Source organism: Crassostrea angulata, chromosome 9 (genome assembly GCF_025612915.1).
Source record: "Crassostrea angulata isolate pt1a10 chromosome 9, ASM2561291v2, whole genome shotgun sequence".
NCBI lineage: Eukaryota > Metazoa > Mollusca > Bivalvia > Ostreida > Ostreidae > Magallana > Magallana angulata.
Genome location: NC_069119.1, coordinates 11,183,027 through 11,255,115, shown reverse-complemented (window position 1 = coordinate 11,255,115; position 72,089 = coordinate 11,183,027). Strand labels below are relative to the sequence as shown.

The following is a 72,089-nucleotide window of genomic DNA, read 5'->3' as shown; positions in this document are numbered from 1 at the left end:
AAAAAAGAAGAAAAAAAACGGAAAGGTAAAACAAATTGCTATCTTTTAATCAGGGTACTGAAAGTACTGATAGGCGGAGACATAATTTCAGAGGAAATTAAACGAATCTTACTATCTGCAACCTTAGGACTAGGCCTGCCGCGCATGCGCGAAATTTTGTAAACATCCTGTAGTTCGAGTTTGTTCAGATAAAATCGAGAATATGTCGGTATGTTATGCTGCATCCATTTTAATGATATATTACGCATAAACCTTATCTTAATTCATCATATTTCTCTAAATAAACATTGTTGGTAACACCGGGATCAATATAGTGTACCCTTTTCGATCCCGAATGACCTGAACTTATAATATTTATAACGTAAGCATAAACCAGGGACGTATACATGGTTCATTCTGATTCATCCTTGCATAAACGTAAGCATCGCAAGAAATATTATTATGTTTAGAAGGCTTAATGATAAGGGACTCATGTATACACATACAATCCTTATAAATTAACAAGTAGAATAAAGAATAAGATATTTATTTCAAATAATAAACCAACAGGGTGTATAACAAACATAAAATATATTTGGAATTTGATGACATGACAAATATATCATTGACTTATTAAAAAGAAACATTGCACTCGGTTTGTTTACATGTACGATCTAGTAAAATAAATGTTATGGGTATACATGTAGCATATCGCACCCTTTTATCAAGGGGGCAGGGCATTGTAATTTAAAATAAAAGTACTACAAGAATAAAAATATTTTTTCTGGCAAAGAAATTAAAGTAATATAAAACATGTATAACAATGTTTGACGGTATGTATAAAGTATAGCAGTTACCTAAGTCTACCTATAAATAAACATGTTTTTCTTTGATGATTCATGCGGGCTATAAAGGTAGCAACCATTGCAGAAAAAAATAATGTGGGCTATGTATTTTTTTTGCAATATATTGTCACCTTCATTCTCTTTAATATTTTTATTTTCTATATCTGCAGAAGAATTTGAAATAACAATTTGATGATGTATCAGAATATCTGACACATGGGATCATAAAACATTAAAATTTTTAGATATTACATCATCAGCCTCCAAAGAGCACTCATTAGACTTTTTCAACACTTTGTCATTCTGATCAAATATATTATCTCTTATTATTTTAATCTTGCCGGGATAATCCAGATCCTCTCAAAGTTTGATGTGGTCATGATGTATCACAGCTTGTGATTGGTTTATTTCTCTTGTCTCTGAACTTACAATTCTGAGGACATTACCAATATGATATGTATAATGATATAAATATCATAACAAGAAATTTATTCATAAATAGGACAAAGTATGGCAAACTCTTCACAATTAATGCAATATTTTTTATTCAGATGATTGAGATGATCCATATTTTTATCTGAGTCTGATGGTAACCTGTGGAAGGAAATTATTTAAACATAAATGAATGCATGTAGAACAGTTTGACTTTCCTATATTTTCCCAAAGTAAAATTAATCTTTTATGCCTGTTAAGACATATTCATGGTAAATAATATTTTTTAAAGGCCATTACCTATGGCCACTATAACTTTAATTATGAATACTTGCATATAGCCTAATAGATGTATATACAAACACGAACATGCATTTGTATTTACGGTAATTAATTTATGTATACATATAATAGGAAATACAGCTTTGATAACCCTAATATGCATTATCAATGAATGATTTTTCTGCAAATATTTTCATACCTATTTTTTTTAACATGCGCCATCACATCAATATCGACTTTTTGTAGTGTTAAATGTGTATTGTACATTATACAATTATAGCTTATAGGTTTAAATAACATAAACAAAAGTTGTTTTTTATTTTCAAAAATTATATTTAAAAAAATTAAACGTTTTATTGACATTGCTGGACCTTATTTATTACATAGTATCATGTATTTATTGACACCAAAATATAAACTCTACATTGGTTTACTTGCAACTAATACATATTTTCCACTCTCTCATAAAAAGTACAAAATGATTCATATAAAATTATTAAAAGCTTATATCCTTCTTTGAACAATGAAATTATGATTTTGAAATGAACGTCCATAAATTAAAAACAATTTTTTTTTTGTAAAATTTCACTTAAGATGTCTATTCTTCTTGTTTTTATCAACTCTGCCAATCATCTTTTAATCTTTAATATAAAAAGTAAAAAGAGATTATAATATTAAAGCTGTTAATATACATGTGTTACAATTTGTCTCTCTGGGCCTCATCAGTCAGGTAAGAGATCAAACTGTTACACTAAAAATTATCAAAAATTCCCTGATACCTTCCTGGTTCCGTTTAATAATATTAAAAAAACAACCCTCCCCCCTAATTCCAAATGCATATCAAATTATCATAATAAAACATATTGGTAGATTTTAATAAATTCATTACTCTTTAAAATGATTTTTATGCAACCAGGAAAGTTTCGGCCCATACTCTTATTTATCAGACAGAAAACATACACAAAAAGTGCACTCCAATAACTGTATTTATCTCCATTTGGCTATAGACATCTTAAACTTATACGTGTATCAATCTGCATGTGTTATAGAGTCAAAGCATTTATCAACTTCTGGAAAAAAAGCAACAATAGTGAATCTTTACATGTAGTCTTGAACTGTGTAAGGGGCCTGGTTAGTAGGGAATTAACATAAATAAAACTTTGGAAAAACAAGATGCAACTCAGCACTGGTCTGTTCAGTCTTTTAGATAAAGCCAATATTAACTCTTGTCCAGCAAATGTACCTAGTTGTCTAAGATTATTTAATTCCTGCTGAATTTCTGATTCAACATTGAATTACCATTATCATGAAAAAAGAAATTTCTAAACAAGCCTAAATTTTGCTCTATCTCATTTATTGCATTATTTCTAAGCTCTTGGTGGTGATCTTGATTTCCAAAGAGTGCAAGACTAACAGACCGAAAAAGACAATTTCCGTCACGTATGATAGGTTGTCTATATAGTCCATAGGAAGCTAGATATTAGTCCTGTCGGGTTCTCTCTCGCTCAGAATTATCTACCACTTGCAAAATAACCTCATTATTATTAATTCTAACAATCAGAGAGTCAGGATCCTTGAGAATGGAGAGCAGGCTCTGCATCTGAAGCTGCCTTTGTGATTCATTTATATTCTAACTAAATCACTTTTGCAAGGTATTATCTAAAAAACATGTGACCTGTTCCAAAAAACTAAACCTCATCCAGCATCTGAAACCTATGGCTTATATTCTGCATCCAAACCTGTCAGGTGCAACATCAGACACACCATCCATGCAAGTTTGGTGAAGTTAGGACGAGTAATAAGTCAGATACAATCATCAGAGGGCACCTGCCTCAAAAAGATTAACCAGCTCTAAATACCTTAACCTCCTCCATCATATGAAACCTATGGCTCAGATTCAGCATTCAAGCCTGTCGGGCGCATCAGTATCATAAGATGCACCATCCATGCAAGCTTGGTGAGGTTACAACCAGTATTAACAAAGATATAATCATCAGAGGGCACCCGATCCAAAAGCTTTAACCTGCTTCAAAAACATTAACCTCCTCCAGCATCTGAAATTCATGGCCCAGATTTAGCATCCAAGTCTTTAAAGTCCACAAGTAGGTCCAGATGCATCATCCATGCAAGCTTGGTCGATATATGATAAGTAATAACTTAGATACAAGACCTACAACAACAAGTTTAATCAGGTCCGGACACCGACACCAGGGGCATAGCATAAGTTCCTCCCAACTTCATCTAAGTGAGCTAAAGATAGGAAAATACCTTAATGAAATAGTCAAAATTTATGGATTTTTTCTTTAAATAATATTTAACAATTTTCAATCCTCAGCAATGTTCGATAACTCTAAATTAATTTGTACCATAAATCTGACTTTTATACAGACAATTTTAATTAGTATTCTACTGCTAATATAACCATCAGTCACACAACTACATGCATGGCGAAGTAGATCCACAGAGCACTCCCACTTATAAACCTGTTGGATAAAGTTCTAGCCATTATTACTATTTTTTAAAACTCAACTTGTTTCTTTAATCCATTATATCCATATCATAAATAGGCAAATTTGCAATAACTTTGTAAAATGCATGGATACCATCTAAAAATTTCATTTTATATCATTTCAATATAAAGGTTGAAAGAAAAATATAATTTTTATGATGAAAAAATACTTTGTGGCAGAGGATGGGAGAACCTTAACACCATAGGTAAAGAAATCATGTCTTAAAATTTCAGGAAGATCTTATTGTTACTTTGTTTTTGTTTTTTTTTTATTTGTTTTTGGGTTTTTTTAGAACTAAACTTTATTTACTTTACAATGATTGATAAGCAAGTTCTGCAACTTATATTAATATTAATTTGTTGACAATGAGCTTCCTTAAAACAGCAGAAAATCACTATATCATGATGTATAAGAAGTATTATAAGTCAAATTAACAAAAATTGTAATTTGGGATAAAACAATAGGCCAATGTGTTTTAAGTTAACAAAGTCAGGAGTTAGGACAGACAGATGGCCATATACTAGAAATAAAGTGATCAGAATAGCTCAGTTGAGCTTACAGCTCAGGTGAGATTAAAGTCTATGATTCTATGGAGAAGTATTATATGACAAAAAAATTGACTACAGACAGACAGACAGACAGACAGACAGGTTGATTCCAATATATTCCACTAAAACTTGTTTGTAGGAGCATTAAAACATTGGTAACAATACATAACCTGAGGGACTCAGGTAATTTTTTAATTTAAAAGAGCAACAAACGCTGAACAAAAAGTGATCAGAAAGCCCACAGAACCTTGTCACATGTACAATATACATATATATATATCAATGTACGATTTATTTGGACTATGGTTTTTGAAATATATCAGGATGATATCACAATTGTTTAATGAAATAAGTTATTTTTGCATTAATGTCTACGCCATTTTTGCAAAATAGCAAATCATTCCATCAAGTTTCATTGTTTCAATAATCCTGATAAAAAATCATGAACACGCAAAACTGTAATACTCACCTGTGTTGATCTAGGGAAATCTTCATCAGGCCTATCTGTCTATTAAGTAAATATGGCACAATAATAAGAATACTGGATACATGTAGTTTATGCTACACAATGACTCATTTGTATTTTTTTAACTACTTATCTGTTTGTAAACTAGTGTTTTGAAAGTACTAGTAAAGGAGAGAAAATCTAAATAAAAATGTATCAATACAATATTAACATGCAGCATAGAAATCAAGACAATACACAGTTAAAACTCAGGAGAAAGATTTACACAGATTATGGTTTATCTGACTTTAAATTTTAGCTGATGGGATAGGGGTGCATGTAACAAACCTCTGGTAGAATTTCCTGCTATGACCCCATTTCAGTATTCTGTAATTAAAGTAGTCCAAGTAGTAGAGTTATAGATACAAAATAAGAGAGACCCACATACTTTAAGCTTTAGGAAATAAAACCAATGTAAATAATTTCTCTAGGATAAAAACTTGATAAGATACAAGTCAAGTTAATATTATCCATGTAAACTTTTAAAATTATTATTTCTAACTTATAATTACTGGCATGTTTGACAATAAACTGTCATCCTATCAGGTTAATTAATTATGTTAATGATAATATTATTTTAAGCAGACAGTTTATTGTCAGAAAACGAAGCTTTTAATTTTGTATTAGAACACTACTGACTAGATTTAAGTATAAAACTGGCAGATATGAGGCGACTTGAACACTTTATACTTGTTATGACAAGGAATAAGAATATACAGATTTAGTATTGAATAATTCTAAGACATACAGGCAAAAAGAAGCCTCCACTGCCTTCCATCATTCCGTCCACTGTGACTACCTGGAATACTACCTATTAAACAGTATTTTTAAAATATTTAAAGACAACAATAAGTGATGAGGCACAAACACACTCTGGTCCCATTTTATTTGGCAGGTTACAAGACCGTACAACTGTGAACTTGTGACAGCAACCCTTCAGAGATACATTAATTGTTTGATGTATACCATGTTATACAATGACATATTGATAGGAGATTCCCAGTAATGTAAAAATGACTATGATTGCGATAAATGAAAAATAAAACTATGAAGTGAAAGCCACTTTTGATTGTAATTAATTTCCTAGAGACAATTCTCTGTACAATCACAGGCCTCTAAATTTCTATCAATAAGCCGATAAATGTAGAAGAGAAAGATAATCATATATACCCTATCTATATATAAATACAAATACACTACACAAATACAAATATACTCTTCCCCTACATTAAGCGGCTTATTGATAGAAATTTAGAGGCCTGTAGTACAATTAAACTATATGTACATGAACTGTATATTATATTATACTTATAGTGTTTAATTACCTTAATTGATTTCTTGGATGCATATACTCTCTGCATTTAAATACGTATATATGACGTAATACATAAGTAATTGTATATGTTTGCATACATATATCTACGTTATAAATATTATAAGTTCAGGTCATTCGGGATCGAAAAGGGTACACTATATTGATCACAGTGTTACCAACAATGTTTATTTAGAGAAATATGATGAATTAAGATAAGGTTTATGCGTAATATATCATTAAAATGGATGTAGCATAACATACCGACATACTCTCGATTCTATCTGAACAAACTCGAACTACAGGATGTTTACAAAATTTCGCGCATGCGCGGCAGGCCTAGTCCTAAGGTTGCAGATAGTAAGATTCAAATTAAACTAATGACAATATATGATTTTTTTTAAAATTTAAGGTACAGTAGGTTTGGGGAATAAATACTTTGCAGTACCAAATGCTACAAAATTGAAACTAATTTGAGTATCTAATATACCCATGCTCTTATATGGAATAAACAAAAACAAATGTCTTACAAAAAACAAAAACAAAACAATAATATAACGGGTACGATTATAATGAATAATTCACAATATGTACGAACAATTATGCTATAATAATCAGTGCACTTGAACAGCGAACTATTTCTTATCGTCGCCTCTGCTTAAAACCTCTAATGTTAGGTAATATGATCTCAATCTTGGAGATTTTGCAGAATGTAAAATTCGATTGTATAGAGCCATCAAATATAGTTTTAAGCGTTTTAAGAAAAATATAAATGAAATATTTTTATTAAAGAAACTCTACACCGTACGAAAATTTCCACCCTGACTTAAGGCGGACTGTAGGCGAAATTTGAAAGGCGGATTCCGTCTGTCATTCCTGTGAATGTATAACTAATATCACATATTCAGGATGGAGTCCGGCGGTATATGGCTTAAAATATTTAAATGAGATTAAGCGTATTCCGGGTAATCAAAATCCGCCTTAAAACAAAAGGGAATCAGCCTTAATCTTAGGTGGAATCCACTTTATGATTAATTGGAATCCGCCATAATATAAAGTGGGATACGCAAGATTCCGCTCTAAAATAAGGTGAAATCCACCTATATATAAGGTGGAATATAAGGTGGAATTCGCCTTAATACAAGGTTGCGTCCGAATCCACCTTAGGGTAAAGATGAACACTTTTAACAACGAACAAAAAAACTTAATCCGGTGACTTCCTTTTAAATTAGCACCTGATGGGGTGGAATCAGAGTCTGTATCAATTGCCTTCATTTCTTTATAAATCAGTGCCCAGACTTGAAACATAAAACCATCTATAATTCCTATTATTATTCCTATAATTAAACACATCATAATACAGATATCGCATCCAGAATATCTTTATATTTTCCCTAATGTTTGCCTTCCACTTAATATAATAAGTTGAACTTTTTGATTTACAGTCCACGTTTTCACTCTTTTGTACAGGTAGTTCCTTGAAAAGTTTCTAGCGAAGCTGATCTTCCTCGAATCTTTTCGGTCATTACATCACTAAAAATACTTCTCTCACGTTTCATACTCTATGTGTTTACATATTCTGAAAAAAATACATGCAATTTGATAAGGAAATACTTACAACCAAACACTCGATTAAATATAAATTTATCAATATACATATATACCTTTTTGTTTTTATCATTATTATAATGACTACCTTTCAACAATGTAAACAAATAAAAAGAGATCAAATCCTTACCTTTCAAAACTTTGATTTTGGCAGGGTTCGTGTAATTGGTATGACTGACATTCTACTTTTTAGTCTCCCATGTCCATTGTCCTGCTTTTGAACTACTGTTTTTATTTTTATTAGGCTGTTTCTCAATGCTCAATACTATGACAGCTTAAATATAAGAACGCAGCTTGCCACCCTCCCAATGAATTGTTGGTATTGTTGCTTTTTTTGATTTTTAATTGTTTAGCATAATGTCAACTGTTTTTCAACAGCTTTCAAATCTAAAATGAAGGGATTTTGAAAGATTTCTATAGTTTATACACTGTGTCACATTTCCGCACTGTCTAATATCTTTTAAATGAAGAATAGTTTAAATCAATTTTTCTTCACATACATTTAGCCCAATTTTAACTGTACTTTAGTACTATTATTAATAATCAGTCATGAACAAAATTAAAATTTATATTGACTTACTTCTAACTTTCTATATTAACATTAAGGTTCCTGTGTCCATGTCTTTTAGTCCACATAACGCGCACACTTTGCTTAACTCCATATGACTTGGTTTACATCAAATACCTGTAAATACTTTTCACTGTATTTCCCCAATAAATAATCCCCATAACGGTTTACACATGTCTAAATTTTTTAACACAAAGATGATCAGGAAAGTTAGGCATGCCGCTGTTGCCAAATTCAAAACTCACAAAGCGCGAGGCTCGGAGGCAAGGGTAACGCTGATTTTATGTTTACAAGTACTTGATGGCCATAGCAAAACAATTTTTGGTAGCAGTTTAAAAGTACAATTGATATGCTAGCGTGTTCATAACTCATTCCTGTCTTTATATTGATTAAACATTGCGGCTAAATTGTATGTACATGTTTAAAATTATGATAGAAAAAATAGATTTTCCCTGTTGACGCCCTTTTGCAGTACAAGGACAGGCTGCGGCTCTTTTCTGTTTACAAATGGCAGCCTGTGTATTGAGGTCAAGATAAAATTCACCAGCCTGTGTGTAGAACATGCATACATAACCTGTTTGATAGTGTCATTGGATTATCAATTTTAATTTAAGGTTACAAACCATTGTTTCAAATTGTATGTTTGTGTCATTTGAAGATTTTAAGAAAAAGATTTGTGCACGGGCAGCCCCATTCCAGAAAATATAAAATATCGACGTTAAATTTACGGACAAAAATAAACAATTTGAAGAAAGAAGTAAAGTTTATTGAGTGAAAGCAACGGGCATTTTATAAGAATAAGCTATTTATAGCACATAACATGAAATGTTGTGCGCCTTTTACACGATTTGGCCAAGTTTTAGCCATAAATTTTATATTATAACTTGCAAAGAATTGTCAATTAGCTAGGTAAAGCAGAATATTTAATGAAGGCAAGAAGGGAAACGGGCTGTGAGAAATAATACGATTTAGTTTAACAGAAAACGGCTAGATGCTAAAAATAAGGCTAAGGTGTGGGGTAAGGTCCGGTTATGAATAAGATGGAATCCGTCTAACATGCAGAGCGTTTTCCATGTACGCCTTTGATACTCCTAAGTACGGCTACATTTTAACCGGAAAACGTCTAAGTTCACCCCAAGTCCAGCCGGAAAACGGCCATCATTTTCGTACTGGTAATTAAATAAATAATAATGAATGATAATGAATTTTCTTGCAAAGTTAAAGGTATGGACTTTGCAAAAAAAAGAAAAAAATGAGTTGAATTTAAACGTTCTTAATTTATCGTTCAATTAAAAATATTAGACAATTAAAAATATTACACAATATTCTGACGTTCTCACAATAAATATAGCTAGCTTTCTGATAAACAGTGTACTAATATGCACAACAATTGTGTAAAAAAAAAAGCAAATGCAGCGGGGTTTTCTGCAAGAGAGTGAAAAGACGTCGAATTTCGACAGATTTGACAATAAATTGGTCAAAAAGATGAAGACAAAATATAAGTGCGAACTACATGTATATATATTGTGAAAGGAATGAATGTGAATCTGCAGGTGTAATTAAAATATCATTTCATTGTAGGATTATTTCTAACATCTAGATATAGAACAGCTGATCATATTCATGGCCCTTCTTCGTCAGGTGCCTCATTTAGAATTACCGTACGTTCCGAGGTCGTACCAAGTCTAGGATGTTCTTATTACAAAATGAAAGTGTACCATTCAGTCCATTCAGTTAACATTCAGTTGATTGAAAGACAGAGCTTCATCCTGTGTATCACTTAGTTTATATGATGCCTAGTTTGTCTTGTACATGATTCTGTGCATGGATTATTTTGACGGCTTGTTTATTTCTACAACATTGGTCAATTCATATATACCTTCAATTTCATTGACAACTGCTGTCATTCAAAATCACATAGTGTAAATGATATTTCAAATGGAAATTTTGAATTCCAAAAACATCTTGAACACGCTATTGCAATTTTTTGATTGCATTAAAAAATATTCAATCATTCAGTACATGCACGAATTCAGTTCATTATCGAACTGTGTTCAAAAAGAGAAACAACTAACATGAGTAAAATTACTTTTAATGTCTCTTTAAAACGCATTTATAAAATGATAAACTAGATCTTGTTATAGCATTATTCCATTTAAAGTCTGGGATTCAAGCTTGCTTGTCTGATATAATACAGTGAATATACGTATTTCTGTTAACCTTTCGAACATAATGATTTGGAGAATTTTCCCCTTTTCACTATGATAATGACTATTGTTTGCATTATATTCAAGTATGTATTTTAATGCCCATAACTATTTTTACCAACATCAGTGTGAAGTGGTATGTGTCACCTTTATTTAATTAATAGAAAACATTTTTTTGTTCAATAAATATAATTCTATTTACGCGCAACACTCTTATCAGCTTGTAACAATGCTCAGACCTCCCAAATCGACAAAACTGGCCAGACATGCAGGATTGGTCACGCCTGACCGCACGTGGCCTGGGTTTTTTTCCTATGCACCATGTATTGACTGCATTGTTTTATTTCGCGCTAAAGAGTCAAATCTTGATGTTAATTTTATTTGTTTGTGTTAGAATCTTTCATTATCCTAATTATTGGCATGTTATGCATGTCAAACCACTGAACTGATAAGGGTCAAAACGGAATCAATCGTAGAAAGAAAAGTACAAACATGGTGAACTAAATCATGTCATATAACGATCACAGTTGAAAGTACTTTGGGGAAATTGGATTAATATTATTCAAGGTTCACAGATGAATAAGCAGGTTAAGAATCTAAGAATCAATAGATGCTAATTAATTATTTCGTCCAACGCTAGGTCGTGCTTAAGGTATCTTCATTGTTTGACGTCACGGGCAAGAAAATCACACTACAAGGAGGCTGTTATACAGTCTCCGTCTAAAAAAAAGACCTAGTACGCGTGATTCTTACGGGGATTTTAAAGATAAAGGGCTCTAAAAAGTGTTGTTTGAAAAGCAGGATGATTTTTTATGTTGTTTAAAACAATCATGTAAAAATTTAATTTAATATTACGATGTTTTTACTTTTAAATCAATGAAGTATTTTTTCAATATTACAAAAGTAAGTAAAATTCAAAATATCTGATTAATCCGTTTTAAGGTTTTTTTTCGATAATGACCACTTAACGCGATTATTAACCGTTGCCTTAATTTCTCTTCCAAGATATCACCCACTGCTTTAAATATGTCAACGTGATCTTTTAACTTTTTAAAAATGAAAACATTTTATATCATATCATTATATATATATATATATATATATATATATATATCATAAGCACAAATTGCACAAATAAGCAAATATATATAAAGAACAGGGAAATTCATTTTTGTTGGAGCTCCACCTCCGCCCCGACCGAGGCTTGAACTCACGACCTCTGAAACCAATTCTCCTAGCCGTGAGCTGCCACCGCGCTACCCACTCGGCCATCTAGGTAAGACACAAATCTTGATTTTTTTGTCCACAGGGAGTGCAGGAGATTTTCTAAGATTTAAAACGTTTTCACTATATGGCCATATTGGCCCCACCCTAGAGCCTGAACCCCTGACCAAGGGGCCATGAGCTTCACAATTTAGGTAGAGGGCTTGATGGACATCATAATCTTGCATTTAGTTTTGAACAAAACTATATAGAAGTAAAGAAGAAGATTTACTAGGATTTAATACAAATTACTACAGGGCCATATTGGCCCCACCGTAGAGCCTGAACCCTTGACTTTTACAATGACTTTTACAATTTAAGTAGAGGGCTTTATGGACATCATAACCATGCAATAAGTATTTTCCTCACATGTGTGAGAGAAGAGAATATATCTGAAAATTTGGCCTGTTTTTGCATATTTTGCACCGCCTGTGGCGCCATGGGGGAGGGGGGGGGGAGGCGGTTAGATCCATGAATTTCACAATTTAGATTTCTCCTGCAAAATAGATGTTTCACACTAAAAATGGTTATATAATTGGTCTTGTAGTTTTTAAGAAGAAGTTAAAATGATAATTGTTATCGCACGACAGACGACGCACGACGACGGACAAAAACAGATAGCAATAGGTCATATGAGTTTACTCAGGTGACCTAAAAAAATAATTATAATCGTATCCATTTAAGAAATATTCTAGTACGTTTTCATCGTCAAACACACAGGTTGTGTAAAAATTCACAATATATAAAATTTGATGAGAGGATAGAGCACCACGCCATATTTTTCTTTTGCTGAAATTGCTTGCTAATGATATGAAGATGTTTTTAAGGTGTGTTCTCCGAACGCCTACTCCTCAATTAAAAATAATAATTGGTTAAGGCAATTATGGGGCCCTCTAAGGGGACACAGGTAGACTTTACCTGTATATACTTTGGTTACAGTCAGAGGTACATTGTATAAATGAATAGATAAGTAGTAGATAAATAGTAAATAAGCATAAATATACAATATATACAATGAAGATAGGAAAAAGTATAATAATGGAGGACAGACTATTATATCAAACTGTATATTTTGATAATAAAATAACATATTTTTTTCAGGTTTGTAGCATTAGAACAAGACATAAGTTCACAAAACTTAATAGTATTCAATGGTGCTGACCAGTATTTATCATCAAAATATTTACGTCTAAATGTAAATAGTTCTTTACATTCCAGAATATAATGAAATTCGTCAGCAATTTGACCAGAATTACACAGTTTACACACTCTTTGGTTTAAAGGTGTATTGTACCATCTCCCAGTCTCCACTGGGAGATGGTGATTTGAGGTTCTAAATTTCATAAAAACCTTTCTGAGCCCAAGTGGCAATATATAAATGTAATTTTCATAATCAAAATTTTTCTTAAAAATCTTGTAAATTAGCCCTTTTGACGAGTCATTAATGTCACTAGACCATTTATGGATATATTGGTCTTGTAACCTTTGTTTTACAATTGTAGAAATTCACTTTACATTTACAATATTTTGTTCATACCAAATATTTAAAAAACCACACATATCTAAAATATTTTTAACACCTACAATCCAAGAGTTTGACATATTTCCCCTTTGATATTGCAAGACCAAAAACTTATATAAAACAGATACAATTTTGCTTTCAGAGTTTGTAAATAACTTTGACCAGTAGGAAATCATTCTGGTATATACATTGATCCATAAAGGGAAACGACCTGTTTCCCCGTAAACCGTATAGGATGGTGTACTACTTTTTACGTTAAAAACATATTTTAAAAATTTTAAATGTACACGTTCAATAACTTCTATATTTTCGTAACCCCAAATTTCGCACCCATACAATAACACTGGGACTACAATTTTATCAAATAAGTCAAACTGACAATCGACAGGTAAATTAAATTGTACATACATATTAGTATCTGTGCAAATATTGTATATATACTGGTATGAATTATAATTTTTAAAACTTTATGTCATTTTGAATTGTTATTTATGTTTTAGACAACCTTGTATTTATGAGTTTGTTATAAAACAATGCTATGTGTCAAAATAAAATTGTATATAAAATGTTATGCAATTTTAAAACATTATTTTATTGTTTTAAATTTTATGTAGTGCTAATAAATTAAATAAATATATTAAAATTGATTCAATGTTTTCTTCTTATGCAAAAATTTTAATTAATTATGAAGACATTCAAGTTCTTTATTCCAAGAGACAAATGTCTCATAGGTTATACATATGAACATATACATATTAAATAAACAGTAAGAAAAACAAAGTGTACATAATCAATTTGGATAATTCACATGGAGAGTTCGTTGCTTGTTTGCATAATATAAATATTTACCTAAATTACACAGTTCTTTAGTATTAGAGGTAGATAATAACTGTATAACTTTATAGACACTTGGTTTTCGGGAGTAGTATTTTTTAATATACTTATCTCTTAAACTACAAAATTTAACAAAAATAACAAACTGTTACATTATTTTTCATTCAAGGAAACACAGGTAAAGTCTACCTGCGCCCCTTTAGAAGGCCCCATAATTGCCCAGTATAATTGAATAATGATAATTGGGCAGTAGGCGTTCGGAGAATCAGCCGTTTTTAATGCATATAGACCTAACAACACACCGCTCATTTGTATAAAATTAAGTGTTATATGAACAATATTTGTTACATTAGATGTTTATTAATGCTAAAATTCCTTAAAATAATTAATATAATTAAGCGTCACGTCGAAACAAAACACAACTAAGAAGTCATAACATATATTTAATGTTATTTATACGTTCAAAAAAATCACTGAAAAATATAAAATGTGGTTAAAAGAAATATATCTATAAGTTGCTACAGAAATGAATACGTAAATGAATACGTAAATCGATTTTTAAAAAAATTACAAATAGTTAATTAGTTGGTTTTTACAAGACGTTGATGTAGAAATGTTAATTATGACCTTTTGTTGTCTAACCACTATTTCCAATCGTTGACACCTCCATATGCGAAAGTTTTAAAGATCACCAATACCTTGCAAGCGTTTTAAAAAATACAACAACCAGTAATTAAACTAAAACTCTGACTTCACACAGAGTTAAAGCGTGATATTCAGGGAAATTGTTATTGTTCAATTGAATACTAACGAATCTTCCCTTTGCAGGTTTATCACACACAATGTGGACAACTTCTGCATTTTCACCTGGACCTGCGTACCTGCCACAGACGACCGGGAATGACCCAATCACATGATCGTCACCCAAATAGACGCTGATATTCCGAAGACGCTGACCTTGAAATAGGAAACTGGTTGTGTGTGTGTGTGTGTGTGTGTGTGTGTGTGTGTGTATATATATATATATATATATATATATATATATATATATATATATATATATATATATATATATCATTTTCATCAAGTAAAGACATATTGATTTTGGTTAATACTTAAATGTCACATGTACTTTTACTATGAAATTATTTAAATTCGTGCGTGCCAAATTTCGTTGACTGTGGGTTTTATTCTTATTCATGGGGATATAATTTCATAGATGCGTCGAATTTTAGTTAAAGTACGTAGGAAAGCTTACTCTTTCTAAATTTGTTTTCGTCAAGGATATTCATTGTGGGAGCGGGCTTCCCACCAATACCGCGAAATTGAGCCATTATGAATTCTAATGATTCCACAGTACTCTTCATTGCAAAAAACACCATCCATGTTTTAGCATTTATTGTCTTTTTCGAACTGTTGCAAAAATTACAAACGCAAACATAACTCGTTCCATTTGCTATAATTGATAAATTTCTTTGTCGCTATTTTTTTTCAATTCTTTATATGATTTTTTTATACTCTATGTTGTCATCCAAAAAAAAACTCTTGAGTCACATCGCTCACCTAAATAAAAACTGTAATGAAATCAGCTTTATTGGAATCAAATCTGGACAATGAAGCAAAAGAGACCCTGTTTAAAAAAATCATTATTTTTCGTAGATATTCGTTTGTTTAACAACGATAACTGTTTTAAACAGGATAGTCATATCGCATATACGAGGGTTGTTCGGAAATTATCGAGACATTTTCTCTTATTCTTTTAGGAAAAAATATAAACCATTAAAATTTCACTAAAACGTAAAGCAGAATAGGGTCTATCATTGTGAAAAGTTTCTTGCCATGGCATGATAAGATCATTCCTGGTAAGTTGGTCAACGTGCCTTTGTCCAGTCACCTGGCGCAACCGCAATCGTATAGCTTTTGTTTGAGCAACTTCCTGGTCTTCAAAGGTCTTCTTCTTAGATTTTCACCTGTCTGATGTATATTCGCTGCGCCCTCTTGACGTCAAAATTCAATGTAAAGTGGTTGTCAGATTTCTGTTGCTTGTTAAATATATTTGTACCATATCCGTATTTCAACTCAAACATTAGTGAAACTTGATGAAAAGTTTGTCCCCAAAAATAGCAAAATGAACATATTCAATTTGATTTCTTTTATTATTAACGGACACTTGATAGTAGATGTTAAAACATTTTTATTTACTTGATGCCTGCGCCGGGTGCCCTGACCACCGACTTGTTTATCTCTCGTCGTAAACAAATTATTAAATATTCTTTTGATATAACTTTGTTCAATCATCTGTTTTTGTGTTTCTTGACTTTCTTCAATGTTTATGCCAATTTTCACCAAAATCCGTTATTTAGAAAGAGAAAAAATCGAGATGTCTCAATAATTTCCGAACAACCCTCGAATAATGATCATTGCAGTTCTTAAGGTGATCCTAAACAGCTGTTCATATACATATTGACCTACATTAAATTTGAACCCATTCAAGGGCTAAAGAATACTTTAGAATACTCCAGAGGCAACATAAATAAACAGTCTTAACCAAAGGGAATCAGCAATATGTCAACAGTTTTGCATATAAGTAACACCATATTTTTTAACATTTGGGCTTTTAGGAACAATTTGAGATTTCTTCCTATGTAAAACTTGATCACTTAATGTGGCCCCACCCTACCCCTGAAAATCATGATTCAGACAAACTTGAATTAACAACTAAATTAACATTAGAAATATGTTTTTATAAATTTACAGTTTTTCTAGGAAAATTGTCTTGGAGATGATTGTTTTAGATTCCCCCCAATGTATTTTATTTAAAACCCAATTCCTATGGAGGCACAACGCTACATACCTTCGGAGGTCATGTTCATGTACTAGCTTGTATCAAGACTATCTGAGGATGCTTCTAAAAAAGTTGCAGCTTTTGTAGGATTTTTTTTTTTTTGAAAAAAGTTTTTGTTAAAGAATTTTCAACATTAATTCCGATGTTTAAATTTGATTAAATATGATTGTTAACCCCCCCCCCCCCCTCATTCGCGATCTTGGTAGTTCTTAAAACGGGTGAAAAATGTATAAAGTTTGGAAACGGACGGAAAAACGCTCGCCGAACAAAAGGTGATCAAAATGTCTTACATGAGCTTTCAGCTCAGGTTAGCTAATAAGTGTTAATGTTTTACCTTCTGCATCGATTCTGTTCACGAGAGTGACATAATGAACATAAAATGTGTTTTCCAAGTCAATGGTCAGCCATGGTGTAATTTCACCCAATGTGTGAGAGCAATTTATCCCATATATAGAATTATATACGTGATCATCCGTGGCATACTGTGGGGAATGACTAGGTGGGTTGTGTTCAGAACTCAATGCAACTGTTTTCAAAGCTGCAACATTTTTAAGGTCCATTTCTGTGAAAGATAAAGTTGTAATCAGTATCAATATTTACCTAAGGTAAATTCACTTGTAAAGGCATCCTAGAAGCAGTAATGCCAATCAGACACAAATTTGAATTATTTACATCCATCAAAAATTCATTTGATAATGTTCAATTTATTTTGATAACTGAATAAGTCAACGAAAGAATGCTTTGTATACATACAATTTTTCGAATTAGTTCTAACTCAAATATGTTCAAAATGCAGAGAAGATTGTATTTTAATCGTTTTATGTCAAACTCAATGTTAATATAAAAAAATTACTTTTTGTTATAAATAGGTAAGAATAAAAAAAATAAAGATTTAGAATTATATGTAAGTGGTTTTAAAATGATTGATTTTGCATAATTTAGCTAAGCTTCAAAGTAAACCTGGATTAGAATCAAAGTACTGAAGTACTGTCGGGAGTTGATTTTATTGATTATTATCAATTTTTAAATTAACGATATGCTATTTTCCCTTGCAAATAGTTTCTAATCTGTATTTGAATTTAGCACATTTCTATAATATGAATTCTCGAACTTTTCCGACAAGAATTTCGAGAACTCCCCGTATGAATCATGTTGTGTAATATTTAAAGATAGAATTAATTCCATCAAACTGTTTACTGTATCAGTAATCGAAATGTTTCTAAAAATTGTACACGTCTGGATCCAAGCAATATTGAACTCCAGTCTCGTTCAACCAGACGCTCGGATGTCTCCGTTAATATCCGACAACCAAGATAGACTCTCTGCTTGTCGGAGATTTATGGAGACAGCAGAGGGTCTGGTTGAACGAAACTATATTTAACTCTGGCGTAGAAATATATGCAACTACAAAAAAACAATTAAATTGTTCGTACTATATACAATCTGACTATTTTCAAGGTATTAATAAATACGTTTCTTTTGAAAAACAATGGTACAGCATACAGTACACCGAATTTATCTATTATTTTCAAGTTTCGGTTTGCCAGAATAACTGCATAGGAGAGTTTATTAAAATCAACTCCCAAAAATGATATTGTCAGACACAAAATAAATCAATTTTTTAGAGACAAAATTACAAACAAAAAATAAAAGCCCTTTTTAAAAAAAAGAAATTTGAAACAGCTGACATTTGGTTGCAAATGTAACTAAAATAATTTTGTCATATAACCTCTTTTGACTCAACCCAAAAATAAAAGTTGATATCAGTTCTTTCTTTTTAAAACACTATTTTAATTATTGTATCTCGTGCCTTTCGCCCTTGTTGTCAGCGGGCGGATTTAATACAAGGCGAATACAAAACAATTTTAAGGAAACTGTTTTATTAAAAGAGAATATTAATTTCCAACTGTGTTTGAGTGAATTCAGGACGAAAGGAAACCATTTACAAGAGATTAAAGGCAAAAATAACACGGAACGAAAATGACCTTTTATACAGTAGTTGGGGATCCAGGGAATCACATTTTTGGTAAAAGAGGATAGAAACGAGCTGTTCTGAACTGTTTTGACCTGGTTCTAAATTCTATTTGCACTGGATGAGTAAAGCTTTTGTTCACGTTTACTATGTGTAGACTTTGCCTTTATCCTATAACTGTTTCGACCATAAATATATTGTTACAATGTGAATAAAAACTCCTTCATAATGGCAGATAGAGCAAATATACAAAGTTCAAAATCCAAAATTACTTCTAGTCCTCAAAATAAAGAAACAAGCAAATCTACTATGCAAATAATTAAACGGCTGAAGTCTGAAATTATTTTACAGAACAGATCTAGAAAACATTGTCAACATGTCCTCTCCAAAACTCTGTAAGTTTTAACAAATGTGATTAATAAAGCTTTGTGAGAAAATAAACACATTTTTTGCAGATAGATAGAGACGATAAAAATGAGACCATAGAGGAGTTAACAAAACGGGTCGAGGGTAACAAAACAAAACACACAGGAGGCATATTTGACCGCTTATCGCAATGAACAAAAGTCGAGGAAAAATTCAATATGATCAACAGCGTTCCCCAAACAAACAGAGAGCGAGTGCGGTGTGGATATTTAAGACAAAGACATAATCTAAAGAGTCCCGACACAAGCAGGAGAGCAGAGGCAGATTTAAGCAAAGTTGAAAATTAAGCAGCGAAAAACAGTGTTATGTACGAAAGCCGAGAAGGATCATTCGAGATTCGAGATTCGAAATACGAGATTCGAAATACGAGATTCGAGATTCAATATCTAAATTAACCAATCAAATCATGGATCTGAAACCTGTATCCTAGCAACATCAAACTGTTCTAAATAAAGATCATTCGTACATGCTCTTTCCTACAAATACATGTCTTAATAGCTCTTATATAGTGGTTATAAAATGGTTAAATTAACATTGATGAATTAACCCCACACAGTATAAACAATTAAATTAGAAATAACACTGTTGGCTTTGCGAATCTAAGTGGTTTTGTTTGCCCTGTATGTATTTCCCCCCGAACAATTTTAACCCGAAGTGTATTCGCCCCAACTGTGTAAAAATCGGCTCGCGAAGAAAGATCTGTTTAATCTAAATGTTTTAGCTATGAAACGAAACTCAATGAAATAATCGACATGTCAAAATATAGGTTATGATAAAGTTTTAAACCATAGAAGGTATAATGATTTACAACCTCAAAGACAAAAATCCAGATAAGAATAGTGAATTGTAGGGTATGGCAATGCCATTGTCGATATGAGAGAGAGAGAGAGAGAGAGAGAGAGAGAAGGAGAGAGAGAGAGAGACAGACAGACAGACAGACAGACAGACAGAGAGTTTTGTAGTGTCAAATTCAGTTTTGATTTAGAATTTGAAATTGATTTGATTTGTTACAAGCATATATAGACAATAATTAAGCCTCTAAAACGAGAAAAGAGAGGAGGTAGCTAGGGTAGGGCAGACCAACTAGCAAGCTTTAATTTTAACGGTGTTAGCGCACCTGTGATTTACATCGACTCTCTCCCTCCCCCCTCTCTCTCTCTCTCTCTCTCTCTCTCTCATCACCTAGCATTTCCTTTTCCGTGAGGGGGTTTGGGGTATTTGTGATGTCTTACATTAGCTAACGAAAATAATAAAAAAAACATGAAATTTTCTTTAAATTGTGTGCGGATGTTGTACGCCAATAATCTGTTTTCAGTATATTCATTTCAAGAGGGGGGGGGGGGGGCTATATAGTCCTAATTAATTTGTCAGTTATTCTGACCCCAGGTTTCCAGGTTTTCCAGGTTTTTTTATTTGGCTCGGCAAATTAATATAAAACTTTCTGTGTAGCTCCATAACGATGTACTGTAGATAAATTATGAGTAGTTTTACTTTTGATAAACAGGTACATATCCGTACTTGATTTTTAATTTGACTCTTATAATCGGATTTTATATTCCAATAATTATAGGGTAGGAAAGAGTAGACGGGACTTTTTTGCGCATATCCTACTGTACCATTCATTCAAAACAGGTATTAGCACTCATCGAGTTCGACTTGCTTTCCTTTTTTTATCTACTGGATTTAAAGCTATTAATTTTTAAAAATATTTTGAATTTATGGCCTGATTATATATAAATTAGAGCTGCGCTGGTGCATATATTTACCCAAATGGACCAAAATATAACCAAATGAATCTAAAAATTTTGACAAAATTAGTTTTAAACGTACGACTCTTTTTCAATTCTAATCGGGTATGTCCTTTAGAAAAATCTTGAACCACACACATTTTAGCAAATAAAACGACAATTGTTTCATTTTTTTATGGGGAGGGAGGTGGTGCCGGTAAAGGACATGTATTGGTTGTGGCAGTTGTGCTATACTCTCATTTGTTATAATAGGTAATACTACATATTGATATAAAATGAAAGTTTCCAATTACACTGTACATAGCTTCTATCACGCATTTTGACCTGTGCGATAGTTTAAAACAATTTTCAAACATTTAATGTAATTCAACCGATCATTTTTGAAATTTAATTTTCTGGATCCCCGCCTGATACGTCCGCCTCCATGGACATTAGAATTACATGTACGTTGACCATATGTACACATTAACTTAATCGGCTATGTTATGGGACGATAACATTTTTTATCAATGTTTTTGCAGGATATGTATAGAATAACAGCCTATTTGTGGGTTTTTGCACTGATTATTTGAGATAATTTGCCGCCATCTTTTATGCATTCCACACACCACTCACAGTTTCTTTATTTGGTGTTCTGTGTGTATGGCGACAAATTGGTAAATTTGCACCACTCACCCCTTGTAGCTTCATCCTGATTACATTTTATCTGGATAAGTGTAATGTAGTAGTATATTAAATACACACATCTTTGTTTGCAGTGCTTATTTACATCTTTAGAGATTTACTTACAAAAAAAGTAAACATTTATATGACTTATATGTAATTATTGTCAATTTTGGTGCGGTGGTTGGGGGGGGGGGGGGGGTAGGAAACTACAGAGAAACTTAACTTGGCTGTGAAACATATGCTTTTATTCTTTCTTGTTGATATATCAATGAATGAATAATAACAAAATATATGTACAACAATTAATTTTGAAATATTCATGCACAATCAAATAAAAGGTTGTACTGTTCTCTGCACAAGAAATCGGCAATGTGAACAAATTGGCACCCTATCATCCCTACCTTTAATTGTAGAGAGTAGGTATCCTTCTATATTGAAAACAATTCCAAAAGTAAGACTCATAATAAGTTGTTTACTGAGGAAAAGGGAAAAAAATTGTATTTATCAATAATTCCGTATGATGTGATAATATCTCAATGATTTGTTTATAATCATAGTACTAGTGTATCACTGTATGCATACATAAAAACGATAAGTAATGCTTATATTTATTAGTGAAACAGGACAGATTATTTATATTTAGATTATTTAGATACATGTACTAATCTTCATGCGGGGATCTAGAAAGGAGGGGGTCAGGGGATCTGGACCCCCTCCTCGGGAAAATTGGAGCTTATTAAATTTACATAGTAAAATTGTTTAAAATTGGCCTAGGATCCCCTACAGAAAAAATTAGCTACGCTTATTAAGTTCTCTACCATAACCGCATTTTTACACAAAAGGGGTGAATAAACCCGGGTTTTAAACTATTACTGGTGGTGAAATACCTTAGGGTTCAAACGCATTAGGTGGAAATGCACCAGGGCAAACAAAATCACTTAGATCCGCGAAGCCCACTGCATTATTACTAGTCTACTTAGATATTCTGTGTAAAAGTAAATACAAATAATTATTTAGTTAGGTAGGGAGAAGTGAACATAGCATTTATTTGTATATAAGAGCATGATGTACGTATGATTTTTATTTAGAACAGTATGATGTCGCTAGGATACATATTTTCAGATCCTTGATTTGATTGGTTAATTTAGATATTGAATCTCGAATTTCGAATCTCGAATCTCGTATTTCGAATCTCGTATTTCGAATCTCGAATGATCCTTCTCGGCTTTCGTAGTTATGCGAAAAAGATCAGTTATCAAACATAATACAAAATAGAAACACTGGCTGTCAGATGATGTCACCAAGCTTAATGCTATTCTTAGTAATAAAACATTTGAAGATAAACAGTTGAAATGAATACGGTGAGCTAAATGAACAGAGGATAAAGTTTGACATCATTCAAAATAGGAACATATAATCCAAAAAATTCTTGAATTTGCCCGACAATGCGCTAGAATTTAATGCCACTTTTCGCTTTCAAACTCTGATTTGTTTGTTTGTGGAAGCTCTAAAGACAGCCAAAGAGATATGGTCCTAAGACGCACGTGTTCACTTAGTTTTGAACTGTTTAAAAGCTTTTTAAACATGCACTTCTTGTTCTCTACCTTAACCTTTCTTATTATATTTCTTCCTAACTTACGACAAACTTTTAAGATTCACACATGAACCGAAGGCTCCATAAAAGGAAAACTAGTCACGTTTATTCATAACGACATTGAAATTACATATATAGTGAGCTGATTGTCATGCTATGGTGAATATCAAACAAAACAGAATGTATAAATGAAGATATATATTTCCTTCAAGATACATATTAACACATATGAAATAATTAAAAAGGAAAAAATATACTAGAAACATGCGTGATTTTAAACTTTTTTATCCAACTCAAGAGGAATAGCAATATTTTTTAAGTAATACATTTCCCCAATAGGTTTAGTATCGAAATCATGTGGAGGGTGGAGGATGATCACACATCTGTTTTACCCTCCTTCTCTTGGTATCAATGCATTAATAGATTCCTAATTATGTTCAGTAAAATATTTATCTTTTGATTCTGTTGTGGATATCTCTGATTGCAGAGTTGGGACAGGGTGCAGAACTGGGCAAAGTTGACATTAAAGATGCTTTAAGGTTACTTTCAATTTATCCAGGGAACTTTGAACTATTAGGTTTTAAATTTCAAGGAAAATATTACCTTGATAAATGTCTGTAAATGGGATGTTCGTTATCCTGTTCTATTTTTGAAAGAATAGACACAAATCAAATGTGTATTAGGATGTCTAGGGAAAAAATATTAGAACTGAAAGGTTTATTAGAAGCCCTCATGGTCAGAAAAAAAGTCAAAGTACATACATTAGAATCATTGGTTGAATAGGTCAATTTCTTTTAATTAGCAAAGCAATCAGAGATGGTCGAGCGTTTAACAGAAGGTTTTATGATGCAATGGTAGGTATTTCAAATCCAGATTTTTATGTTCGACTCAATTCAGCTGTTAAGCAGGATGTGAAAATGTGGCTAAGTTTCTTTGTTGATTTTAATGGAACAGTTCATTTCTCCCAAAGGGAATGGACTAGTTGTAGGGTTCTTCAGTTGTGTTACAGATAGTGCTGGCTCAGCTGGGATGTGGATGTTATTTTGGGGGTAGATGGGTTATTATCAATGGCCTTGTTGTTCGAATAATAAAGCTATTATGAGAGACATAACTTTTTTAAAGCTAGTGCCTATAGTTTTGTCAGTTATGGTGTGGGAGACCATTAAGTGAAAAAAAGGTGCAATTCCATACAGATAAGATAGCTTTAGTTGGAATCCTGAACTTGCAGTCATCAAAGTCACCAAGAATTATGTGTTAGTTAAGACAACTGGTTTTATTTGCTATGAAATATTGTAACGTGCAAGGGGGTCACTGCCTGTGATCCCCGCGGGCCCGTACCCGAGATAGAATCGGATAGCCCTGATTGCTGCCAATATTTACAAGTGCAGACTTTAATCACCGCTCCTGCACATATATAGGGACTCAACGTTACGCAGGTAGGGATGGCCGCACACCTACGCAACTGAACAGGTACCAACGTTAACGCAAGCAGGGATGACCGCACACTTACGCCAACAGCTCAACCTAACGCAAGCAGGGAGTGCCGCACACTTGCGCTAGAAAGGCCAGAACACCAGCAGGGATGACCACACACTAGTGCTCCGCCGCAACCACCACCAATACAAGCAGGGATGACCGCACACTTGTATTAATGCTATACAAAGCAGGGATGATCGCACACATTGTATCTTATGTTAAATCACACGAAGATTAGTAAGAGCAGGGATGTCCGCACACTCAATCTAGCCGTACCTGTTCAAGTTTAACCCCAAACAGTCGTTCTCGTAACGCAATTGACACTGTCCCTATATATGTGCCGGCCTAAAAATAATTCATAGTATCTAAAAATTAGAAATTAAAAATAAACAAATTAATCCGGCCTAACCCAAAACTACATATGTACAACACCTTAGTTACATTAAATATTTATTATTGTATAAAAAATAATTATCACACTAATTGGTTATTATTGGAAACATTAATTAAATCATCAAAAATCAATAAATCAAAGGGGAATAACTCTAACCAAAAAAATACATGAATAAGCTGCCCGCTTCAATATAATATTACATTTAAAGCTATGCATACAGCTGGTCTTGATAACAGTATAGCAAATGCAATTTCTCGTAAGCAGTGGAGGCGTTTTTGGAACCTTGCTCCAGTAGCCAGAAAAGACCCAGATCCATTTCCATCAATGTTTCAGTCAGCTTGATCTTGGAAGTGATTGTTAAATTGTTAAATGCAGCAAAAGCAAATGCAGTCAACTCCGCATCTACATACATCACTGGAATTTCTGCCTTTGAAAAGGTTAGAGTTCTTACCAAGTTGTCAGTTTAACCTGCCCCCCCCCCCCCCCTCTTCTTGATCAGTTGGTAAATTTATAACATACCTGTCCCTAAATGGCTATTTAGATGCCACAGCTAGAGCTTACATATAAGCTGTTAGGTACAAGTGCAAGATTGAGGGTTTTGATCGATAACACACATAGGTTTATTGTAGCAAAACTCCTTCAGGGTTTTAAGCGTCCCTATACTTTAACATTTTTCGCATTTCTAAAAGTTGGGTAACTAATTTTAACAAAAGGTAACAATTTAGAAGTTATATCAGGGATTCAAGATGTCACGATTAAAGATAAAAATTTACAAATAATGTTGCGGCATTTCAAGACTGATCAGTTTAACAAAGGGGTAACAATTGTATTAAATAGTCATGCAAGCATTACATGTCCAGTGCATTGTATGATTGATTATATGCAAATTCGTCCAAAAATATCAGGCCCACTATATTGTCATTTTGACGGCAAACCAATTACTAGGTATCAGTTTTCAGCAGTAATGAGTAAAGCTTTGGCAATGTTGGGTTTTAATAATAAGTTATATACAACCCATTCCTTTAGGATAGGCGCAGCTAATGCTGCAGCAGTGAAAGATTTTTCAGATGAGGAAATTAAGCTTGCAGGGAGATGGAAGCCAAGTGCATTTCAAACTTTTATCAGGTCTCCACTTACATGTTCCAAAAAAATTTTGCAGGGCTAAGATGTTCAGCCTGGATAGTTGGATCCTCCATTGTAAGAAATGCAGGAATTGCAGCTTTAAGCAGGCCAGGGGGACAGAGCTTAGGACTCCAGACAAAAGGGATCGACATTTGGCGGCAGGGCTATGGAGGTGTTATTTGTTGATCTTGCCTGCAAGCTCAGATGGTGAGCCCAGTTTGAGAATCCACCTGATTTTATAGTTATCCATTGTAGTACCAATGACATATAGCAAGTAAAACCCCAAAAGCTGTTAGACAGGGTAAGGTGGGATTTTCGTTTAATTGACTCTATCTTCCCAAACACAAAACTAGTTTGGTCGTTCATGCTGCCCAGGGTAGCATAGCGTTACTCAAAAAACGTTAGGGCGATGGAACAGACACGAAACAGGGTCAACAGGGCAGCAGCCAAAGAAATCCTAGGTTGTGGGGGGAGGCTCCTTAGGCAAACACAGTTTTTAGGAAAACTTAAACAACAGCACAGCTGGGATGGGGTAAATCTGTCAGGTCTGGGGAACGACATTTATCTAAATAACCTACAGGAGGCATTGGAACACTTTGTCAAAAACAAGGAGGAAGTGGTTTTCCCAGGTAATTAAATTCTAGGGTCCTTACAATCATGTCCACAGTGGTGTTGAATTGAAATGAGGTGGCGGTGGGCACCTTTGGTGCCCAAAGGTGCCCATGTGGCGAAATTGTCACCTTCAATTTAACCATCGAACTGTTCTTAGAATGTAGTGAGTTTGTTGTGGTAGATGTTGATGTATATAGATATTTTATGTTGACTAATAAGACATTTGAGTAAAGAAAATCAAAATTATGGAATACAACTATATTATTAAAAATGTGTTGAATTGTGTCCGTAGCACGACTGCGGTCAACACAGCGTGCTACTTTTCCCAGCTGGGAGGGCATAAAATGTTGATGTTGGGGGTATGCAATGTTGTTGGCTAGCCCATTGTTGTACAACCTTTCTTGACCACTGCGGACATTACCTGCCAACGTAATAAATCAGTTCAAAAAAACTTGTGTTGTTGAAAATACACTAATATAAGATCTTTGATAATAGCGCATATTTGAGCTTGTCTCGTAATATGCGCCATTATCAAAGCTCTCCCCCGCAATAATAAATATCGTTCTGTATAAAGTACATTATCCTTAATCGTTTTAGTAAAGAAATAAATAGGTTACCTTTATTAGAATGCGTAGTTACATGGATAAAATCTAAGTATAAAGTTTAATGCATTTGAAAAATATTATAAAAGAAAAGAATTTCTGTTAAAAATATATATCTCGTTTAAAAAAACTGCAGATTCTCAGAGTTTGAGAAGCACGGGCAAGAACTTATAAATTCGATGGAAAATTTACAAAGATCTCTTAATCATTAGCAGCGAATTGAAGAACATCAAAATCCTAGGACAGGTAACAGATGGTCTTAAAGTGCATACATATATATATATATATATATATATATATATATATATATATATATATATATAATAATAAGCACAAACATTGCAATAACTCTCAAATTGACATATACCTGCCCATAGTGAATGATAAAGATATACATAAAGCACAGAGATATTCACCTTTTTGGAGCTCCACCTCCGCCCCGGCCGGGGCTTGAACTCACGACCTCTGGAACCCATTCTCCTAGCAGTGAGCGGCCACCGCGCTAACCACTGGGCCATCTAGGCAAGACAAAAATCTTGCTTTCGATGACGAAGGGAAACTAGCGCGCTGGTCGCTCACTACACGGTCGTTTGAGATACAGGTGGAATGCAGTTAAACGACAATTTGAGAGGATCGGGACGATACACATTGCATAGATATATACAAATAATAAGCACAAACATTGCAATAACTCTCAAATTGACATATACCTGCCCATAGTGAATGATAAAGATATACATAAAGCACAGAGATATTCACTTTTTTGGAGCTCCACCTCCGCCCCGGCCGGGGCTTGAACTCACGACCTCTGGAACCCATTCTCCTAGCAGTGAGCGGCCACCGCGCTAACCACTGGGCCATCTAGGCAAGACAAAAATCTTGCTTTCGATGACGAAGGGAAACTATATATATATATATATATATATATATATATATATATATTGCGATTATAAATAGTCATGTAAGACTGTTATAAAACAAAACTTAATTGGCAATTTTCTTGTGTTTAATCAAATATTTATAGATGACTGAAACTAGTCAGCTTCAAATTGCATCGTTAGTTATGATGCATGACGGATAGATCGAATAAAACCTCTTGTGCATCTAATTTTACAACTACGGCAGTAATTAAACAGACGTCAATAAAAGTAATATGTTTTCTCTTTCTCTCATAGGAGAAATAAAAACCACTTCAACTTCAATTAGTACCAGGACTTCTAATAAGATACAGATTAAAGGGGAAAGAAGTGTTGAATCTTTTGAAGTTTAGGTAGAAAAATTAATAATGAATTTAATGTGGGACCTGATGCATAATATTTTTCAGATCATAAATTTTCGTTTTACTAATGAGAAAACTTTGTCAATATTTCAGATATTTTTTTTTTTGCTTTCTAAGACAATATAAATAATTCTTGAAAAAAATTTAATACATTTTGACAAAATTGACTATATAAGTTGAATTTCGAAATTTTAATTCTTTGATTTTTTTTTCACAAAGCAAAGGTCGAAATTGTTGAAATCTAATAATGAAATTTTTGATCACAAGTCAGGATAATGTATTATATATGAATGTTATAATTTAACAAAGAAATTATAATTAAATGTACATGTACCTATATTCCAAAAATATTTTATAAGATATATATATCTACTAAATTTTGGCCGCAAATAGAATGCACTCATATATAAAATTTAGAAGTAGAAAATATTTCTAAACTCTATCTTACGTCAAACTTTCACAAAGCAAAAACATGTTACTTTTAGTATGTTTGTATTGGTTTAATGTGAAAGATATCATTAGTTTCATATCATTCTCTATAGTATTTGAGATGGGTAATGCGTAAATATATTTTTTTTCAAGAAATTGATTTTAATTATGGACTTAGTAATTTAATAAACCATGACAGACCATTTCGCATGTTGCACATGATTTGCGAACATATTTTTACTGAGGTACAATTGATTAAGTTCGCTTAAACACCTTTTTGGTCCCTTCATAACAGTAACATCTGTTACAATTGATCTAATGATACTTATTAAGTATAATCAACCCACTAAACAGCCTGAGACTGATGACCTCGTGTAAAAATCCAGAAACCATATCACTACCTGCTTACATAAAGGATTTTAATTGTGATACAGAAATTAAATCTTTTGCATTAAATCAAACTAAACAAAGCTAAGGATAAAAAAGAAAAAATACAATACAAATGAGAATTATATAATGCACAAGAAAAATTATAGAATTCAAATAAAATTTATGAAACTGAAAAATAAAGAATGTACAATACAGATAGAAAAGATTGAATATTGCAACGTTTGACATGCCATGAAATTTAGTTTGAATTGAGCAAATGGTTGTAGAAAAGATGAAAATTGTAAATGTGTACGATGGCAAAACGACGACAACAATAGCAACAACAGACAACGGACATGTTTTGTGATGGATAGAGCTCTATTGAGTCTTTAGCTTGTAATATTTGTGTAAATGTAAAATCACTAGTTATTAAATAATTACAGTACAAGAAACGTTTTTCTGTGTGTTTTTTTTCAATTTATTTTGTATGATTTAGATATATAAATATATATATATATATATATATATATATATATATATATATATATATATATATATATATATATATATATATATATATATATATATATATATATATATATATATAAACAACATGTACGAAATTGAATAACATGATTAAAAAAATAATTACAGTATAAATGTAAGTATCCTCAGTTTGTAGGATAGTGTTCCTTACCGTAATATTTCCATGGGTCTGTGCTGCTGTCAGCAAAAGACACGTATATTTTCCCTCCCAGCTGACAAAGGGAATCAAAGTGGTTGTAAAAGAATGAAACGCATTTATTTTTACAAACACATTTCATTGCACATTCTGTAAAACTCAATACCGAATCTGGTATGACGGCAACATCTCTCCTGAAATACAAACTTGTGTGCCTGTTAAAACGTACAGACACTAAAAAACTCGAAAACGACGTTGATACACAGAGAAAACAAATTAGGAAACTCATATCCAAATAAAATAACATAATTATGATTTGATTGCAGTCTGAATTCTATTCTTGAACTTCGAAATGGTGCACGTGTCGCGGCTTATAAGGTAGCCGTGTTCTAATCGATTATGAGGACGTTCCAATCATGATTCTAGTAATTTTATCTTACGCTTGTACCATTCAAAGTAGGATCATTTAAATTATTCTCATAAAAATGTATATAGTATACCCTATCCCGTGGATGTTATATATTCAAAGAAGGGTTTCAACAACATTTTTGTGAATCTATTACAAGTATGAATTCAATGTACATATACAGTGTATACATTGGCAATATGTTTTCATAAAAATGAAATATAATGAATTTTACGATTATAATACTTGGTATCTTCCTTGGAATCAGAGATGTACAGTACCGATCAGACCCAACCTAACAGAAAGTAAACCCCGACTTAACCCCGTAATTACTTTCTGGGTTTACTCCGGGTTTACTAGAGTGGACCGAGAGAAAACCCAAAGTAAACCCAGAGTGAACACAGAGAGTAAGCCCCAATCAGATGTATACCCCTAAAGCAGACGCTACATGTGTATTTTGAATATACAATGAGCAGGAATTTTAAGCAGTAAGATGGTAAGATAAAAGACTGGTCTGATTCACACTTCAGTGCATACAGCTAACCACAAAGCAATTCTGGAGTAAACCCGAAGTAAACCCCGAATGGACCCACATTTTCAAAAAGTGAAACCCAGAATTGTTGTTGTTCTTCTGTCAGTGGCGACGATGACCTCTGTCTCGTCTTCGTGGGGGAGGGGGTTGACCTGGATGGTGGGTGCGGAGGTGACTAGTCAGGCCGATCCTCGAACGGAATAGTCTCGGACAGTGAGGGCAGGGGATGGTGGCAGCTGCCGGGTCCTTGGCGCTGTCTTTCCTGGCCTGGTATTATTCTTCTGCAGACGTCCTGTTGGCTTCACAGCTCTTGGCGCCCTCATGGACTGCGGCTTTCCACCCACACCAGTCTTGTGCTGCAGCTTCCCATGAGTCGGGAGTTTTACCGAATGCCTTGAGTAAGGCCTTTAGGCTATCCTTGAATCGCTTCTATGGGGCACCACGGACATGCTTCCCTTCCTGTAGTTCGCCAAAGAGTAGTTTCTTGGGGAGTCGATGGTCCGGCGTACGGACTTCGAGTCCCGCCCGGCAGAGTTGTGACTGCATGAGCATGGTGTAGATGCTTGGCAGGCCAGCTTGGGTGACTGTGCCAGGTATCTTTTCTTGCCACTTGAAACTGAGAAGATTTCGGAGGCTTGTTGTGTGAAAGTGGTTCAGCTTTTTGGCGTGCCTCTGGTAGAAAGTCCACATTTCACAGCCAAAAAACAGTGTAGTGAGAACCACGGCACGGTAGATCTTTACCGTTTCTGGAGAGAGTGCCTCCGAGGTACGTGAACTTGTTCACTACCATTAGCCGTTGTTTGTTGATGGTGATGTTTGGCTCAACATACGGTTTACCTAGTGCTGGCTTATGCATGACTTCAGTCTTCTTCATGCTGATAGTAAGGCCAAAGTTTTCGCAGGCATCAGAGAACTTGTCAACGCTATGCTGCATATTTGCCTCGGAGGTAGCGTTGAGGGCAGAATCATCAGCAAATAGGAGATCGTTGATGGTGTCCGATTGAACCTTGGTCTTCGCTTGCAGCCGTCTTAGATTGAAGACTGAGCCATCAAAGCGCCATTTGATGCCGATTCCGGTGTCCGTGCGACCGAAGGCATCACTTAGCATGGCGGAGAACATCAAGCAGAAAAGCGTTGGGGCGAGGATGCAACCCTGCTTTACTCCATTTGAGACAAAGAATTGCTCTGAAGATTCGCCACCGTCTTGGACTTTCGCCTGCATCCCATCGTGCAGCTGTCGAACGTTTGTTGGGCATCCGTTTTCGCCATGATTCGCCAAAGGCTCTTTCTGCTGACAGTGTCAAAAGCCTTGGTCAGATCGACTTAGGTAGAGTACAGGTCGGAGTTCTGTTCCTCTCTTGCACCATGTCGATTCCACCACGATTCTTCCGGAAGCCGCACTGACTCTTGGGCAGGAGGCCATTTTCAAGATGCTAAGTATAATCCGCGCTAACGTCTTTAATGCGATGGAGAGAAGGGAAATTTCACAGTGGCTGTCTCAAGCCTGTCTATTTCCCTTTCGCTTTGATTGATGATTGAGGCATCCTTGAGGTCTTGAGGCACCTTCTCTTGGTTCCAAATGAGCTCAAACAGATGGTGTTATTTTTAATAGAGCCATGCCCCCTTCTTTGTAAATCTCAGCAGGGATGGAGTCTCCGTAAGGTGCATTGCCAGTTGACAGCAGACTGATGGCTTTCTGGATCTCTTCCAAAGTGGCTGGTTGATTGGAACCTGGGGCAGTCGGTTGATGGCTTTGTCGTTGATGGTAGAGCAGCGGTTCAGAACGCCATTGAAATGTTCCGCCCATCTGTCGAGTATCTTTTCCTTCTCTGTGATGAGTGTTAGCGGGTTGGCACTTAGGCGAGGGGATGAACCTGATGGAGTTGGCCCGTAAACTTCCTTCAGTCCACTTTAAAAGTTCTTCATGTCATGAGAGTCCGTGTAAACCCAAAGAATACCCATGGTTTATTTGGGGTTTACTTTGTTGTCAGGTTGGGTCTGATCGGTATTGTAAGTTCAAACAAGCGGATATCTTTGATATCTGTTTTGTTACACTACATTTGATACAAGACAAACTGCATGTAACATCATAGAACTATTGATGATATACCAATATTAAGGTTTTGCGCTTGGAGCGGAAGACCTTACTATTATTCTGAACAATTTTCAGAATTATTCTTATTTTTTTTCTTCTAGATCCCAGCTTTGATCCTTAATATCTCCCTCGTTTATTCACCGAATGTTTTGAAATTTTCAGGTTTGATAACATGCCGCGCGTTGTTGTAGTTGCATATTTTCCGTCATTGAGCTATTCCCCTCTTAGTAAAATTTTACGACCTCTTTTTGTCCGGTGGGTTTAGCTTTAACAATGACTGGCAGAGTCACAAAGATGGGCGGGTTTGGAAGCTGATACATTGAATTTGTGCAAGACATATTTTATTTGTTATTTAAATGCAAATGAAAGGAGTGGTATAGATGACAAAAAAAAGGTTAGAAAAAAATGCCAAAAATTGTAAAGAAATTATTTCAGAATCCTTCCGTAGTATTCAATTTGATGTTTTCGTAATATATATTCAGTATTTTTAGAAACAATTGTTGTCAGTTCGGTCCATTTTTGTGGGGGTGTGCACGTTTAGGGGGTTATGAAAGGGCTTCTTGTAATGCACTAACTGATACATGCAGCGCGTAAAGATGATTTCACATAAAATTCCCAAATGTTTTTATTCATATGTACATTTTCATTTCATAAAGGGTAATGAGGGTTAGGGTAGGTACATGTATAAAAACAAATTTAATCGTTCAAAGTTTTGAATTGTTAACAACGATTTATCAGATCGAATGTTTTAGAACGATTTATAAATCCTTATTACAGTCATTTATAATCGGTTGACGTGTGAGCATGATTGTGTATATAAAAGGCGGGCATCCTTACACCCTATAAGTTTAAGACAAATGAAATCGTCCAGCAGATAGAGGAAACAAAACCCCCTGGCATTTTAGAGCTAACTTTCCGGACTGAATGTTATAATACATTAATGATTTTGTTTGTTAATAATGATTCAACATCAATTATAAATTAACAATGAATGTACACTCTAGTACACTAGTACACAATTTCGTTGCGATGACCACCCCCCCCCCCCCCCGGTCATGATACCTATTTCTAAATCAGGATTACACACGTGCTTGCATGTGGCAGAAGACACACTGGAAATTAATTAATTTTTTTCCAACATGCTTTAAGTCTATATATAAGAAAATAAGATGCTTGACTTCATATCGGAAAATATGCTTGACTTCATATCGGAAAATTCAGGCACGTAGAATCGGGGAAGGGAGCGGGGGCGGCAGGCAGGGGGCCTGCCCCCCCCCCCCCCCCACATTTTCTAGCAGCAACTAATTTTTTAAAATTTATAAAAAACTTAATTATCATGGAGTTCCCCCACTATTTTGGGAGTATGTAAAAAATTGGTATGAAAATCATGAAATTAGGAGTGAAATTGAAGTTTTAGATAAACTACACCCCCCCCCCCCCCCTCGGATTAGATTTTCAAGGTTTTGTAAAATTCAAAATTCCTTTTTTTGAGGGGGCTTGTGAAGATTTGTTGGATGAGTTTGTGTCACCCCTTCCTTCAAAAACGATGCTACGTGCCTGGAATTACTCATTTTCTTTATTCCCCTTTTTAATAAACATAACAAACCAACAAACAAAACTGATCTAGATAAATATAATTACATGTATCAAATATAAACCTCGAAAACAAACTACACATCCATCCTTTACCCACAATATTGCCTTTTCGAAATCTGTCATCGTTATAGACCCGTGTAACAATCTATTAAGTAGGTGCTTGCACGACAAAGAACCCCTTGCTGATCTACGTTTTCATTAACGCATATAAAGAAAAAATATAATTTGATTTATTCTTGAATTTCTTTTGATGTAAGAGAAGAAAAAAGAGAAGAAATTAGTTCTCAGTCTCTCTTTATGTCTGTTTGTTAGCGGTTAATCTAAGTTCATTTTGTATATCCTTTAGTAATTTAAAAAAATGCGATGTAATTTTTTTTCCATGCAATATTTCGGATAAAGCAATGAAGAGTTGTTTCTTGAAATTTTATTTGAGCATGAAATTGTAAAATGCTAACATTGAACATTGTGCCCGATTTCTTTCTTTTTTAAAGGTAAAACTTTATTGATTAAAGAAAAACCTTATTCTTTGAGACAAAACAAATTGACATAATCAATAGGAGTTTGACAATCTCTAACAGCAGGTCTGTAGCTCTTACTCTGGAAAAGAATCGGATGGACGACCTAGGACCCAGATCGTCCATCCGAATTTCTTAAACATTGCCATTTCTTTCGTACGCGGACGTAATACTCACCGAGACTAAATGGTTCGTATCTTAAGTTTTAACTGCTTTGAAATGTAATATTGGCATTCCGATTATTTTGAAAATGAATAATTAAATAAAAATGGTTAAAATTACAGTAAAATAACCGGTTGAACTTTTATCTACTAGACATACATATTTTTGTTCATAGTCGGTCTCTGACGCTTTGCCGACATTAAAAGCATATGAGAGAGAGAGAGAGAGAGAGAGAGAGAGAGAGAGAGAGAGAGAGAGAGAGAGAGAGAGAGAGATAATTTTCAGTCTTTACTACACAATATGTATAAAGATTAAAGACACACCAAATGAGCCCTGGCTTTCAGTACTTCAGTACTTTGATTATTGAAAAAGCAGCTATAAATGAAACCAAAAAACCTGGACTTTAATTTATTGTGGGGGATGGTTGTATAAAGTTTTAAACAAAAGTCGTAAGTTTTGACGCTTTGATTTTGGTAAAATTTTGGGATTTCAAATTTTTTAAAAGTTCCTTGAAATTCTTAAGGATTAGGTTTACTCAGGGCGAAAAAAATTCTACTAATAGGAACGAAAAACTACTTATTGTTCATTGTAGCCCGGCTATTGTGATGCTATTTTCACTTTCAAATAACTAGGTCAATGACCTACTTTTTCTGCTATTTACCTATAAAGGTTTTTTGAAAAAAATGTCAAAATTTGTCAAAATTGTCCACCATTTTCAAGGTTTTCTTTATTTTTTAATTATTAAAAATAATAGAGCAATTTGCAGGTTGGGAAATGATAAAATACGAATAGCTTTACTAATCTTATATTTAAATAAATCGTTTAAAGCTCATATTTTAAATTCTAAATTTAATTTTGTCCGAATTTCCTCTATCAATTTCCAAAATTGTACCCCTTTTGATCGAGTTTTTTAAAAAAAAATGACTAATAGGAGCTCAAAACCATTGATTGCCTAAAACTGTTTTTATTGATTGTATTATTTTGACATTAACATTATATAAGGTCAATGATCAAAATTTCGATAAATTTATCTTGAATCGATTTTATGTATTTTAAAGATTTTTCCAATAGCGTGCCAGCCAGTGATATAAATTTATAGACGAGTAAATACCACTATGAAATATGGAAAATAATATGAAAAAACACAAAGAAACTTAACTTTTGCAATTACACTGCAACAGAAAGTTTTTGAAGAGAAAATTAGTCCGAATTTCCTCTGTTTTAGTTTTAATCTACTTTTGTCGGAGCATATCTTCCTCAAATAAACAAATCATGGATATCAATATCGATATTTGTTAATGACATTGTTATTTTGTGTGTTTAAAACAACTTTGGACTTTAGATATTGAACTTTGTAAAAATATTTTTTAATTTCAAACCCTGAGTAAACGTAATCCTTAAGTATCCACATCTTATTCACACCGCTTCGTTGAATATACTGTTGCACAGTACTCTTGAAGTTTCTCCTTTACTGCTGCTAAAATTTTTGGTAAGGAGTAAAGAAAGAGGCCTCGTAGAACATTTACTGGATCCCGTTTTTTTAATCTTTGTTTGTAAGGACTTTTATGAGGTTGAGGTATCCAATATAGGTAGAGTAATTGAAATTGATTTTAGTTGTTGGAAATATTGAAAATATTCAAAACTGACATGATTTTATAGTCATATCACATGTTGAGTATTGCAGTTCTCAAAAAGATCCTTAACAATTGTTTTTATATAAGATATAAATCTACATCAAACTCTGAACTTCTTGGGAGACTGAAGAACTGGCCTTGGGCCAAAGTCTTAACAATTATAAATAATCATCTGGCTGATAAGTTTTTGAGAAGATTTTTAAAGATTTACTCTACATATTCATAGGTAAAACTTTGACCCGCCCCCCCCCCATTGTGGCCCAACCCTTCTCCCGGGGTGTCATTATTTTCATAACTTTGAATCTACACTACCTGAGGATGCTTCCACACAAGTTTCAGCTTTCTGGATGATTAGTTTGAGAAGAAAATTAATAAAGATTCACATTAAATATCCCTATGTTGAACTTCGCCCTCCATTGTGGCCCCGCCCTAGCCCTGGGGGTCATGATTTTCACAACTTTGAATCTACACTACCTTAGGATGCTTTCACACAAGTTTCAGCTTTCCTTGCTGATTAGTTTGTGAGAAGAAGACTTTTAAAGATTTACTCTATATATTTCTATGTAAAACTTCGACTCCACCCCCCCCCTCCTTATCGTGGCCCCACCCTACCGCCGGGGGTCACGATTTTCACAACTTCCGGAATGCTTCCACACAAGTTTCAGATTTCCTTGCCTAATGGTTCTTGAAAAGAAGATTTTTGAACATTTTTCAAAATATTTCAATAATTTCTAATTACCCCCCCCCCCCTTGAAAAAAGGCGTGACCCTTCATTCTCACAACTTTGAATTCCCTTAGCCTAAGAATAATTTGTGCCAGGTTTTGTTGAAATTGGCCGAGTAGTTCTTGAGAAGATTTTAAAAATGTGAAAAGTTTAAAGACATACGGTTGGACAGACAGACAGACGGACGGACGGACGACAGCCAAAATGTGATCAGAAAAGCTCACTTGAGCTTTCAGCTCAGGTGAGCTAAAAATCAAATGTTATAATGTTTGGTATTACATGTATGTGTACAAGGATTTTGACATATTGTAAACAGTTTATTATTAGTTGTTTAGACGTGGACCTCTGGACAATTCTTGTGCCCCAGAAGAGGTTCAAAGTTTAACGAAGGTTTACATATACATGTAAGTACATGTAACACAAGTGCTTGAGGACAGGATCGACCCCCCCCCCCCCCCCCCCGATATTATAGACCTCCGGGACTTTATTATTATTTTTTTTATTAAATTATCTTTTTATGACATATTTCTAATCTAATTTAAATATTCATTGCCCAAAATTACCTAAAACAATATATTTTTTAAAAATCAGACCCTCTACATATAGATATAATACAAGAAGGTTGCTAACTTCGTCCATCTAGAACCAACGGAAGTAAAGGTTTATCGCAAGGAAGATAACTCGTAACAGAATTTATTTTTTTCTCTTTTATCTCTTCCATTGTAATACACTCAGTATGAGTGCCTTCTTTTAGATTTTCCAGTTCCTAAGTCGATAAAAAAATTTTCTCGGCTTGATTAGAATTCATATTTCTTATGAATTGTACTGTTTTCGAGTTTGCCATTTCATAAATCTCTCGGAGTTGTCTTCCTTGCGATAAAACCTCACTTCCGTTGGTTCTAGATGAATCGGTTCAAAATTTGCAACTTGTCGGTGAAAATTGTCCTATTTACCTAATAAATGTATTTACACGACATGGCATGTAGATATTCAGTGAAGGGAATTATCGGGCTACGACATGAGGTCACCGTTTTACTAGTAGATGTAGTTTGATAGTACATTTTAACAAATATTCATCGGCAGTGCCTCTCGGCTGGCAGACAAAGTTAGCAACCTTCTTATATAATATGTAGAGAGGTTCTGATTTTTTTTCAAAAATGTTTGTTTTATGTAATTTTGGGCAATGGATGAATAAATTACATTAGAAATATGTCATAAAAGGATAATTTAATATGAAAAAGAAAAATTAAGTCCCGGGGGTCTATATATTGGGGCTGGGGGTGGGGGGGGGGGGGTGGAAGGGGGGGGGGGGGTCGATCCTGTCCTCAAGCACCTGTGGTAAGTAAACGGTTGTTTAAGATCTTCTTGAGAATTCCAGTGCTTGGTATGTGATATAATTATAAAATCATACTCTTATAAAAGGGGCTTAATATTGTACATAATAATATTTGGAGAAAAGTATTAAATTTTTTTTTATAAAAGATTTATTGCACTACATTGTCCATATGTTGTAAAGCTGATTTTAGTATGGCTTTTGTTGTTCAGGTGAAACATGTATTCGTTTGGAGAATTGGACGATAGAAATGTGTTAGTTGAGTTTCGCAAACGTAGTTACTTATACTCGCTTCAAATGCATTAAAATTCCATATACATCGGTGACATTACACAATACATAATTGAAATTTTCAATCTTTCACCGCGGTCGTACATGTATACATCGGGGACCTTGAGTAACTCGATTTGCACTCTACTGAAAAATGATTTAGATATGTAGTGTGTATCTAGAATATACAAGGGGCGGGGCTTACGGGCAGTAAGAATAAAGACGGGTCTGCTCCGCACTTTAGTGTAAAATGGACCCTAAGAGCATATTTCGTGTAAATCCATGGTAATCCCAGAACAGACGCGAATTTTCCGAAATGCAGAGCCAAGGCAGACCCCAAACAGACCCAGAAAGTAAACCCTGTGTTTAGTTAGAGTTTGTTTTGGTGCTAGGTTGCGTCTGGTACATGTAGGTACTGAGTACTCATATGTTTTTAATAACACAATTTAGAAAGTGATCTGTATAGATTCAGTCAGAGAATTAACAAATGATTCACATAAATTAAAGGCGACCATTCTATACGAAATGTCCACAGAATATAACGATGCAACGAAATGAGGAAAAACAAATCCGTTGCTCCTGGATTCATGTTTCTTATGTGCCTTAGAGATATTTTTTTTAATAGTACCTCTTTGTCTAGGTGTTGGATGTATTTGATCACTTTAATTAGGTACATGTACATGTAGGATAAATCTAATTTTAAATTTGATGATGCTTTTAATAGACGTTTTAATGTATTCATTAAGCAAACCAAAAAGGGTTTTTTATAAAACTTGATATAAACACAATACATTTTACGATCTGTTCAGATGTAAGCTAGACTTCATTAAACTAAATAATATACCCAAAAATAGAACAGAAGCGATTTATAAGGCTGTCTAGCCGAAACTTATTTTAATGGGAAGCGACTCCATTTTGTATAAAATTCTAACATCCGGTAATGTTAATACATTCCAAATGGTTTTCCGAGCCTGCCGGAAAGGTCCGATAAGTTGCAATTGAATTGAGTTTAGCGCTAATCGGCTCGATCATTCGTTCGGCAATAAAAGTAATCACATTCGAGAAATTATAATTACTTAAGTTTAGAAATCATTTAAAAACATCGCATTTATTGATAAATCGTTTGGATTTATTGTTAATCTAAAAGTTTACACGCATTTATAGTCAGCTTACATTTCTGAATTTGTTCAGTTCAGTTTATTGTCAGGCATGGATACAATTGTGATCGGACATCGAAGAAATTATATATACAAATACAACACCGTTTCTTATTTATTGCTTTGTCTATTTAAGTATTTGTCAAATCGTTCGTTGATTAAATTCTTCTGTTTTAAACGACTGAAGTCTTTAAATGAAACAATAAATATTATTTGTGTAGTAATTTTTCGCTGTATTGTATAACATAAAATTACCACACTAACTGCATACTTTTTCGGATTATCTAAAATGTGGCGTGCATCAATATTCTTCACCGTTTTATTTCAAGAGTGTGTTTGGTTTTTAAGGAAGGAGTCTTTTCTGGTTTTCGATTTGTCAAACGTAAATTTGATTAATTGTTCATTAAATCAAGATGAAAGGAAATTAAAATAGTATATTTTTCTTTCTTTTTTACTATCATACAACTTGGCATAGAAAAATGTAATCAATGTTTAGAATGGAACAAGGACTATATTTTTGGCGTAGGAAAATATCACATGTTGCGCAATTCAGAATTGCTGCAGATTATATATATATAATGAGTCTGTTTTAACATTTTAAAAACAATAACAATAATGTTGGATTTTTTTTTACTAATGTGAACTAATAATATGATACTTGGGTTTCAGAATATGTTTTTAAAATATGATTTGCCTATCAAATGATATTTTAATAAGCTTTTTAAAGCGCCCATTCTATACATTGATTTTTGTGAAAAAAATCACTAAAATCAGTTTTTCTCTCTTATGAAACGGTCAATATATTAGCTTTTCTGTCAATTTATATCTTTATATAAAGTCTTCGTAAAACATAAAAATTAGAAATATTTCATTATTGGAAGCATAAAAAATTAATCAAAATTTCTTCAAAATTTAAGAAAATTAGAGGAAATGCGGGCTAAGCAATATCAATTTTAGTATAAATATTTATTCCAATTTAGTAGTATAAGCTCATAGACACTCTCATGGTCTATGATTTCATTGAAGATTTGAATCTTCAAATCTTAAACAAATGTCTACAGAACTATAAAGATCTACACTTATTTTTATCACTCTTTACGTTGAGGAAAAAGGTAGTGACCTTGACCTGACCTTTATCCGAAAACAAAAAGGTCAAATTTAATTAAACTGATAGAATCATTAAGTAATATGATCCGTTTGACTGTGTCAAAATTTCATGCATTTCTTATTATAAGAAGTATGTTTGATAATAAAAAGACTCCTTCCTTAATGTTCATGCAAATAGTTCGCTACCCAACAGCTTGCAAAAAGTTATACTCTAAAGTGTAAAACTTTACGCAGTTGTTTAAACTGCATGACATTGGATTAAAAAATCGTAAAATAAGCAGAAATATGATACAACTCCTGGATCAACATACAGATACTTTAGCACGCAAGGTCTTCCGAGGAGTTTTTTAACAGCAAAAGTGAAGTGTCACTAAACGACATGTATTGTGTTGCCAGTACCCCCCCCCCCCCCTTCAATGAATTTACAAACCGATAACCGTTAAAACACTGATAATAAGAAATTTTCAATTTTTCGGGACGACATGCCTCCGTTTAGTATTAAATAAAACACATTCAGGTCAAACTTGATCTTTCTACGGATTTGCAAACCAACCGAAGACGACTCTTCTTTGATGTTAATTAAGCAAGTGTTATGTACATATACCAATCGCAACTTCACAGGGTCGAAAAAAAAACATTCAATGTATTACATAGGCGGCTATGACAACCCCCCTTTTTATAAAATTTGATATAAATACAACCAATTTTACGATCTATGGAGATATGAGCTAGACTTCATTAAAGTCAATGAGATACCCTAAAATATACCACAGAAGTAACGCACAAGGGTGTCTTGGCGATACCTATTTTAATGGGAAGCGACTCCATTTTGTATAAAATTTTAACATCAGGTATTATTAAAACATTCGGTGTTTTTCGAAGCCTGCCGGTAAGGCCCGAGAGGTTGCGATTGTACAAATTTTATCATGGACCTGTAAGCATGGTAAGAATTCATTACAAACATAATACACATGTACAGACTATATTTATAATTCTAAACAACCAAGAGCATCTAATGTCAATTAGTCATTCTTTGTAATGTTTAATTAAGGCTTTTTAGACTTTAGGAAACGATTTAAATCAATTTAACTATTTTAATATATAATTAAAAAAAGCAACTGTTGCATGCATTTTTCTTTTTTTATCTAAATTATTTTATCATTTTTCCTCAATTGTTTTTTATTATTGACCGGAATTTAAAAGTTAAGGGTTTTATAAAGCTTTTAAACAAATTTATCAAACATTTAAAGGGATTGTAACATTACAAGAATGAACACGCTTTTTTAATTAGTATGCTTTAATTACGCTTCATCAAGAATGTTATACAAGTTTTTTTCTGCTAAACAATGCGAGTTTCCTGTGAGTTTATTTTGATTGTACAGCATTTTTTTCAATAAATAATCTTTTGAGCATAATAATTAGTAATACAACAGTATAACAAAATACCAATTACAACATAGTAATGTAACTAGTAATGTAGTCAGCATGATAATAATAATAATAGTATTATGTTGTACTGGTACTGTGCCTTAATAGTATACAGTTGTTGACTGGGGTCGGCCTTGGGCAACAGTTTGCAAGCCGGTCCGACAGATCAACTGTTGCCCTCGACCCCAGTCAACAACAGTTTTGTTATATCCCTTCTAATCAATAACACGTTTTCGCGGAATGTGACGTCACCGGTCAACATACATTTTTAACAGTCGATTTAAACAGTTCCAACAGTCAAAATGCTAGACCTTTTTTCGTATAGAGTTATATAGTAACTGTCTTACAGGGGTATAACAATAGCCATTGTTAGACACATAGACTAAGTGTACATGTACAAGCCCAAGGCGTGTGTAGTTATCCTGTGCCCAACTCCGACTACTATAAATGCATTGTTCACTCTACATGCACAACACAACACTATCATATAAATCGTAACATGTTGTGTAATGTAGACAAATAAAATGCACTTTAAAGTAAAAACTAATACATAAGTTTAACATTGATTTCAAAACTAACGAAAGGCATTATTATACAAATAAAAAAAAACCAACAAAACAAAAGTATTGCAAGTGAAGAGTTAAATTCATTTCAACAATGAAGCTTATTCTTTAGATGTAATTGGAATCAACATTATTCCCATGCTTGACTGAGTTAATTCCGGCACTTAGAAACCATTTCCGGACCTAATTTTAAAAGTTGCTTATAGCAGTTTTACATGTATATCGTGTTTTAAAACAATTATACACTGCAGATTTTAAATAAATTTCAACCCTAGATAAAGGTACATCTTTAGTCGTTTGGTGCATTGTTTGGTATCCGAAACATTTACATTTGCCTATACTTATTGTTTAATACTACAATTAAGAGCAAATTTTACATGTGTAATCAGTTGTCTCTTAAAATATCTGGGTAAAATTACTCGAAAAATGTAATATTATATTTCATGATTTAAACTTTTTTTTACATTGACAATGTCTTTTATATTTTTATTTTGTTAAAGCAAATTATTATGTTCAAATATCTAAGCACTCTATCTAATGATAGTATATCTGTTACATGTATATGATTAAAAAATATTTTATTTTTACATTTTGACCAAAGTTTACATTTTAATTACACTTTATCTGGATCTATGCTGCCAACAATAATGTTGCACAAGTAACATTGAATGAATGGAAAATAAAGAGTGTTCTGGCTAATAAGCAAGGCTTATTACAAATCAGAAACTTTCGAAACAAACACACTGGAAATACCCAACACAACAGGAGTTTTGGCTTAGACTTCTTCACCGCCTTATAAGATCAACAGAGGCTGAAACGTATACATTAACTTACAGTTGAATTTAGATTTGATAATGAGATAATGCATGGCGTGTTTTACTTAATTATTAACAAGTGGGCAAGTAAGGAATTTGTCTTGGTTATTTTTTTTTTTATTTTCACTACTTGGGCGTTGAATACAAATAAATGAATGTTGTATGAAAATGCTAGAATATAGGGTTAATTTTTACAAGTATACCTTAAAGACTATCCCATTAAGTATTTTGCACGGTGATGGAATTTTGAAGGGACCTTTAACGTTATTTGACATTTTGTCGAGCAGTATTAGAAAATGGTCAGTAAAATGGTATGTGTGTGTGTTCAATTGATGCCCAAAAGCCTTTACCGAGAAAGATGAAGATGCTTATCATTACATTTTAAGTTAATAACCTTTAATTTGACAAAAGAGTAAATATACACTCATAACCTGCAATTTCAAACTTTCAGATTCCCAAGAGTACATATATCACATAAAACATAAGTGCACGCAACAAAGAGACATAGAAGTCGTTGGCTTTGCGTGTAAGATATCGAAAAAACACTTTGATATATCTTCCTCTTTTAAAACCCAATACTATCTAATATAAAATGGTGCGTGCATGTCAAAACAATTAAAATTCCATAAGAAAGTGAAAGTCCACTTCGTATTTTACACATGCATCATCATGGATTGTATTTCTTTCCATCGTGAACTGGTCCTCTTAGTCTATACTTGGATTTGTAAAGCAATCTATTTTTATAGACTACCTATGGAAAATTGAAAAGAATTGTTCTTCTTTATAATTTTTTTTCATGTCTTATAAATTCCTTGCGTTTTTTCTCTCTCATTCTATTCCTATTTTTAAGGGATTTACAAACAGAATGAGAATATGTTCAATGGCATGGTGCAACTGACAGAAAAACTTTTTTTTTATGTTCAGTGCCTTAAACATCTATGTTTTAATGGACATTAAGACATGTTACATGTTATATCTTAAATGAATGATTTTAACAAGATGCTTATTATCATATATTGTTCCGAGGGAGCATCTAAGCAAACATGTACAAATTGTCAATAAAGTGATTTACTTAAACATTGAAAGATACAGTCTCATAACTGCATCGGTGTGTGCATACAAATTGAGAAACGCGCGTTATAAAAATTGTATGTACACATCGCTGCAGTTATGAGACTGTATCTTTAAAAAAATGATTTAATGCTTATATTAACATTTATTTAACCTCCTGCCTTGTCTGCAAATGTGATGTATACCTTAAAATTCCAATTTATTCCTTAGGGCAAATTCATGTATATGGAAGAGCCACTTTAGCAGCTCCAAGCGTGAACTTTGATTTTCGCTTATGACATTTTACAGCGTTCAACGTTTGTGACGTCAGAATAAAACTCGTTTTAACCTTTGAGTATCGTGTGTGTGTTACAGTGTTTTAACTGTCGTAGCTTTCAACACACTTTACAAGCAAAAAATATGTGGAATGTTAATATTATATAATACTAAAAATTTATTCTGCAATTTTAAGTGTCAATTTCGTAATATCTTTATTCGTGATCTAAAAGCATTGAAGATGTTTAAAAGGCAATTGAAATGAAGACATTGTATCATTTCACTGTCACGCGATTGAAGCTTTTATTTCTTACATATGTCAAATGTGATGTATATGATACCTATTTTGTTCTTTTAAAGATATTAAATAACCAGGCTGCTTTACCTTTATTGGAATATAAAATTGACAAAAGAATTATCGTGTATAATTGTCCAGACCACAAGTTGAAAACACTACTTTTAACTCCTAGCACCGATCTTAGTCCAGGGTTTATACTGTTAAGGGACCAAACCCCCACCAAAAGGACAACAGCAGAGGAAGGTAAACGACTTATGAACATTATGCACTTATTTTATTAGAATTAAAGTAGCAAAAAGAAAATATTTAAAAATATATGTATTTTTGCAGGAATAACGATTTTTATAGTAATAAAACGTTATAAAGAAAATGACTGAATAAATTCATTTGAAATCTAGTGTTTAGGTTCAAAATATAAAAAAAAACATTTATCTACAACATTGGTGTGTGTAATGTTATTGTACAATAAGTGAAATCAGAAATTTATTACCAAATCTAAATTTCAACCAACATATATCATGATATATACTCAATATAATAAGTGGTACAATGTGTAAAAATAATATTTCAAAATGCATTTAAAAAATGTTAGATTTTTTTAATACTGAAAATAAAATGAAACATTAATTCTCGTAATACTTTGATACCAGAATATAATCTCTAGTCTTATTGTTAGCTTTAATTAAGTGGACCTATATATCGTCCTATTTAGCATGCGGTTATGCATATATAGACTTACCCCCTTCTCCTAACAAAAAAAAATTGTTTACTAAAATCTAAAATAATTTTGCGTTTTACATCAAGGTCATGCTTATGTATTCTGTAAATTTAATTTTCAGGCATAATCATGAACTTGCATAATAAAAATAATTGTATTGATAAGAAATGTACGTTCTAAAAAGCAGCCAGAATGGAATAAAAATCTTAGTCTTTTCGGTTTTCCAGAGACTTTTAGTTGCGCAACTTTTAACGTGCAATTCACAATTACGTCACAAATAGGAACTTTAATTCAGGTTATTGGGAAAGATCAAATGACGAGCAGGACAGTTGGTTGGAAAAAGTAACACAACACAAAGACCCTTTAAGAAAAATTATGATAATACCCTATAAACATTAGATTTTGTGGTGGCTCGAATTTCGTGGAATTCGTGGGTACCTATTATTCACGAATTAACATTTTTCACGAATTAATAAATTAAGTCAGTAAAGTCATATTTCGATTTGTAGGTATACGAGAATACACGAAAGTACGTCCCCACGAACCTGTAAAATTTTAGAAATCCACAAAAATTGGCCCCAACGAATTTTAATGATCTCAGAGTGAGCTTTTTTTTTCTCTAAAATATTCAATTTTTTACGTTGCATACATTTTTTTTAGGCAATAAAATTTCGGACCTAATCAACACACACTTTACTACTTGCGATATTCGAATGATGTATCATAATGAATGTAACACGTGGAGACTGTTCGAAGTGTTGTTTACCGTATTTTAATCAATGATTAACGTTTGCATTACTGAATCAGTAATTTGTTTACTTAAAGACGACGGACCCATTTCATTTCTACTTTAATTTAGTGATTTTCATGAACTTTTACATCAGTTGGAGTTACAATGATATATCGAAATCAAAACGTAAGAAAAATCGAACTAGATTTTTAGCATGGAACATTTCAAAAAATGTCGTCTTACCTTTTTTTCAATTGAACACAATGAGGAAAAGCGTTTTTGTGAGAGAGAAAATAATAATTAAAAAATCTGTAATAGATTTTCTATTCTCAAACCAATTTGATACTTCTATGATGATTTTGAATTATATCATGTAAAAATGACCGTGTAATCGAGTTCGTTTTTACGAGGGCACTTACCAAAGTGCAGTGTGTTGTTATTTTTTTCAAATTTTCAGAAAAAATCTACATCATTTCTAGGTTGATTTATAAAACAAAACAACTATTTGAGTGTGCTAATCATTTTTTATGAAATAAATTCTTTATACCTTAAGCATATGGATGGGTTTCATTATTTTCAATGAGAGAATCGAAGCGGATCGGGATGTAAATAATTTGTTTGCTGGTTTAAACTCCATCTATGTAGATGGTTATAAATAAAAACTCGCTGCAGTACTGTGACACTTCTTTAGATGCATGTTAAATAATGTTGAAAAGCGCATTTTAATATGTTTAAATTATGAAAAAATGACAATAACAAACCGTGAACAATCTCAAAAATCCATTAAACGAAATACAAATTCAAAGCAGAGCAACACGGACCTCCAAATAGATAGAAGTAGGATCAGATGCCTAGGAGGAGTAAGCATCCACTGCTGACAGGTCACACCCGCTGTGTGCTCTTTGTCGTAATCGGGAAAAGTCTGTAGACAATTAGGTGATAAATCATGGTCTAACAAATAGTATAAAAATGTCAGTCAGCATGCGACCCAGTGGAAGATTGAATTTGCTGATAAGGTCGTTTTATTGACCAGAGAACTTACAAATAGATGACTTCATACGAAACTGTTGATAGTCCTCTTTTATCAACTTGTTTGTCAGTAGCTTAAAAACTGTTCATATATCAAGTTCAGCCACTATTTGTACTAGATAAAGTGTGTATTGATGACATAGAACAGTTATACTTTGCGTCATAGGCAATTTTTCATTGTGGTTAAGTGATTGTGACGTAATATTGAGAATTCGATGTTCCTAACAATCACTCTCTTTAGGTGCGCGATATATTTGCGCAAAGCAAATTAGGTTCGTCGTCCTTAAACGATTTATGAACACAAGAAAAGATTGTGGCTATTCGCAGATAATATTCGCGCAGTTAGTATTGCTGGATATACTTGGATATACTAATCTTATATATCAATTGTTTTCATTATTTGTTGCCTTGTTGATCTTTCGCTATAGAGAAAGTTGTTTTAGTGATATGAGAGATGTTTGCTATTTCAATTTAAAGTTTCAAAACCAGTCAGATTCAATTAAATCAGGCAGTATAGTATAATAAAGTTTCAAATGGAAAGGAAAACAAATCTTGAGTTCTCTTTCAATCATCCCGTTTTTTTTAAAAAGAAAGGTTTATTCTATAATTTTTTTAATCTTTCAGGATGTGCTTGTGCTGAGCCCTATCTAGGAAGAGAGTCGAGAACCAGACCGTGTTGTCTGGTAATAAAGAAGTCAAGGTCAAAATGGCAGTTTATTAAGTTTTAAGACTTGAAAAATATGCGATTAAGGACGGAGTCTTTTTATATATATGTTGCATTGATCAATTTTCGAAATGTTCGTGCAAACAAAAAGAAAATATGTATTTAGGAAGTAATGATACATTTAAGTTGACCATCTTATTTTCAGAGCAAGTTCAGATTCAGGTCATTATATTTAAAGGTGTAAGGTAAAAGGAGATGTGCTCTATCACTTTATAACTTTTTTTTAAAGAAATGTTTCCCTTTAAGAAATATTTTCAAAATATGATAGTTCTAAATTAAAAAAGAATATATAAAATTTTGATTAGTTTAGGTTGGTCCATTTTTAAAGTCTTTTATAGATTTTTAAGATTTTTTTCACGTATTATGAAGATTCTTTATAAAGATATTACTCGAAAAAAAAAGCGAACATTAGATGTAGAAGAAATCACAACATATTTTACAAAATATTATTCTCATGTCTTTGTATAGATAGCAAGGTTAAGGCTTATTTGAGTTTAAGTATGTAAGTGCTTTGAAATGCATATCTTATAAACAAGATTGTATAATAGAGAAAATACAATCAAGATACATGTTTTAATGTTGACAATTATTAGCCCAAAAATTGCACTTTAACAAAGAGCAAGAAAGAGATGAGAGCAAGGCTTAACATCCTTTACCTCCAGTTGTCAGGATTAAAAGGGTAAGGCGGATCAACATACTTACTACTAGTCAAGGTGTATTGCAATTTTAAAATAATACATGTCTGGGTGTATTCCTTTTTTTGTCTTTAATTAAAATTGCTTCCGATTTTACATAATTGAAAATAAAACCAAAACATGGATACTGTTTTCATTTGTCATCTTTTATTTTATTCTTGTGAAATATAAATATAAGGTACAATTAAGTCCACAGTTTCATATATTTTTTCCTTTGAAATATTTAGAACATAGCAACAAGAAACTTTGATATATCAAGAAGTACCTTGTGGGCAAATGGTGTCATTCCGTACCAGAACGCTTCTGATTCATTTGGTATATATCTATTCTTCATTTCCTTAGATACATATATGAGACATCTTCCCAAGTCAAGAGTTTCTAATCCACACCTCTCCTCACAAACTTTTGACAGATTTAGCGACAAAACCTAAACTGTTGCTTATTTTCATTGGTTCCAAGGGTAAAGCTTTAATTAAATGAAAATATGGCTCTCATAATCAAATACGTCGTGCAAAAAAACAAATGGCTGCCTCCATAATTGGAGGCATGTGCCAACTGTGTTGGGGTCTGTTACCTCTAAAATACCCGCAATTGATTTTCTTATACGTATTCAAGGTTTTGAGACAACTGACAGAAGTTCTTAATGACAGCCCCGTCCAAATGACAGATATTCACTATATTTGTGTTATATACGAGGGTTGTCCCAAAATAGCGTACACAAGTGACGTTATTCAGTTAATTGAAGACACAGGAAGATGAAACTTGTGCCACAAAGGGTTAAAGTAATTTGCATTAAAAATATGTTTTGAAATCAAATACTGTTTAAGATTAAATTAGTAAAATAAAAGGTAGGATTAGAAATAAGACATGTGGCGCAATGTCAGAAGCAAAAGGTTAAAATTTAAATAATTAAATGAAAATTGCAAGGAAAAGCACTTTTCGAATAAAAAAATTCAAATGAAAAAAAACTTTTAAACTTGTTCATAATTATATTATAAATGTTTTGGCTGTAACGAAAGTTTTAAAGATTCTATAGCGCCTTTTATGACAAGTTGAATTGTTCAGTTGTAGTAAAAAGACGACGTCGCCGTTTAAGGTGGAGCACTGGTAACTGATAAAATTTTATAAAAACCTTGAAACAAATCCTTAGCGCCTATTTAAGTAAAAAGAATTGACAAAATTGCTTAGAAATGCATTTTATGAATTATAAGTTTAGCAACATTGAAAATATTCGGACAAGAATGATGACAATAGGTGAAAAAAGATATCCGGACCGATAAAACTGGACGCCAAAATGTTGAATGACGCAACTTGGTAAGACGGACGTTAGACAACAAGTAATACAGGGGATAGTTTGTACATAGAAACAATTAAGAAAACAAAACTAGAAATGTATATCGAATGTACATTCAGAACATATGTTCTAAGAAAATATTATTTTTCGAATGTTATTAAAAACGATGTGGAAGATTTAGTAACAACGTAAAGACTAAATATTTTCGACGTTGCACATTGCGCCGCCTGGAAAAACTTGTCGTTACTAATTATTCATTTTCTCAAGAAATAAATGAAGTTAATATTTGAAATTTTTAGTATTTTTGCCAAATGGTCATGGAACAAAACATAGTAGTGTAATGAAATTTCAGTGGTCAGATTTTAAGTTATGTGTTCTGTCCACGCTATTTTGGGACAACTCTCGTATGTTTCAACGAACTTAGATAAAATTGACTTTGAATTTAAAAAAATAAATTAAACGTATTAGCCTTCATATTACAAGAATTACGTTACAAAAATACTGTAACAAAACCATCGCCGAGGGCAGTAAATACGTCAGTATCAACACAGGCTTCACCTGGAATTTCCTTGCGTGTGGTTACATGTACCAACGAAAATATTGCCACCCCAACAAAATGTATAACCCCCACCAAAATGACACTTCTCCACACTCCAACCCCACGAAAAATCAAAGGTGCATATTCTTGGGATTCGAACAGTATTGGAGGAATGAAAGCAAAGGTACGCTTATAGATGATTTAAATATATCAGCTATAAGTAGGTATAGTTTAAGGATCGCAAATTTTAATTATATTAAACAATATGTATTTTAATTGGTATATTTATGTTAATTTATAGGTATCATACAAAGGACAAAATGACAGGAAAGTTCGGACTAAAATAAAGACAGAAGGGGTTGTATAGTATGATGGTGGGAATTGTCAGAGGCAAAAAACCAGAAGTAATTCTGAATAAACTGATGAATGTTAAAAACTTTAGAGAGAAGGCAGTGAAAGTTCTTTCAAAGTGCGTGAAAGAAGAATGTAAACTTCTTTGTAGTAAAAACAATCCTTTAATTCTGGGCAGTACCACTGAGGATATACATTCGACTGATTTTTTAAAAATTGCAAATGAACTAAAAGAGAAGGCACCGGTCTTCTCCCAGATGCTGAAGGATACTATGAACACCACCAAGCCTGTAGGTTTGGTGTCTTCAGCAGCAGTCATTTTGCACCACAGAAACCACAATATGTCACTTATTCGCCATGTTGTAGGCCAGCTATTGGACTATGGTGGAGCCACTGATAAAGTATGTGCATTTATTGAATTATTCTTATTAGTATCACCTGCATTCATAGGTTAAATACTTTAAAAAATCGATCCCTAAACAAACCCATATTTTAACTACAATCATTTCTATTTGTTTTTCAACAAAAATTAATGCTCCCTGCATAAAAACAAATCATATTCAGGACACATACATTTTATTTAGGATATGCATTACTCGCTGGAATGATCATCAAAACAGCTAGTATACATTTGAATACTCAAAGTAATTTTGTTTGTTTAAATTATATCACCCTTCCTCGTAGGTTTTATATTTTGAAAGTAGTTAAACATACATGTATAAGATTAAAACTCTGAACAGCCTAAGTATAAAAACATTTAATGTACCCAAGGTAATTTTAAACAAAAACACCGTGCCTGTCATTGTTTACCTTATCAAATTGCATTTAGATTAGATGTATTAATGAATATTATTGCAAATACGTATTTAATACATGATATACATTTCATTTCATATCAGACTCAGACAATAGATTTGCTGAGATGCCTTGGATTTTCTGTGGGTTGTTCAGCTACTCACAAGAAGCAGGTTTCACTGATTGACATTGAGAAGAAGAAGACTGAGAACACACTTCTATGTCAGGTGCATCAATCGATTCTTCAGTTTAACAAGAAGAAACACAAAGAAATGGTATTTGCACTCCATGAAAAAGAAGCGACTGATATTTCCAATTATTTTGCAGTCTCCAGTCAATTGCAATGTATATGTTCTAGTGTGATAATGCACTTATACTTTGACATGAACTTTTCAACTGCCTACGTCAGTGACACAGCCACTGTTACGTCAACTATGTCATGCTACACAAAAGATTCATGCAATTATTTATGTAGATCTACAGTCCCACAAGCTTGCCACCTTCCGCCACCTAATATATTCACTAAAGTTGGGTTGGCACAATGTCTTGCTGTGTCTAAGTGCTCAAACTTTGAGGTAGATCCAAATCGTGGTGTTGCCCAGTCAAATGACAAGTCCACAGTGCTCTATGGGAAGAAGTACATTTCTCAAATTGAAAGTCAGTTAAAAGAGTCAGAAATTCAGCCCCCGTTCGATATAATTGGTGATAATTTGGACTTTCTTAAATCGACCTCTTCGATGACAAAAGAAAAACAAAGAAAAATGTATCAATGGTTTATCTTAGTTGGTTTGCAACGAAGAGTGCTAGATTCAACTATGTTTGATGTTAAACCCAAGCACGACATTCTATCACTACCAAATCATTCATTTTTACCCAATGCCCAAGACATCAATATTTTGGAAAGAAACATGAACCATCATATATTGAAGGTTATCACAAGACATGTAAAATGCTTAAAGTCTTTTGCTCATTGCGTTCCAAAACACATCGAACATCCTTTCATGGAGGAAACCTCCAAGAGGTCAACTCATGCTATACTTGATTTGCTGGACAAAAATCAAAATTTTCATGACGACACAATAAGCATATTGGAGCACATACATCAGAAGTATATAACACAAAATCTTTGGGGGAAAACAGAAAGGAAAGTATTTGGTGGGGATGTGCTTACCAATGAGCGAGCATACACAGCACAACTCGATATGCAGAACTGTGACACCGATTTTTACAAACTGGGAGGATTAATTCATAGACCAGAAGGCCTTCACAGAATGATGAACTTTTTGCTGGTATCCCCAATCCTTATATCCTTGAAAAATGATTTTAATATTCATTTTTAAACAAGATAGTAGGAGTCTTAAGTTTAATATTAAAAAAATACGACGAATTAAAAAAAAGTGTCCACCACAAATATAAGTGATTCCACAGTCAAAATGCTGATTTCGTTTTGAAAACAGATGCTGCGGGATGATGGTAGTTAAGCCACCACTTTTTCTTCAAACACTGCACTTTAAGTTATATTAATGCATTATATACAATATACCCCAGTGTTATGCAATGCCTATGGTGCTTCAGTTCAGTTTGCATGAAATTCAAGATTGCATATTGTTTAGAGATTAAATTTTACTAGCTAGCAGTTGAAACGAAACATATTTGTAAGGTTTAAAATTTCAATTTTACTGTAAAAGAATTAACTGTTTATTTTTTCTTTGGCACATCAATCATAAAAAAGTAAAATATGATGCATTACGTTTTCTACAAGCATGATTTTATATCAGAACATGTATATCAAGGGTATTATTTAATATTATTGCAATTTATTTTAAGTAACCTTATAATGTTTTGATAATTGATCTTGTATTTTCTTGACTAGTTTATATACCAAGAGTTTTACAAACCCTCCTCCTCATTTGAACAAGGAACTCTCTATCACCTTCGAAATGTCATTCACAGAGAAGATGTTACTGGAAAAGATGAAGTTGTTAGAGCATACAGGTACATACTGTAAAACGAGAAAATATGGCGCACTACAAATTTTAGCACCTTTGGCGCAACTGTCTCTGAGCGCTAAAATTAATAGTGCGCCAACAATTTTCCATATGTATTAAATTTCTTCAAGTTGCAAAACAATAACGTCAGTCCATTTTAAGGCTATATAGAAGTGTTTATTTAAATATCAGATGCTGTCGGTTCTGTTTGTTTAAACAATTACACAGGTAAACGGTATGGGTTATCGGGTATAAGCGCCTAAACATGGATTAATTAATTCAGTTTTAATTGCTTTTTAATATCTCTTATTAGCACCTTGAACATTGGGCTTCTCCCCAAGCCACCTCCATTTAGCGCCTCGAGGTGAAAATGTGATTAAGCGTGGCGATCGTTAACGCTGACAATACATGATTGATCATAATTTCTTTGATCTCTGATTAGATGATATAAAGATAACAAGACGATACCTATTTTTTTGTGTTCTTTTTTAATGTAAAATTACTGTGAAAAAGATTTTCTCATGGTGATCGAAACTCATGGTAAATGTAGCATTCGATTTTCACTTTTTGTTTCGGGACTCTTTCAGTGTTATCCAAGTCAACATGTTAAATTCAAAGTCCGATAACTCAAATTTGTTTACCAACAAAAATTACACATCATCGCCAATAAATGAAGTTTTCATATCTATCTACGATTTACACAAAAGTAAGTGTATTGTTCTCAACGACAGTTTACCTTGCATGCGAGATAGAAATCAAAGTCGTTGTGTTCACGTGCTTTAGTGAACACAGAACTTAATTTTGGGCGTAATCGTTTATCAAACAACAGCATTTTTTGTATTCTTTTTAAAGAAAAGATGCATGCGCTAAAATATAATTGCGCTTATGTACGGGCACTTTCGTTTGCGCTAAAATACGTTTGCGCCAAATTGTCTCGTTTTACAGTATGTTAATTGTTCTAATTTTATCAACTTAAGAAGATAAACGCAGATAATTGTTTCCTCAGTTTTGGGATTTTTTTTTTGATTTTGTGTGTGCATTTTTTTTTGGGGGGGGGGGGGTACATGTATACTGCAAATTATATCTTATTCATGCAGTTATACATCTATAAAATCCAAATAATTTTTCATAGAGCTCATTACGCTTTTGTGGAGGATGCTTTGGATGCATTTATACTTGGGGCCACAATGGATGTTATGGGACTGAATGACCTAAATGGATCTCCTCAACAGTGGAACCCAAGCATTTTATCATTGTATTCAAATAAGAAGCAGCTATCATGGCTTAGAAATCTGGCTGAAACAGTGATCAACAAACATATCAACTTGCAAGGTTAACTTGTTTTTATTAAATGAATTTTGGTATCGGTGGAATACATAGTAACTGCATGATCATAATTATATTGCTTAAAATGTAACCCCATTGAAACTTGTACACTGTACATGTAAAAGTGTGATTCCCTTTTCTTTTAATGAATTTGACATTCTAATAAGCAAGGAAAACCAAATATGACTAACATATGCTTTTTGTGATGAATAAAGCACATGATTTACTAGCTAATTGTTCATATTTTACATTTCAGTCTTTTGGTTTTTGTAATTCTGACTTACTTCATGATAATCACCATAATAAAAGAAGAAATTAATATCACCACTACAATTTAAATCAAAAACATTACCATATAACCATACAAATCAAGGATTATTCAATAATATATTTTTGTTTTACTTTGATAAAGACTTTGTCTAAGAGACACATACATGTATGGATACGTTTCAGGCATTATAATAATCATGATTATGTTTGGTTAACATTTATTTTTGTTTTGATTAAACTTTTTAATTTTTTTACTCCCAGGAACAACCCATCTTCAAGATTTGGTTGAAGAAGCTGCTAAGCTAGATTCACAAAATGATATGTTACATAGCATGTTTGATGCCGCCATTAATCAGTATATATGCACATGTCAGAAAAAATACAGCAAAATTGGACACTTTAAACGCCATCTAGAGAAAGAACACAATTGGCATTTCCCTACTGCAGCACCAAAAGAACCAAAAAAGGAGGACAAGGTTGCAGTATGGCGGTCGTCGTTTATGAAAGCTGCTCTTATCTTAAGGGATACATGTGATGCTTATGAAATGGGCGACGGAAACCGAATATTTTTGAACGCAAAATTTGAAATGCTGTATGCAAATGTTGCCGGACATACCAAGTATCAGCTTTGGCTGTGGAGAATGATGGCATATGAGCAGGCCATCTTAACACCTAAGCAAGCATTTGAATACAAATGGAATACAACAGCAAATCTTAATGGAACTATTGATGGAAACATTCCAAATGACACCTTGGTGGACATTTGTGTTCAGCTAGTAAAGAAGAAAATAAAAGAGCAGGATTCAAACTTTACCTTTGATAGTGCCAAGAATACAGCATTATCATGTCAAATTCAAGATGAGCTGAGAGAGAGTAATAGACATCAGGTTTCGATAACACCCTTTGGTAAATCAAGAACCAAGGCTCGTAAATCTTCTGACATAAATTTAATGCTGACGGAGTTGATGGCAGGGAATATCTTTAAAAACATTCAAGGGCGACAGTTTAAAAATTTCAAAAACATGAAAGATGTTTTTGAAAAGGTAAACTTACATAAACTGTACATTTGGATAAGTAAACAAAAGAAGAGAGCATCGTATGAAATGATGTAAAAGTTATTTATTAGTTATACATTGTGAATGTGGGTAATCAATTGATATGAACTGAGAATTCATTAAACGTATCAACATAAAGAGCAATAAATTAAAGCTAGTTTCTGACTTGTTACAGTTCTTTTTATGTATTTTTAGTAGAATTTTAGAAAGTTTGCACAGCGATTTAACTTTAAAAAATACATTTTTGAGAAAAGCTTTTTCAAGTAAATCATATTATCACTAGAATAATTTCGGCAGAAAATATTTCTGAACTATTTATGTTTAATCTTTAATTTACATTATGTAACAAATTCTACTTGCATTAGGTAGGCTAGTTAAGTGTGATTAATAATTTACAAAACATAAGATTAAATCTGTGAAATTTAGTTATCTTTTATCAAAATAATCTTTAATAATCTTATTATCAAATCATCTTTTATTAAATTTTAATGAATATACACAACTTAATACATTACTTGAAGTCGGTTTCAGGGTCTGATGATTAATGTATCATGATAACATCGAATAAATCATTAAAAACCGTAATCACTTGATCAGCAGTGTCGAGAAGCCAGATTGTTCTATATCCCATCACATTCCTTGTTGTAAATATTCTGTTACAAATGTCAGTAATGCACTCAATAGTTTCTACACTTTGCAATTGTTGACAATTAACTAAGGTAAATTCTTTGTAAAGCTAATGCTTGAGAGTAATCTTATTTTCATCAGTCACATTACGTGTCCTCTTCTTGTGGCTCAATTGTAATAAATACAGGAAGAGATAGCCGAGGACAGTCTAAACATTTGCAGGTATTTAACAAAAATCACAACATTCATGCAAGTGTTCAAAATCTATGAATGAGCGTTATATGCTTGACAAAAATTGTTTCTTCCGTACTGATCCTCTGATTTAACCAATATAAGAACGCTGTTGTCTTTTTTTTAAAATGTCCATTATGATTTTTGTACAACATCATTTCAACAGAGAATTCACCATCTCTTCCCGCCCTGTCTATTTGCTGTACTAGTGTGCTAAGGTCACTTGGAGGTCTATAGGGAAGAACATTATGCAGGCCTTTAAATTTTACGCCCATTCCTGCAGCATTGCATTTGAATTTATAAGGACTCTTATTTTGCCATCTTCATGTACTGACTCCATATCAATGCAAATGTTTCCTTGATGTGCTCTGTGGTTTTTCTGTGGAACATTTGTACTAAAGAAGCATCACATTTCCTTCTGAACATCGTGTGGACAACATCGTAGTCTTTAATGCCTTCGCAAAATATCACAATTCAATGTGCATTTTCCCCTTGAAAATAGTCACTAATGTCAGAATAATTTTTTTTTTTTACACATTTAACATAAATTTTGATGTTTAGTCTGTCAGGACTGTCAATTTGTACTATGTGATTATCACAGAAACATGATTGTTTCAGGATTTGTTCCTTTTTGACGGACTTGCAGTTGCTGTTAGAGAGAGAGTAGAAGAATGTTCAAACTTGGAGACCTCAATTCGCCGATCTTTGAGAAATTCTCCCCAAGAACATCAACAAAATCCCTTTTCTCACCAATATAAAATACATAATAGCAATTACAGTCAGTACTCGTCGACTGAATTATTTCATTATTAATTTATTTGCCAAATTACTCAATTTTTCAGCACACACCGTTGCAGTTATGAGGCAATATCTTTCATGAAATAATGATTCAATGCTTTGATAGTTTATACTCTTACCTGACACGATATTATTGGCAGGTGTTAGATATTTTTATTTCAAATTCAATAACTAATAAAGTTTTAATGATGAAATGCTCGGCATGAATATTCCTATAAGGGTATTCTACATTGTATTATCATAGAATCAATTGTATGTATACTGTTAAGAAAACACTAGTAGTCTTTTTATATATGTACACTGACATTGATAAATTATGTTGGCGTCATCAATAGCTGTCAACTTAAGTCGTTGAGAAAATTCGGGATATCAAAATATTTCTCTCCATTTGTCGTTTATAACTAACACTTCAGGATTCCCAAAGACGAACTGATAATACCCCCTCGTATCGTCGTCTATACTGCAGTCTTTCATTCCAATATATATGTTGCTCTCAAACCTAGACTAGATGGTCTATTCATCTACTCTTTCATGATGTTTAGAAGTGGGGATATTACATTACACATACTCGACTCGCCAACGATAATTTGAGAACTTTTGTAAAAGGTTAAGCACTTACCGTTCGCAAACGTCCTGTCCAGCCGATAAGCCCTTTATCCAACGAATTTGATTTTCTGTCAGTTGGATCTGAAAAAAAGAGTTATCTATCTCTGATATTTTTACACTGATATTTTTCATTGTGAATACCATTTTTGTGTCTCATTTCATGCTTATTATTAAATATATTTGAATCCTTTACACGTGTTTTCGTTTACATTGAAACTGGAAGAAAGGTACTTGTTATTATGAAACTAACGTAAATATTTGACAAAGTGATTGAGACTTGATATAAATTTCTAGAACATTTTCATTATTACGGAGAATTGGATTTAGACTATGAAAACTGACAGATTTGAGACTGACTTTGCCTTAGCGACTAGAAACGTAAGAATATCATGGAACTCTTGGTATAAATAAAAGTAATTACCACTATACGATTACATTGGTGCCCTGACGTTACAATAACTACTATACGATTAAATTGGTGCCATGACGTTACATTTACCACTATACGATTACATTGGTGCCGTGACGTTACAATTACAACTATACGATTACATTGGTGCCGTGACGTTACAATAACCACTCTACGCTTACATCGGTGCTGTGACTTAACCCTGGAACCGACAGGCAAGTTCCTACCAATGAACGATAATAGAATTATTTGGGCATATATTTTTGTGTTGTTGGCTATTTTGATGTCCAGACAGAGCATTATTTTGACATGTTACTCTAACCTTATAGTAAGCCCTTACGGAAGAGTCACCTGGGGCGATCAGGTGATGGCACTTCAAGTAAACAATGACGATTTGAATGCAGCTGCACGTGGACAATATGACTTGAGACAAACTTCTGAAATGGAAGTGTTTTTGAGAGAGCATTTAATTTATTTACTGACAAATCTCCCTCAGTTTCTCCCCTACCTAGTGAATAGGACACTGACAAATACAGAGGTACATCCATCTCAGAAGTGACAGCATTAAACGATAGTGTTTTGACGACCACATTAATACGACTTGTCCTTCTTTGGTAAATGCTGTAACTAGCATTTCAGGATTTTTACACAAAAATCATCAACAATCTAGCTTGCCAATCTATTCAAACAGTTTTCAGTCGTGACAAATTTTCAAATTCACAAACTATAGTTAGTACCCCTCAGTTTAGCAATTTTAAACCGGAACCCCCTGTTAGAAGGTCATCCTTTATGCCCAAACGTGAAAAAGAACCTGGCAAGTTTGACGGAGGAAGTGTGGAGTGGTAAGGTTTTTTGTTCAATTTGAACATGTCATTATGGAATAGGTGGGCAGTTCACGAAAAAGCGCAACAATTCGTTATGTGTTTAAGAGGTTCGGCACAAAGATACTTGGCGATTTGACTTACAACGATTTGAATAATTATGATTTACTGAAATCTGTTTAGTCCTGCAGAAAGATTTATTTTCTTATAGGTTTGAATTTAGAAACAGAAGGAGACAAAAGGCAGGAATCTGCCTCTGACTATGCATTGCATAGATTGAGTTGATGGGCCTCTTCCGAGGTTCCCCACTCTTTCAAAGAAAGCATGTTTCACCATAAGTCTTTAGATGGTGCAATAGCTCTGGCTACGGAATATGAGACTTTTGAAGGTTCGTGCCCAAATTACATTAATAAAACCAGAAGAGACTTTTGAATCTGGGGTTAGAACAGTTTGTGCAAAAGTAAGTAAAGAAAACTCTTTGGAAATGTTTTGAGTAAAACAAATTCAGATATTAGTAAACTTGTTGAGACAATGCAGGGATGTTTGGGAAAAAAATTAGATCTTGATCATTGATTTCCGTAGTCAGAGGGGATCTTTTTATCCTCGTGGAAGAGGTTTTGGTAGAGGTCGTGGTCGAGGGTTCTCCAGAAATATGTATGATGTTGACTGTTACATAAGTCATGCAAAAGGTCATCTTTCTTACGACTGGCTTGGAAACTAGAAAACAGATAAGGATGGTAAGCAAAACCCAAAGTCGGACTCGTTAAACTAGTTCTTGTTCTTGAGGCCGAAAGTACAACCAAGATCCACGTTCAAGATGGCCATGTTTTTCAATTAAACAGCATTGTAAGATAAGTCATGTCTCTTTGCAGAGGTGAAAATTAATGGTGTTAAATGACATTTTTGATTGACACCAGTTCGGCAGTCAGTATTTTGTCATCCAAAACATTTGAATAACTTGAGAACGCACATACACAGTTAGGGAGTGTATTCAATACACTGACAGCTGCTTATCAAAACCTATGGAAAAAGCCCATTGTCATTTCAGCTCGGAAACATTGACATCACTCAAGATTTCATAATAGCTGACATATATGATTTGCAAGGAATTTTAGGATTTGAGTTTTTAGAAAATAATGACATTGCCGTGCACGTAGCTAAATCATATCTTGAACATAGAGACAAGTTTGTTGAACTTTTTAAAGTATTCAATAACATCGTGTCCAGAATTAATATCAGTGAATCTTTGACAATTCCCCAAATTCTTTAACAACAATAATTGGGAAGTTAGATTCATTTTTGACAGAAGATGCTGAGAACATGATTTTTGAGCCCAACAATTTGGATGACGTAGGTGTTATGTCTAGATTGCTTCTCAAAACAAATCAAACATCATTTTCGATACCGATTAAAAACATTTTAGAAGACCTCATCACACTCTTTGAAAATTGTCAACAATGTTATACAGTGAATTCAATTCTAAAAAACTCTGAAATTGTTAGTCAGTCTTCAGACAAAGTTGTCACAGATCTTTTGAAATATATTTTTGAGAATATATCAAAGTTCCTTACTGAAAGTCAGATTGAACAAATCATAGATTTACAGATAGCATATCAAGACATTTTTATGAGTCCTGATGGAAAACTAGGTAGAACTGGTCTTGTTAAACATACCATTGACACAGGCGATGCTCGTCCCACTAAACTTCCTCCTAGAAGACATTCTGTAAAACAAGAAGAAATAGTTGACAATGAAATTGACAAAATGTTAGATGACGATATCATACAACCTAGTTCTGGACCTTGTGCTAGTTCTATTTTGTTAGTGAAAAAGAAAAATGGTCTAATTAGTTTTTGCATAGATTACAGAAAATTAAATGTTGAAGTTAAAAAGCATGCTTATCCACTCCCTAGAACTGATGTTTGGAAGCACTGTCGGGGTTAAAGTTCATGTGTACTCTTGATTTAGCATCTGGTTATTGGCAACAGGAAGTTGATATTAAAGATAAAGAAAAATCTGCATTTGCATCTCATAGAGGATTGTTTCAATTGAAAGTCACACCTTTTGGTTTATCTAATGCCCCTTCATGCTTTGAAAGACTTATGGAGTTAATGTTGCTTGGACTTCAATGGGAACATTGTTTATGTTACCTTGACGACATCATAGTCTTTAAGAGAAACTTTTGACGAGACACTTCAGAATTAGAAACTTGTAATTGACAGACCTCGAGAAACTAATTTGATTTTGAAGCCTAAAAAATGTTTTTTATTTCAAACTGAAGTTCTTTTCTTTGGTATGAAGAATGTCAAAAAACTTTTGAACTTTTGAAACAAAAAAATTGAATATACCTTCATTTTGAGTTATCCACATAAAGAAGGAAAATTTATACTAGATACAGTTGCTTGTCTTTATGACATTGGTGCAGTTCTTTCTCAAATTCAAATTGAAAATTGTGAAGAAATTTAAAAAGTAATAGCATATGCATATGCAAGTAAAACTCTATCAAAAAGTGAGCAAAAATATTGTAAAACATACAGAGAGCTTTTAGCAGTTAATGGTTTTGTCAAGCATTTCAAACACTTTTTATATAGAAACAACTTTTTGATTTGAACAGATCATGCTTCACTTATTTGGCTAAGAAATTTCAAGAATCCAGAGGGTATGCTTGCTAGGTGGATTTCAAATTTGTCCCGTATGCCCTATCCTTACTGTAAACGATTTGACTGTCCCGAATGTAAATCTCGTTCATCATCTTGTCATGCAGCTGCAAAAACAGATAAGAATGATATCATATTATTGATTTCAGTGGCTTCTATTCAAAATGACATGCAAGATGATTATCCAGACTGTCACCAATCTAACAGGTTAGACACATGGTCTAATGACAACCAACTGGAAATGCAAAGAAATGACCCAATTTTGTCAAAATTCATTACTTAAAAACAGATTATGACACAAAACTTGGAAATGAAGTTATTGAAATTGCCATTTAGAACTTAGATTACTTGTGACAAAATGGGATTGATTTGTTTTTGATAATGAACTACTTAAGTACAAGTGGCACAAACAAGACACTGTTCATCTGTTATTAGTTGCCCCTCAAATTATTAGAAAAAAAGAATTTTTGAAGAGTGACATTGTCAAAAATATTCAGGTCATTTAGGGAGAGATAGAGTTTGCAAATCTGTTAAAAAAAGATTTTGATGTAGGAAGATTGTGCAAAGAATATGATAATTGTGCAAGAGGTAAACCTGGTCCTGGTTTTGCCAAGTCCCCTTCACAACAATCTTAATTGGTTTGCCTTTAGACAAAATTTGAATTGATAGTGTGGGTCCTTGCCCTATTACAGACAATGGGAATGAATATATCATAGTTCTTTCAGATTATTTTTCAAAATGGGTTGAAGCATATGCGGTTCTAAATCACACGGCTCTAACAGTGGCAGATACACTTGTAACCGAATTTTTCTGTAGATTTGGCACGCCAAAAGAAATACATACTGACCAAGGAAGAGAATTTGAAAGTGAACTTTTTAAATGTATTTGTGAAAAATTGGGAATTAAGAAAACTCGTAGTTGTAGTTACAGACCTCAATCTTCATGATTAGTTGAATGTTTTAATGCCACATAACAGAAAATGCCCTAATTTTTAGTTTAGTCAACGAATCAAGAAATGACTTGGACGATCATTTACCCTATGTTATATTGGCCTATAGAGCCACGACTCACGACAGTACTCATTGTTCTCCCAATTTGTTGATGACTGGTAGGGAAATGAATTTACTAATTGATGTTATGACAGGTACTTGTCCAATTCAATACGTCGAATGGGTTAAATCTGCAATAAATCAAGCTTTTGAGGCATGAATTCGTCAAAAGAAATATTACGATGGAAGGTTAAATCCCAGAGAATTTAAGAGTGGGGATCTGCTCTGAAGGTGGTATCCCCACTAGGGCAAACCTGAAATTGGGCTTCGGTTGGATATGCGGTTCATATGGTTCAGAAAAGGAATTCGTGTTTGTTGATTTGTAAATATGTAGTACTTTGGCATTTAAAATATCTTGGAATTTGTTGTAATACAAGCTATTTTTCATTAATGCCGAATTTTTCATCAGTCAGTATAGACATCAGTTACTTTAAAATTTTGGTTTTCTTATTTAAATTTTTATTTTTGATTATTTTTTTTATGTATTACAAAACTATTGGAATTTGTCAGGTTAATTGAGAGAATTTTTATGTGTGGAAAGAAAAGTGTGAGATACTGTTTAGATTAGTAGTTCGTTCTCTTGACAATAAGTTTCATAAATGTCAAGTTAAGTACAGGTTCGAATCCATTTGGGAATTGATTGTGGTTGAATTAAAATATAAGTGGAGCAGGCTTGGGGCGAATTACATTGTAAAGTAATGCATTGCATTACCATTACTTCATGAATTTGGGCATTAAATTACCATTACCATTACTTGATTTTCTTGAAGTAATGCATTACATTACCATTACATGAGTAAAGTAATGCATTACCATTACCATTACTTTGTTTTAAAGAAGTAAAGCTAATAAAGAGTTTTTGCAAATGTTTCAAATATAAAACACTCTTTAACATATCTACAGGTTCATGTTCAGTATCAGGTTCAAATTCAATGACTGTACATACAAGAGTCATTCTTTATTTGCTCAATATATAATAATCTTGTGGCATTATGAACAACACATTACATAAGTAAAAAGACATTTGGCATGATACAATGTCAGATATGATATAGAGACACTGAATTCGTGCATAATAGAAACAATTTATGGAATAATGTTGCAGTTATAAAAAAGCTAAATAGAGATATTTCCCCAGATAACACAAATCTTTATAATTTTGGACACTTACCGTAATTGTATTTATTTATAGACAGAGGGGTTTTCACAGTTATATTTCTTAATATATTTTAATCGAATTCCTTTATGCTGAGGACACTTTAAGACAAAAGATTGCTGTTGCACTTTATGATCAAAGTTTCAAAGGTTTCATCTTTTAACTGCATGCATCCTATTAGTTTGAAAATCTTCCCAGCTATACTAAATAAACGTTATACAGGTGCAGTGGAAGCTGGGACTGAAAGATTGTTTGACAATCTTTATCTTAGGATAAATTAAGTGAAAAGATAGAAAAAATGCATGAATCTTGTATTTTCTGTCAGTCAAAACTAATGTACTTAATATACATGTACAACAGAGAGAGAGAGAGAGAGAGAGAGAGAGAGAGAGAGAGAGAGAGAGAGAGAGAAATTATTTTCAAATGTGTTATAATATTGGAAGTGATTTTGATTTGCAGTGGACAGTGCATTCATTTTGCCCTTAAAAGTGCATGTCTGTCCCCTATTCTATTGGGACATGGCATGGGGAAGGGGATTGGGGTGTTTAGCACTTCTTATAACAATAGATTGTTTTGATACTTAGGTTATCCTGGGGGCATAGTGTGTTGTTGACACATCTTTATTGAAGTGCAAACTAATTGGAGTAAATTGTTTATTAAATGATTTAAAACTCTTAAAAACAACACTCATAAAAATGTTATGAAAGTACTGTGTTGTTATATCTAGTAATATAAACAATTAAAAAATGAAATTTTATTTTTAATTTTTATTTTAACTAAAACTTTTTTATTTCAAGAATTATTTCTTTCTTCTTTATAATAAAGTTAATCAAATTCAATTTCAGCTATTCATTTATTCATCACATTTTTTAAAGTGAACATGCATAAATAAGCATAGTAATGCAAAGTAATGCCATGTAATGCCAGCATTACACTAGATTTTTGAAAGTAATTCATTACATTACCATTACTTGTAATGCTAATTTTGTGGCATTACACATTACACTACTGGCTCTAAAAAGTACTGAAAGTGCCATTTTTTACTGATAATTTCTGATATTTACTGATATTGTACTGTTAGTGCTGAGAATTGCTGATATTTACTGATAATTTTACTGCTGTTACTGATAATTGCTGTTGGTTCTGATATTTACTGATATTTACTGATGCTTTTGCTGTGAGCTCTGATAATTACTGATATTTACTGTTGGTACTGAGAATTGCTGATAATTACTGAGAATTACAGGCAGGGGATTTTTAAGAGATTTATTCTAATTACTGTAACATGCAAATTATATTTATTTAAAATTATCGGTAAACAAATACCGGGTATTTTTTAAAAAGAAATATGTAAGATCTAACTTAAGTTTTATCAACAGTAACTTCTTTTTTACAACCAAAAAAATTAGATTTGATAATTCTTCTTATAATCTGCTTATTTATTTCAATGCATATTTTTTTCTGTTTGTTCTTGTTCTAAGTTTTATTATAGCTGATTAACACAATTCAGCACATAAATAAATGAATGTAGAAATTGCAGAATTGCTATTAATATATCCCATCCCCGTGCGCCAATCCACTCGATACTACAGTGTTACATTGTATATATAGAACAATCCATAGTAAAAAAAATATGAAGATGTAATCGATAAACATCTATTTAATGATTCTACATTTTGAGCGATCAACTCTTTAATTGAACCGTGTTAAATATTTATAATTATAAACTTAAGATGTTTTAATCCCGGCCATAATCACTAATTTTGTTTTCAAAATAAAATCAAACACTTTTGTTTCACATTGTATTTCCCGGCCATTTATATTTGTTTATTCTGAGGCTGCAAGACATATACACAGGTGGTCAATTTTCACACCTTGCCGCGGTCACTCTGTCGTGTATATATTCTGAGCGCTGGCTGTTAGTTCTGAGGGTTTTCTTGATCCCAGACATACAAAAGAATCTTTTCAGCGACTGCCAGACATATACACAGGTGGTCAATTTTCACACCTTGCCGTGGTCACCCTGTCGTGTGTATAGTCTGAGTGCTCTCTGTTAGTTCTGAGGTTTTTCTTAATCCCAGACATACAAAATATTTTTTTTCTGTTTGCTTTTAGGCGTGGAGATTAAATATCTAAGCGTTCATAGATTAAGGAAAATCAGTTAAATTGTGTGTCTTATTTTCAAAATTATATAGCTGCTGGTCATATAACCGCATACAAGTGCATGAATAAAGTATTAATGAGAGAGAGAGAGAGAGAGAGAGAGGTTTTCAATCAAATCGCTGTTGCAATCGGTGGTTATGATACTGTAATGGGACATAATCATCCTGATGCCTTTCTGCATTGACGCCTCAAAATACGTTATAATAGATTATCTAAGAGAGAGAGAGAGAGAGAGAGAGAGAGAGAGAGAGAGAGAGAGAGAGAGAGAGAGAGAGAGAGAATTAAAGCATAATAAGCCGTAACACTTTTTCACTATATTAAGCTGGTGTTCTTTGTACAGTAGTCTTAGAAAAGTTTACACTCGAAATCTGTGTTTGAAATGGCGGTTGTGATGCTGAAATAGAACTTTATCGTGCTAATGCCGTTATGCCATTTTGACTCGGAAACTCAAATTTTAGGACTAGATATTAATATATGCGAGAGAGAGAGAGAGAGAGAGAGAGAGAGAGAGAGAGAGAGAGAGAGAGAGAGAGAGAGAGAGAGCAGGGTGGGCAGATTTACAATAATAGAACTAGATCATGACAACATTACTTAGCCGTGCAACAGAAGATATATTACATATGTATTAAAAGAGAAAGAGTGAAAGGTCGGACAATAAAAAATTATTCTTCGCCGATTGTTACCTATTTTGATTTCAGCAAATGGTAGGAGAGAGATAGAGAAAGAGAGAGAGATATTATTTATCCAACTTTTTTTAATCAATTGAATGCGGAACAAATAAGATGATGAATATGAAAATCATTCTAATACGTTATTTATATTGTTGTCAATAAAAATAATACTTTTCTCTTTGAATAAATATTCTCAAGATCATGGATTCCTGTATACGGATATTACGTAATGTCATACACAAGGTGCCAGACTGACAATTTACAAGTTTGAAATGTGACATTCAAACCTCTTGATCTGCTGAAAGTATGTATACTATACACAGATACTGCCTCGCTAATCTTTCTGTGAAGTAAAACTTCAAAGACATTAAAAGTCCTGACCGGGTATCTCTCTATTTTGAAAAGAAAAATCATCATGTTAAGAATTATGGGGTTTTTCATTGTTGATAAAAAATGTCCGCCGCATTTAAAAAATTAAAATTTTTGTGGAGTCTGCCTGAAGTTTAAGTACCAATTTTTGACCGGCTTTCTAATATTGTCTAAAATTTGATCTGTGAGTTTCCGAAGTTCTAAAGAAGCTAAATATCAAATAAATAAAACTGAAGAATATATAATTAAGTAAATTGTGTTAAATCTGAAATATGTGTTATTTAATAATTAAGAGACAATGTTTTGGGCCTTAAAATATTCTCAGTAATTATTATTAGCAATTCTCAGTAACAACAGTTAATCTCAGTAAATATCAGTAATTATCAGAGCTCACAGCAAAAGCATCAGTAAATATCAGTAAATATTAGAACCAACAGCAATTATCAGTAACAGCAGTATAATTATCAGTAAATATCAGCAATTCTCAGCACTAACAGTACAATATCAGTAAATATCAGAAATTATCAGTAAAAAATGGCACTGTCAGTACTTTTTAGAGCCAGTAGTGTTACTAGCATTACTTTGAAAACATGTAATGCATTGCAATGCATTACCATTACATTTAGCATTACCCTAAGCCTGAAGTGGAGAAATTAGGGGCTCCAGTGGGTAAACTATTGTACAGCTTGTCGTGGGATAAGTTTTTATTTAGAGAACCTGTATCTGCCCCAGGTATACAATGTATCTTCGATATGCTGATCACTGTTCACTACTGTGGCTGTTTGATGGTATTGTGGTCAGGTGGACTATGGAGGAAGTTATTGAAAAATTCTTCAAAGAAACGTAATGTTGTGTATTCTTATGCTGCAGGAGGCCGTAGAGAAGCAGGAACATGATACGAGTGCATATGCATATTATGGTGACTGATTAGTATTCTGTTATTTACTCTCTGATAAATAAAATTATATTGTCATATAAATATTCTCTTACATGTATAATAAAACATTTTAATAAGTTAACATAATAAATTAGGGACTGTTACTTACCTTTTGTTTTTTTTTATCAGCAATGGACGTCCTAGATGTTGAGGTCAAGGACATTTGCTTGATGTGGATCTTCGCCAAGAGTTTCCGGAGGAGGGGATGACGTGCCAAGTACCCAGGTGTGAAGATAGACATTATTCCTCTTTGGCCTCATACCGGAAACACTGGAGGAGATCCCAGGTAAGAGAAATATTCCTTCCTCATTGTTAGTGTTGTGGTCATAGAGAAATTGAAAAAACGGAATATCATACATCAAAACAAGAAGAAACAAAAAATGTCAACATTTACATCGAAAAAATCCTTCAACAAAGCATATAATTATGTAGATCGAAAAGGCTTGTTGCCACCCTAGAAACCTAACGCAAAACTTCTGGAGAATATGTTTAGGTAGGATGTTATCCCAGTTCCTCTGGATAGTGATTTCTTTCTGCAATTCCAAGAGGATGGTTCATCCTCTTTCCATGTAAAATATTAATTAACTGTCACGTCATTGGTTAATTATGATATCTGTAATTTTATAGAAATATTTGTAAAAGTATAAAAATTAAATATTTTTCTTTTCAGGGTTCATACTACATATTAATGCTAAATATTACATAAACATATTTTATGTTCTTCCTGGCCGTTTGAATTTGTATTATGTTTATATTTTCATTTTACTAGGATTCGGACATTTTTTTTTTTACCTCAATATCTTATTTCAGATATTTCGGTTTTTGGGTGGGGGAGCGTGATAGGATTGCATTGATATATTACTAACTTTCAGTCATATTATTAAGGTCTTCCGTTTCCAGCGGAAGACCTTATTGTTTTCGTACTGTTTCTTATTATTAAGGTCTTCCGTTTCCAACGGAAGACCTTATTGTTTTCGTACTGTTTCTTATTATTATTTATTAAGGTCTTCCGTCTTCAGCGGAAGACCTTACTGTTTTTCTACGCGTTCTCATTCTTCTATATTATTATTTTTTTTCTTGGTAGTCACCCTTAATTTCTCAGCCATTTCTCAATCGATTTTAATGATTTTTACAGGGATGATGTCTTAGGTGAATATCTCTTTGCATCTTACTTCCTGTCTGAAAATTCACTTCTGTTTCTGAATTATCTCCCTTTTTCATGTATTTTGGAACATGATATTGTCCACGCATCTCCTTAAAAACTGTTATAGTTAGGGACTTGAAATTTATATGCAAGATAGAGTGGTTATGGTAGATTTGCTTGCTTGTTTTAGATTTGACCAGAAGTCATCATCCTTGAAGCTCGCCCGGAACTGAAAATGTTGATGTTAAATTTTTTTGACAATTTTTACGAAATTTGAGATTTGATCACGAATATCTTTTTTCTAATCAATATTTTGCTAACACATGTAGAGCATCAAAAATTAATC

The 72,089-nt window shown here is 33.1% G+C and overlaps 2 protein-coding genes and 1 long non-coding RNA gene across 12 annotated transcripts; 1 reads left to right on the top strand and 2 right to left on the bottom strand.

The window, feature by feature from the left end:
• Positions 1-7,622: 7,622 nt before the first annotated feature.
• LOC128163824 (uncharacterized) lies at positions 7,623-8,840 on the bottom strand. Its single transcript, XR_008240868.1, has 3 exons — positions 8,602-8,840; positions 8,152-8,408; positions 7,623-7,992 (listed from the first exon to the last, which is right to left on the bottom strand). It is a non-coding gene; the product is annotated as an uncharacterized LOC128163824 (long non-coding RNA).
• A 6,215-nt stretch (positions 8,841-15,055) lies between these two features.
• On the bottom strand, positions 15,056-30,920 carry LOC128163350 (fucolectin-like). The gene is made up of 3 exons (XM_052826922.1): positions 30,647-30,920; positions 17,595-17,822; positions 15,056-15,372 (listed from the first exon to the last, which is right to left on the bottom strand). Exons 1-3 carry the CDS (start codon positions 30,918-30,920, stop codon positions 15,149-15,151), a joined length of 726 nt encoding a protein of 241 aa, XP_052682882.1. The 3' UTR covers positions 15,056-15,148.
• Positions 30,921-49,645: 18,725 nt separating this feature from the next.
• On the top strand, positions 49,646-58,257 carry LOC128164304 (uncharacterized). 10 transcript variants are annotated; one of them, XM_052828086.1, is made up of 9 exons: positions 49,646-49,752; positions 50,387-50,472; positions 50,716-50,803; positions 52,266-52,504; positions 52,622-53,072; positions 53,571-54,755; positions 55,340-55,461; positions 56,587-56,786; positions 57,312-58,257. In XM_052828086.1, the coding sequence occupies exons 5-9, from the start codon at positions 52,689-52,691 to the stop codon at positions 58,160-58,162; spliced, it is 2,742 nt and encodes a 913-aa protein (XP_052684046.1). In that variant the 5' UTR covers positions 49,646-49,752; positions 50,387-50,472; positions 50,716-50,803; positions 52,266-52,504; positions 52,622-52,688; the 3' UTR covers positions 58,163-58,257. The 10 variants fall into 10 exon arrangements, with proteins under 10 accessions (XP_052684046.1, XP_052684047.1, XP_052684049.1 ...); XM_052828087.1 differs by lacking the exon at positions 50,716-50,803 and having other exon boundaries at positions 50,831-52,504; XM_052828089.1 differs by lacking the exon at positions 52,266-52,504.
• Positions 58,258-72,089: the final 13,832 nt, after the last annotated feature.

What these genes read in the sequence shown, in the direction of transcription:
- LOC128164304 (XM_052828090.1), top strand. Translation starts at nt 52,689, where the DNA reads ATGATGGTGGGAATTGTCAGAGGCAAAAAACCAGAAGTAATTCTGAAT. An exon ending in GAATGATGAACTTTTTGCTG is followed by an intron (nt 54,756 to 55,339) that starts GTATCCCCAATC and finishes TTTCTTGACTAG; the next exon opens with TTTATATACCAAGAGTTTTA. An exon ending in GAAGTTGTTAGAGCATACAG is followed by an intron (nt 55,462 to 56,586) that starts GTACATACTGTA and finishes AATTTTTCATAG; the next exon opens with AGCTCATTACGCTTTTGTGG.
- LOC128163350 (XM_052826922.1), bottom strand. Translation starts at nt 30,920, where the DNA reads ATGAGTTTCCTAATTTGTTTTCTCTGTGTATCAACGTCGTTTTCGAGT. An exon ending in AGACCCATGGAAATATTACG is followed by an intron (nt 17,823 to 30,646) that starts GTAAGGAACACT and finishes TATCTTTCACAG; the next exon opens with AAATGGACCTTAAAAATGTT. An exon ending in GAACAGAATCGATGCAGAAG is followed by an intron (nt 15,373 to 17,594) that starts GTAAAACATTAA and finishes TCCTATTTCAAG; the next exon opens with GTCAGCGTCTTCGGAATATC.